This window comes from Alnus glutinosa, chromosome 2 (genome assembly GCF_958979055.1).
Source record: "Alnus glutinosa chromosome 2, dhAlnGlut1.1, whole genome shotgun sequence".
Classification (NCBI taxonomy): domain Eukaryota; kingdom Viridiplantae; phylum Streptophyta; class Magnoliopsida; order Fagales; family Betulaceae; genus Alnus; species Alnus glutinosa.
This window is the reverse complement of record NC_084887.1, coordinates 2,717,258-2,788,435: the sequence shown is the minus strand read 5'-3', so window position 1 is coordinate 2,788,435 and position 71,178 is coordinate 2,717,258. Positions and strand designations below refer to the sequence as shown.

At 35.7% G+C, this 71,178-nt stretch overlaps 6 protein-coding genes across 8 annotated transcripts; 4 read left to right on the top strand and 2 right to left on the bottom strand.

Annotated features, from left to right (window-relative positions):
- The first annotated feature begins 9,127 nt into the window (after positions 1-9,127).
- LOC133859499 (cellulose synthase-like protein H1) lies at positions 9,128-13,916 on the top strand. The gene is made up of 9 exons (XM_062294915.1): positions 9,128-9,506; positions 9,597-9,921; positions 10,293-10,418; positions 10,847-10,963; positions 11,090-11,302; positions 11,410-11,524; positions 11,645-11,820; positions 12,874-13,224; positions 13,320-13,916. Exons 1-9 carry the CDS (start codon positions 9,250-9,252, stop codon positions 13,866-13,868), a joined length of 2,229 nt encoding a protein of 742 aa, XP_062150899.1. The 5' UTR covers positions 9,128-9,249; the 3' UTR covers positions 13,869-13,916.
- Positions 13,917-35,456: 21,540 nt separating this feature from the next.
- LOC133860773 (cellulose synthase-like protein B4) lies at positions 35,457-40,618 on the top strand. 2 transcript variants are annotated; one of them, XM_062296383.1, is made up of 9 exons: positions 35,457-35,732; positions 35,827-36,151; positions 36,966-37,091; positions 37,523-37,639; positions 37,764-37,976; positions 38,094-38,208; positions 38,370-38,545; positions 39,598-39,948; positions 40,036-40,618. In XM_062296383.1, exons 1-9 carry the CDS (start codon positions 35,476-35,478, stop codon positions 40,585-40,587), a joined length of 2,232 nt encoding a protein of 743 aa, XP_062152367.1. In that variant the 5' UTR covers positions 35,457-35,475; the 3' UTR covers positions 40,588-40,618. The 2 variants fall into 2 exon arrangements, with proteins under 2 accessions (XP_062152367.1, XP_062152368.1); XM_062296384.1 differs by having other exon boundaries at positions 39,598-39,953; positions 40,036-40,199.
- A 3,637-nt stretch (positions 40,619-44,255) lies between these two features.
- LOC133859276 (cell differentiation protein rcd1-like) lies at positions 44,256-50,507 on the top strand. Its single transcript, XM_062294616.1, has 9 exons — positions 44,256-44,450; positions 45,587-45,658; positions 46,141-46,230; positions 46,545-46,587; positions 47,187-47,293; positions 48,164-48,259; positions 49,005-49,201; positions 49,579-49,648; positions 50,394-50,507. The coding sequence occupies exons 1-9, from the start codon at positions 44,256-44,258 to the stop codon at positions 50,505-50,507; spliced, it is 984 nt and encodes a 327-aa protein (XP_062150600.1).
- Positions 50,508-51,757: 1,250 nt separating this feature from the next.
- Positions 51,758-56,635, bottom strand: LOC133861519 (suppressor protein SRP40-like). The gene is made up of 3 exons (XM_062297304.1): positions 56,174-56,635; positions 54,304-55,349; positions 51,758-52,272 (listed from the first exon to the last, which is right to left on the bottom strand). Exons 1-3 carry the CDS (start codon positions 56,492-56,494, stop codon positions 52,101-52,103), a joined length of 1,539 nt encoding a protein of 512 aa, XP_062153288.1. The 5' UTR covers positions 56,495-56,635; the 3' UTR covers positions 51,758-52,100.
- Positions 56,636-58,989: 2,354 nt separating this feature from the next.
- On the top strand, positions 58,990-62,895 carry LOC133860774 (uncharacterized). 2 transcript variants are annotated; one of them, XM_062296386.1, is made up of 4 exons: positions 58,990-59,337; positions 60,887-60,910; positions 62,128-62,509; positions 62,651-62,895. In XM_062296386.1, exons 1-3 carry the CDS (start codon positions 59,136-59,138, stop codon positions 62,472-62,474), a joined length of 573 nt encoding a protein of 190 aa, XP_062152370.1. In that variant the 5' UTR covers positions 58,990-59,135; the 3' UTR covers positions 62,475-62,509; positions 62,651-62,895. The 2 variants fall into 2 exon arrangements, with proteins under 2 accessions (XP_062152370.1, XP_062152369.1); XM_062296385.1 differs by having other exon boundaries at positions 58,991-59,337; positions 62,128-62,895.
- A 2,020-nt stretch (positions 62,896-64,915) lies between these two features.
- On the bottom strand, positions 64,916-70,869 carry LOC133860789 (fatty acid hydroperoxide lyase, chloroplastic). Its single transcript, XM_062296412.1, has 3 exons — positions 70,373-70,869; positions 66,097-66,478; positions 64,916-65,707 (listed from the first exon to the last, which is right to left on the bottom strand). Exons 1-3 carry the CDS (start codon positions 70,814-70,816, stop codon positions 65,061-65,063), a joined length of 1,473 nt encoding a protein of 490 aa, XP_062152396.1. The 5' UTR covers positions 70,817-70,869; the 3' UTR covers positions 64,916-65,060.
- Between the last annotated feature and the right edge of the window lie 309 nt (positions 70,870-71,178).

Below are 71,178 nucleotides of genomic sequence, written 5' to 3'. Positions count from 1 at the left end.
TTCAGAAGGAGCTGCCAACAAAGCTACATCAGGCACCCTACTTCCTACGGCACTTCAGGCTCCGCAGCATCAGCAAAGGTTTGTTCCTGCCAAACAGAGTGGCAAACCAAAGAAGATCAAATCAAGGCGCTACAAGAGAAAGCTGCAGAAGCCCAATGGCAGTCATGGCTATGAAGGATTGCTTAGCCTAATGCAAAGTATGCTAAGGAGAATGGACAACATGGACAAGACCTGCAAGCCACCTCCTCGAGTCAAGCAGGTATGGGTCAAGAGTGATGAGACCATTCACCCCATAAGGGGGAATGAACGCACCTAGCAAGAGAAGGTGTTCATGCCTAGGATTCGGTTCCTAATCCTAAGGCATCAGGTTTGATTGCTTGCACATTTACTTGTTATATTTGTGTGCTTACTATGCAATCTAGGAACTAGTTTGTTGTGCCCCCTATTCTCTTGAGAGAGCATTGCAGGTACTGTTTGGGGAAGACAGAAAAGGCAGGTCGAGCAACTGTTTTTTTTTCTGTATTGGCATCATCAGGTTTGATCTTGCCATGCATATGATGTTTTCTTTCCATATTGCATTTGTTTTTAATAAAAAAAAATATATATTGGGGAGAATTTGCAAGATATTTTTTTGGCATATCAAATATTGCATGTATTTTCTCATGATATCTCAATTATTTTGGTATTAATTTACTTTGCTTAGATATATTTGAGAGTTTCTGACTATAATTTGCCAAGTGTTTTCCTGTATATGTAAAAGTAGGATAGCTTCTTTTCTCATGCGATGAAAAATATGCACTATCCATGACTCCCCTAAAGTTACATCTTTCCTTCTCTGACTTTGTGTTTCTAAGAATTTTTGGATAAGAGAAGATGTTTTTGATAAGATGACCAAATTGACCACATGCTAGTTGAACCTAGAACCTAAAAACTCTGGCATTCCCTCTAGATTGTAGCACCATAAGAATTAAGCAGTTATTCATATGAATTTTGTGCTTTAAATTGTCTATTCACTACTTTTGTACTGAATTTGCTATATGCCTTGCCCTCTACGTGCAAGTAAAATTTACTTTGTCCTTCATGGTACAAGTAAAACAATTCGTGCTGCATCTCAAGGGGAGTGTATCAGATGAGGGTGGCTAGGCCCTAGTAAGTTATAAGGTTTGACTTTTGGCTAATCTGTCACAGATTTTCTCTCTTGTCTAGAAAATCTGGTTGCTCTTTGTCATTTCTGTGATAGTCATACCTTGTGGGTTAAGTCTTCACACACACCCGCATTGCATGAGTTGAGTTGTCTATTTGAATTTTCTATGTCCAGGAAAATGTTTGTGCTTATTGAACTCTCAACTCTCTTTTATATCTCTGCTTAGTTTTGAGATGCTCCATGATTGTGTTATCAGTGGATTATACATGCATGTTCTGAAACTGACTTTGGAAAAATTATTTTTCTGCAAATTTTCCTCAAGTTTCAGATTTTCAGTGTGAAGTGTGTGGACAGACTTATTCTTACGTCCAAAACGAGAGCAGTCTTGCCATATGCTAACCTAGCAATTGCTCATCCGGTCAGGATCTCTATAGATTTAAGACTTGCTTCTCTTTCTCTACCATACACACATCTTTGCATTTTTATTGATTTATCATGGCATCTTGTGTGTTTTCTTGTGGATTTCTCCCGAGATTTTGGCATTTTGTGCACATCTCTTCTCATCCCATGATCTTCATTGTGTCTTCCGTTATTCTTTTAAGTCTTTGTGCTTTTAGAATATTGGAATATTTGTTGGGATATTTTTCTTGAGATATTGTGCATGAAAATCATTTTCTGTCTGTGTGCTGGGCTGATCTTTTATGCCTTATGAATAGCTACATTGCTTATATTTCTCTTTGGCATCCATTTGACAGCCGTCTTAAATACCACATTATGTTTGGAACTAACAGGACCTAATGGTATTTTTGAAGATATTTCTGATTGGTTTTTCAGGAATACGACATCCAGCGGCTCCCATCATAGTGATTGACAGATGCATCCTTTGGAAAACTGACTATTGTTGAAGTCGGATGTTCAATTTTCAAAGGTCTTGGGATTTGATACTTGGAGGATTTATGTTCCTCTCTTTTGGGCCACTTGCAGACTTTTCTCTATTCTCCTATTGCTTTGGATTTTAGAAAGTTTTTTGTCTGTGGATATTATTACTCTGTTTACCCTTGTACTTCTGAGACATTGAGGGGGAGTAATTGTTGTGTGGTTTTTCTTATTACTCTGTTTTACCCTTTGTCCCTTTGTGACAAAAAGGGGGAGTAATTTTTTATTTAGACCGGGATTGTATTTTTAACTGGTCAAGTGATTTTTGTCCCAGAATGGTCAAAGGGGGAGTTTGTTAGTTTTTGTGTTGGCTACATTCTGTTGGACAAAATCACTTCTATGTAATATTGCTGCTTTCACAGGGATGCTGCTTTATCCAGAGTCTACTCTTCAGCTATGTTCTTCGAGAAGATTCTGTGAAGTTTTCAAGGATTTTTTTTCGGTTCCCTGTCAGCCGTCCGGACGACGTGGTATTCCGTCCGGACGCTCATCAGTCAGCAACATCCGTTCGGACGACGCGATCTTTGCGTCCGGACGCCCATCAGTGTCTAAAAGCTTCGAACAGTTCAAGGTTGCATCCGTCCAGACGTAATGGCAAATCGTCCGGACGCTCTTCAGAGTTCAAGAAGATCCTAGTGTTCCAGCGCATCCATCCGAACGACGTGGTTATACCGTCCGGACGCCATTCAATGTTTGACAAGAAATAGGGTTTCTGCCTCAAGACACAGTTATGGGAAGACGGCTGCTACCGTCCGGAAGATGTGTGATCCCGTTCAGACGATGTCCTCTATAAGGCAAGAATGTGCATACCAAGTTCAACCGTCCAGACGTCAGCCTTCATGGTCCGGACGATCAAGCTTCATATATGGAAATTGCGTGCACCAGTTCAACCGTCCGGACGCTCCAAGCCTTATTATGGTAATTTCGTGTAGCCGAAGTGCAACCGTCCGGACGCGGCCTTGTTATGGAAGCTTTCAGCGCTATCTTGGAGAGACGGTTGCAGTTGACCGTCCGGACGCTCGATCAAGCCGTCTGGACACCCTCGGGTATATTGGTCATAACATTTTACTCAAATATCGGATTGAGACGAAATTGGCTTCATTGGAAAGCTTAGAAAAAATGCTGTAATTTGAGCATTCGGACGGACCCTAGAAGCTTTCGGAAGGCCTCCGTCCAGACGGAAATATTTACCCATCCGAACGGCCCTTCAGAAAATTCCAGAATTACTTTCCGGACAAGAAAAACTTGACCCGTCCGGACGGCCCTGGCTCCCATCCGGATGCGCGTGCCACAGAATCTGTTTTTGACTCAAAATAGGGTTTTCTAAGCCTATAAATAAGAGGCTCTAGGCATACTTTCAATATAGAATTTAGTGGTGAATTCTCTACAGCTTAGAGACGTGATATTTCCTCTAAAGCCTTGTCAAGTGTGTGATTTGATCAGCTGTGAAGTCTATCTTAGGGGTTGGCCCTAAAGTAAAGGATTCCATTGAAGACCCCTTCAGGTAGGTGAACCTGGTTGGGAAGCGTTCGTGTTGGGTTACACGTCAGAGAGCAAGGTACGACCACTGCATCAAGGGTATGTGAGTGTTACTGCTTTGTATCTAGTTTTGTCTTCTGAATAGTGGATATCCTGGGTTTGGCTGCCCCGGAGTGGTTTTTCTCTTAATTGAGTTTCCACTTCGTCAACAAAAATCCCTGTATCATTTATTTTTCGCTGTACTTAATTTTTGTTGACACTTGTTGCACACACTTTACTTTTAGAAGTCATTTCAATTTTTCAAGATGCAATAAGTAGACTATAATTGCTACATCTACCAAGAAAGCTAAAATTCTTGTATGCTATGAATTTAGTACACAGGCATGATGGATGAGACATTTTGTTAAAAGTCTCAATATTGTCGATTTTACAATTAGACCATAAAGATACTTTGCAGTAATTCTACTATAGCCTACTTTTATAAGAAATAAAGAGTAGAAGCAGAAATAAATCGACATCAAGTACCTCAGTACGAGAGTTAACATTAAGAGACATAAATGGTCTATTGAGCATATAAGTATTGAATTAATGATTGCAGGTCCCATGACTAAAAGTTTACCGGTAAAGAAAGTATAAAGTCATGCGGAGTATATGAAACTCATTAATTCATTTTTTGCTTGGTTAAATTGGTTTGTCTCTTTTTGGTCTATAGACATAAAGTTATTATAATAAAGATTTTGTATACATTTGTTATTTTATCCATGAGGATAAATAAAGTTGGACCTGAATGACTTATAAGAAATTCATTCATAAAGCTTGATTATCTATAAGGTACTTATGTAAGGAGTGTTTTACATTGTAATACATGGAAGGGACAACCTAATTTTATAATGGTTTTACCGCCATGATTCATGTGAAACATTTCTTATCTAAGTGGGAGGATTCCATAAGTGATTAGCCAAACTAAGAAACCTAATACCATAAGGTTATATGTCATAAAGGCCAAGTGGGAGAATATAAGATATTATCTCTATATATGGCCTATATGCCACATAAGAAAGTATTTATTAATATTTAGGGTCCGTTTGAGTTTGCGATTTTAAAAAGTGCGATTTAAAATCACGATTTTAAAATGTGCGATTTGAAAAAGTGATTTTTAAAACGCAGTTAAGCGTTTGGCAAAATCGTAGTTTAGCATTTAAAATCGCAAATTAGACTTTAAAATTTTGCGTTTTCAAAAAAGCACCATCTCACATGCGATTTGAAAAAGCAGATTTTCTGCGTTTTCAAATTGCAATTTTTAAAAACATAGTTTCCAAACTATTTATGTTTTGCTATTTGGTTTAAAATCGCACTTATTGTCTACGAAATCGCAATCTCAAACGCACCCTTAATAAACAAATAGTATATAAGGTATTACAATTAGGTAATTTAATTAATTAAATTACCGTATTGGAATCGTTTAATTGATTTAAAATCAATGAATAATATTGTTTCCTTGATGGATGAACAATACGGTATTTACCATATTTGATGGTCCCTGACCTAGCCTATAAATTAATATCCTGTGTACACCATCAGTACGGCAATACAGCAAGGCATAAGTTAGAAGATCCTTCAGATAACATTTTTTGTTCTTCAGATCTTTGTAGAAACGCTTGAGTAAAGATGACTAAAAATAAGCCTAAATTCTGTTTTATTTATTTCTGCTGCACATGTTAATTTGTATATAATATGTTTTTATGTTCTACAACTTACTGCAACTTGACCAAATATACAACAGTAAGTCCAATGGTCCAGGAGAAATCAGACATCAGCCATTATGTCATATCTTTGACCTGTTGCCAAGAATCGCCAATCCCTTTTCATGTCTTGGGAGTTTTCAATTTTTTCCCATTTACTGGACGCCCGAACGTGTTGCTTTCACAATAATAATGGTCCTTGAGCAGAGTGGCGTCGGCCGTGGTCCTCACTTTCACATAATTGAATCCATCCTTTACAGTACTACATTGCGTTTTCAGTGTATGTTTGTTGTTTGAGAAATGCTATTTATCAATTTCATTTTTGAATAAAATGGCACACCAACTCATTTTTTGAACCAGTTCGAATAAACTCGACTGAAATTCGATTAATTTAATTTGAGTCGTTTATAAACATAAAATTATATTTAATAATTAAATGAGACATACCTGTATAAAGTTGGTTTAACTAGATTAATGTTTGTGATCATTGCGAGTTTGGCTCAATTCATCAGCTAGTTCATATATATATATATATATATATATATATATATATATATATATATATATAGGCGCACATACATATGTATTAACAAGTGGTTTATAAAGAAAAATAGTGACAAGTGAAAAACAACTTTTCATTATCTAAAAAAAAAACCTTTTCATTTCAATCGTTCAAGGCCGTCCTCAGTGCAGTTCCTCGATGAGTGTGTTTTCATGATGATCACAATCTCAATATCAAAGAATGCTATATATGGGACCCATGGTGATAGATCACATGTACACAACCTGCTCTTGTATAAATTAACAAACATAGTCCCTGAGGTTTAAATAGACATACGATCTATTTCTTTCTTTCTACTCTATGGCCAACCCCAACTCTGATCTCCCTTTATATGAATGAATCCAGCTTAAAAATGCTCTACAAAAAGCCTTTGATATCATAATCCTCTTCATTCGATCTCCTTTTCGACACTTAGATGGCCACGGCTGAGAAATTTGACTTGTAATTTAATTAAATGGTTTGAATTATGATCCAAACCAACATTCGACATTTAAGAATAATAATTTTTTACACAACCTTAAAAAAAGACATAAACCTAATACATAATTAATAAATTAAAATTGATGAGTACTTAACTTGTTTAAATAAATGTGTTGAGTTATGAATGACCTTTACATATATATAATTTTATATATACACTTGAATACTATCCCAATCCGACACGTCAATAAGGACTGTTGTTACCTTTTAACTCGTCCACTCATTAACGCGTGGTTTATAAAAGAAAAATAGTGACAACGCAATTTTCATTCGACTCATTCAAAGTTTCCCTCGATATGTACGGAGTTCTTGAATGAATTTGCTTTCATATGATTACCATCTCAGTGTTAATTAAGCTGTCTGGTAAGTAATTGTGAATTGTAATATTTATTTTAATAATAGTAAGGAATGGTTGATGTGATATAAAATTTGAGAATGTTTTATAGAAAAGTAAAGGCTTGTTTGACAAACCATTTCCAACTCTCTCTCATTTTCTTCACTTCTCTAAAAAAAATCAAATAAAAAACATTTTAACTTTTTTACACTATTTATATCACATCAATCATATTTTATTATTATTCAAATAAAAAAAATTCACTGTAAAACAAAACTTTTTCATTTTTTTATAAAACATTCTCAAATTTTATATCATATCAATCACTTCTTACTATATAACACACAAATATTCCACAACACAGTTACTTATCAAACATGTCCTAAAAAATTTTTGTTTTGTAGTGAGTTTTTTTATTTGAATAATAATAAAAAATTATTGATGTGATGTAAAAAATGTCAAAAAAAAAAAAAAAAAAAAAAAAGTTGAAATATTTTTGATTTAATTTTTTTAAAAAAATGAAATGAAAATTAAAAATTTTGAGCACGGTCAGCAAACAACTTCATTGAAGCTAACAAAGCTATGCTACGGATGCTGGCAGAGCACATGTGTATGTGAGAGGGACTGACCCCCCCGGACGGATGAGGATCCAGTTACTTGTATTTAAGGGGCAGAATTGTCCTTAAAAAAGGAGAGAAAAAACATGTTGCTAAACGGACAAGGATCCAGTTACCGATGCTGGCAGAGCACGTGTGTCAGTGTATGTATCACTACCCCAGCCAATTATGTCATATCTTTCACTTGTCGGCAGAAACAATAATAAATAAAAATAGTATCTTCAATTTGGAAATAGTCAATAAGCTGTCAGAATTTGAAATCATCACCGGCCCAATATGTCGTACGTGTCTTTCACTTTGTCGTATTAAATAAATTTATATAATAGTCCTCGTTTGGCGTTTGCTAACACCTATGAATTCAAAGTATAGTGAGCTTAAGAGCTTAGCTATTAGAAAAAAAGAAAAAGAAAAACAGTATTGTGAACTTTAATTATCGTATATGAACCTGTACGAGGTCCTGCTCCTGCATGTGCCACTATATATCTTTCAAAGTATAGGGGCCGACTGCCATGGTCCGCAGCTTCACATAATTGAATTCTTGCTTCGGATCTATATGTGCAGGGCAGAGCCACTTTGTGCCCTTGGGCGGTCAGGGTGGTCTCTAAAAAAAAAAATTTAATTTTAATTTTAATTTTAATTTTGACCATTACTATTATTATTATTTTCTTTTAATTTAATTCTTCCAAATCTTAAATCATAACTTCGCCTGTATACGTAAAACCTGCATGTCTTTGAAATTTTTTTTGTCCAGATTCAAACTTTTTTCTACTTTAAATTATATCGGTCAATACCAATTAAACATCAACTCAAAATATTTTTAATTTTTTTTTATTTTTTATATCACATCAATAATTTTTTATTATTATTTAAATAAAAAAATTTACTACAATACAAAATTTTTCTATTTTTTTATATAAATTCTTTTTACTTTATATCACATTAATTACTTTTAAATCTCACTCAAAAAAAAAAGTAATTATCCCATAAAAGAAGAGGAGGGGATGAAGATTACGGCCTTATTTGTCCATGAACAATACATTACAGTACTGTTCATGTACTTTTTTTTCTCATTTTTTTATATTTTTCACTACTAATCAACATCAAAACATTCTCACTTTTTTCATTTTTTTATATCACATCAATAATTTTTTATTACTATTCAAATAAAAAAATTCACTACAATACAAAACTTTTTCACTTTTTATATCACATCATTTTTACTAATTTCAAAAATTAACAACTCACTATCCTGTTCTGTTCTGTAATGTCACTTGCCAAACAAGCCCTACTAAACGGAGCCTCTGAAAAGCTGAGCGAAGATGGGGGAGGGGTAACAAAAGCCTGATTGTTTGGCAGCGTGCGTACAGAACTTTTTCACGTGGGTTCACCGTAACTTGATGGGAAAAAAAAAAGGCAAAACTTGAGAGAGAATTTCTGCGGCTGCGCGCTGATGCTAGCTGCAATTCCAAAACCAATAATTTTAAGGAAAATGCTAGAATTCCCACCCCCATCCCACTCCAATCCCACGAACTCCAAATGTTTTAATTTTTTTATTTAATAAATCAATTTTTAACTTTTTACACTTAGGATTGGTGAGATTGGGGTGGGATGGGGGTGGGAATTCTAGCACTTCCCTAATTTTAATGTGTGGTCCCACTTTCTTGTGTCCGGCACAAGTTGTGCATGTAAAGTTTAATGATTATTTTCCTTTTCCTTCTAGAATATATAGAGAAGGACAAAGTCACAAATGGGCCACGTGACTTGATCACCACGTCACAGAAGTTCATGTTGACCCTCTCCATATCAAAGAAATTAAGCTATGGGAACCATGCTTGTGGAACACATCTGTACACATGCAACAAAGTACTCCGGTCTGGTATAAATTAATGAACACAGCCCTGGAGGTTTAAACACCTTCAATAGAAGAGACATACGGTCTATTTCTTTCTTACTCCATGGCCACTCCGAACTCTCTCCCTTTGTGTGAAAGAATTCCACGGAAAAACACTGCACAAAGAGCCATTGATATCATAATCCTCTTCCTTCTCCTTTCTCTCCTTATTTACCGTTTCCTCTTCCTCAACGACCATGGCCTCACTTGGCTGCTTGCCTTCCTATGCGAGTCATGGTTCACCTTCATTTGGGTTCTTGTCATCAGCAACAAATGGAGTCCTGTTGGATACAAAACATACCCGGACAATCTCTTGCTAAGGTAACAGAACAGGTTAAAATGTTTTATCAATGCTCTAGTACTGGAAAACTCTTCATAGTCCTCTCCCTTGTATTTATTATTCTTTGATAGGGTAACCGAGCTTCCCTCAGTGGACATGTTTGTGACAACTGCGGATCCTGTGCTAGAACCTCCTATCATCACGATAAACACTGTGCTCTCTTTGTTGGCAATTGATTACCCTGCACACAAGCTAGCTTGTTATGTTTCCGATGATGGCTGTTCTCCTCTCACCTTCTACTCTCTTGTCGAGGCCTCAAAGTTTGCCAAGCTTTGGGTTCCATTCTGTAAGAGGTACAATATTCAAGTCAGAGCTCCTTTCAAATACTTCTCCAGTGACTCCCAATCGTTCAGTGATAGCTCTTGGGAGTTCCAACAAGAATGGAAAAGGATGAAGGTAATCCATAACCCTAGTTAGCTGTCCAAATTAACTTTCTATATATCTTCGATAAATTTGGTTATTTCTATATTCCATAAATTCTGATATGCGATAGGGATGAGAAATGCCTGTCACTCGTGGACAAATTTGCTAATGCTGATCATTTGTAAAAATTTAAATTAAATAATTAACTAAATTTTTTATTTTTTGAAATAATTGATAATTAAATTTATCTCTTAATTTAGTTAAACATTTCACCCTTGTAAATATTAATTTGTTAGGAAAACTTTGAGTATACACATGGAAGTTTGGAAGAGAGCATTAAAATATTTTTTTTTTTTTTTTTTTTTTTTTTTGTAATATTGATTTACATTAATGATCTTGTATAGGTTGAGTATGAGCAGCTTTGCCATAAAATTGAGGACGCCACCCAAAAGTCCATGCCATGTGATTTTACTGGGGAGTTTGCAGAATTCTCAAATGTGGAACCCAAAAACCATCCAACTATTATCAAGGTAAACTCAATATATAATAGATTTTGCTGGCCATGTACAAATTGGCAAAATAATCACAGGACTATCCTTTGGAGAACGCGCAAGGTAGATCTTCAAGATGGATGATATGTAATTTTCAAAATGACTGATCATTTTAGATAAATTTTATTGAAGTGTTGTTAGGGGTATTATAACTTTTAATACTACAAATACCTTAGGACTATACCATGTAACAATTCAAATATATTTATTTAGTTTACAAACTAACATGTTAATCAACGTCACAGTACTTACCACTTCAATTTCTAAAATGTACGTAGTTTGTTACGGATCGGTGCATGTACGTGTACTCGCAATCATTTTCATAAAATATAGACTTCTGTAAGATTGTAACTAGGAAGTTATACTAGAAACTATACTACCTCAAACATTTTATATTTTATATTCAGGTTATATGGGAGAATAAGGAAGGTCTTTCGGACGGATTACCTCATTTGGTGTATGTATCAAGGGAGAAGCGACATAAGCATCCACATCATTACAAAGCGGGTGTCATGAATGTTCTAGTAAGATCGTGCTATTTATGCCAAAGGATATATAATCCATATAGTTTTTTAGTTCTTGATGACAACTTTAATTAATCATAACCTTATTTCTTTTTCTCTTGAAATGTTTGTGTCATGCATATATAGACGAGAGTTTCTGGACTGATGTCGAATGCTCCCTATATGCTGAATGTAGACTGTGATATGTTTGTCAACAACCCAAAAGTTGTTCTTCATGCAATGTGCTTGCTGCTTGGTTCCAAGAGTGAAAAAGAAAGTGCATATGTTCAGTTCCCACAGAAGTTCTATGATGGATTAAAGGATGACCCATATGGCAATCAGCTCGTGGTTTCGTTTGAAGTGTGTCAATTTGTTTCAAAACTTAACTTTCAAATAAGTCTTATATTTTTCCTTTTTTTTTTTTTTATTGATCAATTAATTAGTACTGTATTTTGGATGTTACAAAGTATATGGCGCATGGAACGTCTGGAATTCAAGGACCTCTTTATGCGGGAACAGGATGTTTCCACAGACGAAAAATTATTTATGGGCTATCTCCAGATACTACGGAATCAATTAACGGTAAGTAAATTAACTTTGATTTTTTTTTTTTCTAATTATAAGAAAATGTCATTCTCGAAAATCCAATTAATTGTTAGTTTTTATTGGCAACATTAATGATTTTTCGTTTATGTATGACAGGAAAATTGGTTGAGGATAAGCTTTTAGAATTCGGGAGTTCAAAGGAGTTGATTAAATCAGCAGCTCATGCTTTGAAAGGGAAGAGAGATCCCCCTAACCATCTTTGGGACTCCATTGAAGCAGCAAACCAAGTCGCCAGTTGCGACTACGAGTATAGTACTGGTTGGGGTAGAGAGGTTAGTAACCAAAAAAAATATGAAAACACCAAATTGAGAGCTCATATTAACATATTCTTAGTGGCTTCATTATATGTTACAAAGCATTTTAAAGTTATTCGAAACTTCTTTAATAATGAGAAATAATATATTGCACACTAATATCTTACAAATAATTGACTATATATATGTTGATGTGAGAGGATGTAATAGCCTTTAGCTAGATCAGCCATTTTTAACATATATATATATATATATAGCCTGTCTCTCTCTTATCTTTGTATTAGGATTTGACTTCTCTACGGCTTACCTCATTGTTTGTCTAAAGAATAAAGATGTATCAAGAACGTCCTACTTTTGTATTTAACATACAGTGATGATCAACAACAAAGTATCTTTTTTCCATTAACTTTGCTTTCAATTTGATGTCACATATAAAAGAATCATTTTATCTTTCACATCAGGGACGAAAGTAGGAGGGTTAGGTCAAAAAGTCGGGAAAAAAAATTATTATAAGTTTTTCATTTGAAAAATAAAACATTTTAATAGATATTTTTTTTGCCATTTTATGATTTGTTGCCCTTCCGGCCAAGACTATATTCCTGCCTTCATCCCTGATTTTTGTTCAGTATAGGATACCCTTTGCTTTTTTTTAATTATTTGGGTACATGTTTCTTTTTTGACCTTTAATTTTCTTTTGATATGGATTGAAACTCTATTATGATAAGAGAGTAATGCTAAAAACTACATTTTTATCTTACAATTATCTCACAATGTTGACGTGGCAGTTCAAACCAACCTTTAGATTAGTCTTTGTTAAAAAAATAATTAAAAAAAAAAAAAGAGTAAAGGCGGTTGGGAATGCCACGCTAGCATGGTGTAGGATAAAAATGTATTTTCCAGCATTACTCTTATTAGAATTTCCTTTTAATCCAGACCAAATGAAAAGGAATAAAAAGAAAAAAGAAACAGGTCTTTTGATAAACATCTTTATTAATTATATATCGTCGTAATTATTAATATAACTTCTCTATCTTTGGGTCTGCTCCCATGTTTGTGGTCATCCCATTTTAGTTGGGCTGGAGATATGGGTCGACAACAGAGGATGTCTTAACTGGACTAACAATCCAAAAAAGGGGTTGGGCGTCTGTCTATTGCACGCCTGATCCACCGGCCTTTTTAGGATGTGCACCCTCGGGTGGGCCTGCAGCGATGACCCAACAGAAAAGGTGGGCCACTGGCCTGCTTGAAATTCTATTGAGCAAAAATTGTCCCATATTTGCAACCCTGTTCCAAAAGCTCCAATTCAGGCAGTGCTTGACCTATTTGTGGCTCTTCTCGTGGGGCATACGGTCCATTCCTGAGCTATGCTATGCTGCTCTTCCAGCGTATTGTATCATCACCAATTCCTTCTTCTTACCAAAGGTGAGGTCATAAATTGAAGCTCATGAACAATAACATATTCAAGATCTATTTCACACATATTATTCTTTTTAAAAGCTTATAACTTGTGTTTGTAGGTTCAAGAACCAACATTCTATGTAATAGTTGCTCTCTTTGTTATTTACAACCTATACACTTTATCAGAGTACCTAAGAACTGGCCAGTCAGTCCGAGCTTGGTGGAATAACCAAAGAATGGCAAGAATTACGACCATGACTGCATGGTTCTTCGGATTTCTGAGTGTCATGTTGAAGCTCTTGGGAATATCAGAGACTGTCTTTGAAGTTACAAAAAAAGACCAATCTAGTGATTCTGCCAATGATGATGATGTTGGTAGGTTCAGCTTCGATGAGTCCCCAACTTTTGTGCCTGGCACAACCATTTTGCTGCTACACTTGACTGCACTAGTTATGAGCTTGTTGAAGTTGCAACCACCAGCTCATGATGTGCATGGGTCAGGGCTAGGGGAGGTCTTGTGTAGTGTGTGGTTGGTGCTATGCTTCTGGCCATTTTTAAAAGGGTTGTTTGGGAAAGGAAAGCATGGGATCCCCATATCCACGATATGCAAGTCAACTGCTTTGGCCTTAATTTTTATCTACTTTTGTAGAAGGATCACTATGGGTTGAGGCTTTGTTCATGCAATATTTATAATAATCTTCTCATATTTCTTTTAAGATTCAAATTATTGAAAATGAATTCATACTAGAACAACTGCATTTTTTTTTTTCTCAAATGGAGTGTACTTGATTTTGCTGGAAACATTGAATTCAACCCGGAGCATTGATGATCGACTGCGGAATTAAATGATTTCTTTGCCAATGTATGATTCTAGATGAAAAAAAAAAAAAAAAAAAAACGAGAGATTACATTTGTCATTTGATGTAGCCCTGAATTAATTAGGCTTAAATATTATGAAGAACTTCACTTATATCTAATGAACTTTCACCATTTTTTAAAACAGATATCTAAACTTTAAAACGTCTCAATTTAAAGTATCTATTTTTCAGAAAGTTTCAATTTCAATCCTCCGTGAAAATTTTTCGTTCAATCCTATCAAAATTCACAAAATACTCTTATATTTATTTTCTAAAAGAAAACATTTATAAATTTTTTTAGAGATTTAGGCGTGGGTATTTTTGTAAATTCTGTTATTCTAACCAATACCGAAATTCTAGCAATTTTCTTTTTCTTTTTTCTCCTAAAAAAAATATGGGTATTTTGAAAATTTTGACAGAATTTAACGGAAAATTCTAACGGATGACTGAGATTGAAACTTTCTGAAAAATTGATACCCTAAATTGAGACGTTTTAAAGTTTAGGTACCTTCTTTCAAAATGAGTAAAAGTTTCAGGGTTATAAGTGAAGTTCTCCCTAAATATTATTTAGCCCCCTGATCTAACAATTGCTTGTGATGTCGCATCATAAACTAACAACTCACATGATATAGTCGTCTAAACTACCAATTGATATAATGTAGACACTTCTTTAGGAGATTCTGTCGATCTTCTTAGACGGAGGGGACTAGTCACGTGCCTAATTTGACCTAATTCTACCCTGGTGGCGATAAAATATATATATATAATTTTAAATAAAAAAAAAATAGAAAAGGCTAGGGGGTGGGGATGGTTTGCGAGCCATCCCAGGCGCATGGGGGTGGTCACATGCCACCTCCGGCCCCATCTGAAGTGTCTCGTAGGCCACCACAAATCATGCTGGGGGTGGCCTACGAGCCATCTCCAACGGATTGGGGTGGCCACACGGCTACTCGATAGGTCGAGGATGGCGCGCAAGCTACCTCAGAGGTGGCTGGTGCCACCTCTAGGGGTGGTTCGCAAGCCACCCTAGCACGCCACCCTCAACCCCATCTGGGAGCCACCACATCTCAGGTTGGGGGTGGCCCGGAAACCATCCCCAGCCAATTGGGGTGGTAGAGAGCCACCCAGAGGTAGTCGGCGCCACCTCAAGGGGTGGCTCGCATGCTACACCCTTGCTTTTTTTAAAAATAAATAAATAAATAAAATTAGTTTCCAATTTTTAGGTTTTGTATATTATATTTTTAATATATTAATATGTTTTTATAAAAAATAGTGACACATGTCATCATTCTATTGGTGATGACGTGGCACACTGACAGAATCTGCTAAGTATTTTGATGAAATTTGATTATAGGAATTAAATTGTTATTTTGGCCTACCTCTATGACATTTGAATTTTATTTTTTTTTATACCTCAAGAAGTTATTTATAATTTAGTCCAACCAAAAATATTGATTTTTCATTTATCCAAAAAAATTAATTTGTTAGGTTTTTAATTTTAATATATATATATATATATATTCATTTATTCATTTTCTTTTAAATAGTGGCATGTGTCATCATTCTATTAGTGATAAAACGTAGTATACTAATGGAATCCATCAAGTGTTTTGATGGAATTTGACTGCAAAGAATAAATTGTTATTTTGGCTTATCCCAATGACTTCTGAATTATTTTTTATTCCATACTGAGCGATTTGTAATTTCAGCCAACGACAAAGAATGATTTTGCATTTATCCTTAGATTTTGTTTTAGGGAAAAATATAAAAAAGCCCATTGAACTAACAACCGATTGTAGAATAGCCCAGTGAATTTTTAAGTGTACTAATCTGACCCATCAAACTATTAAAGTGTGCCAAAAAGACAACTTTTGTCGAAATAAAAATAATTCAAATGTCTTTAAGATAGAAAAAAATAACAATTTAGTCATTATAGTCAAATTCTGTCAAATACTTGACGGATTCTGTTAGTGCCAATGTCAACACCAATAAAATAATTACATGTATCATTCTTAATAAAAAAATATATCAATATGTTAAATATATACATTTATAAAACTAAATCACTCATTACGGTCAAATTCCGTCAAAACACTTTATGAATTCATTTTCTTCTTTTAATTAAAAAAAAATTAATTTCTTTAACTTTTTAGTTTTATATTAATAGTTTTTTTTTAATCTCTTTTTTTTTTTAAAAAAAAAAAAAAAGGTTTTTTTATTAATTTTTATTTTAGTTTTTAAGAGAATAATGGTATTATAAGAATATTTCGACAAAAGTGGCATTTTGGCACACTTTAATAGTTTGATGGGTCACATTAGTGCAATTGAAAACTCATAAGGTTATTCTAAAATCGGTTGTTAGTTCATAGGGCTTTTTTTTATATATATTTTTTTAAAATAGTCTTTTAATTTCTACTAATTAAAATAAAAATACAAAGGGTAATTCTGGTTTTTTAATGGTCAAACTAAGGGTATTTTCAGTACATTTTGGTCAAATCTGATTTTCCATCCAAGATAACGGTCAAGACTAACTGAGTGCGCTAAATCATATCAAATTGGAAGTTTAGAAGACCATATCATGTAAGTTGTTAGTTCACGGTGCTACATCACAAATGACTGTTAGTTTTTGATTTAACCCAAATGATTAATTGGTAATTATCTCTTAGTACACTTCCCCGTCGAGTTCCTCCAAATAATACAAACTAGGGGATTATGAACCCTTATCAAAGAGCCTACAGCAGAAGACTTTACTAATACATTAAACATCCATAATGTTACTCATCAAAAGTTAATTAATACCAAAGCAACTAAGAAAGCATCAAAAGATAAGGATAAACACCCGCATTATGGACTCAAATCGACAAATCTCCAAAGTAAATTATTACAGTCCGAGTCTCAAATAAACAAGTCTAGAATAAGCAGTTCTTCCAACTCTTCCAAGAACAGCTTAATAAGGTGATTCATACTTGATCTCCTAACCAAGTCCACAACATCTGTCCTCAAAAGATATATAAATTATAGAACACAAATGTTTTACAAGTGTAAGTCTATGATTTAGTGAGTATACATACACAGTATTTCAAGTTATAGTTTTGTGAACTTAGTTTAAGTAAAAATGGTTATTTAGCTCAATAGATATTAATATGCTAAAGGAAAGTTTAGTAGGGGTGGGCAAATTATCCGCCTACCGCCTACCGGCTACTTACCGAACCAAACCGAACTGTCAACGACCGTTTACCGACTAATTTCGGTTCGGTAGTTTGTATAAAATTTTGTTCCGAAAGTCGGTTCGGTAACCGAACCGCCTTTTAAGTGGTAACCGAACTGAACCGAACCGCCTTTTAAGCGGGAACCGAACTGAACCGAACCGCCTTTTAATTGGTAACTGAACCGAACTGAATCGCCTTTTATTCTGACCAATTAACCAAACCGACATAAAACGAAATGACGTCGTTTTAGTAAAAACGAAACATTTGATCCTTTTTTCTTTTTTCTTTTTTCTTTTTTCTTTTTTCTTTTTTCCTTTAAAAAAATCAAAACGACGTTGTTTCATTACCCATGTTAACCGATTTATCCGACTTAACCGACCACCTATTAACTGACTTAATCGACTTAACCGACCGCCTATTAACCGCTTAACCGAAATAAATTCACCGACTACATTCCGACAAAAGTTGGTTAACCGACCAAATTAACCGACTTAACCGCCTACCGAACCGATACCCACCCCTAAGTTTAGGTTAACTTTTATAAACATATGGATGCAATATAGATATAATATACATGATAATTAAGGAAACATGTCATAGTGTACTCAATTTAGTTTTTTCATTTTTCTGAATGGAATGAAAGTCACATGTGTCGCACGTGACTTTTTAGTCCCTAAATTCCCAAAAGTGTCTCTGGATAAAGTGTTAACAAAAAAAAAAAAAAAAAAGGAGTTTTCTCCCTTCACATTTTACATTTTAAGAATATTGCTTCGTGTTAAACTTTGAGTTAATTTGTTCGATCAATCAAACGAACTTAACTTCGATTGAATGTGTTGGTACAGTTTCCGGTATGGTGTGAATCTGCACGTTCCTTTGATGTTCTTCACGCTTCTCAATAACTCTGCAAAACAACAAAACCTAGGGACCCTTCCGGGGGTCCCGCTCCGATGCCTAAGTTAGCTTCTGTGAGAAAATAATGCTTTGTGCATAAAATTGAGTCTTAGTTTATACCTGGGGTATGGGCCTATTTATAAGCATAGAGGTGGAGTCAAACCTGGATTAGGACTCCTGCTCCTTGTTGATCTAGAACTGCTGTCCGAGTTCTAATTGGACTTCAATCCTTTACTAGACTTCTAATTGGATATCTTCTTAGACTTCCAATCTGATATCTTCTTAGACTTCTGATATGACATCTTCTTAGACTTCTGATCTGATATCTTCTTAGACCTCTGATATGATCATTATTCTTATCTGTTTGGACCTATTTGACTTTTGAATCTTCTCTTTGGATCGGGTTGAGTGGGATTTATCCCCAACAGTTACCCCCCAATTCCCTTATCCGAAGCTTGCTTGAATAATGGGAATTCCATGTCTAAGGAAACCCGATCTTTGTCTCCTTCTGAAAAACCTGCTAACCTGCAAAACCCGAGGGTTAAATCTTACCCCCCAATTACCTTCTTGTTTTTCCTTAGGGTTTTCTCCCTGTATCTTGAAAAACCTGCAAAAGCCGAGGGTTAAATCCGACCCCCCGAGAAGTTTCTTCTTGCTCTCGGCTAGGACTGATCCGAGAGGCTCCTTCTCGGCTAGGACTGATCCGAGAAGTTGTTCTTGCTCTCTGATATGATCATTATTCTTATCTGTTTGGACCTATTTGACTTTTGAATCTTCTCTTTGGATCGGGTTGAGTGGGATTTATCCCCAACAGAATGAGACGTTGCAGCTCACATTAAATTGCACATCGAATGTCACCAACTCGCAAATGTGTGATTGATTCCCAGTTCATTCGAATAAACAATTATTCAATCAAACAAAGTCTGACAGATCCAAAATCTCACCTACCCACTCGTGCAATTTTGCTACATGGAGATGCGATTTCGTTCGTTCAAACTCCAATTTCCTTCAAAGGAACTCATCCAAATTTAAATTATTTAAAATGAACTCCCAACTTTAATACCGTAATGATCAAACGCCTATGAGCGCCCAATTGCACTCTATCTATTCGCAAAGGACCTTTATGAGCTTCATGTGGCGGCTTCAATTAGTGGTGATGGTTGGTTTAGTTATCATGTTTCATCCTTTCATCCATGGATTTGTGAGAGAAGACCCATTATCTCTCGTAACGAGCTCTCCATGTTGTGAATTCTCAAAAAATTCAATGTTACGGGCCCCAACTTCAATTTAGGTTAAGAAATATGCAAACAACAAAAAGCAAAAATAACTCATTTCCGGTATGAGAGATCACAAATTATTTGATAGAATTCCTATACGAGGATTTCTTAATGGTCATCTCGCTTAAATAAGCAAGGCATTGAAATTCATTTCTAAAATAACTATTCAACCTATTCTCAATCAACTAGTACATCCAAATCCAAATCATAGAGTCCTAATCCAATTATCTAGCAAATAGAAACGATAGTCTTCCAATTAGAGACTCTCTGCCTTCTCTATAAAATCCTCTGAAAACACCTTCTGCCCAAAAACCATGGGAGGAGAGAGCTATGTGCTTCTTTCCTCCTCCTCTTCCCTTTCTCCTTCTCTTTGCCCCTTCCATCCCCTTGCTAACGCCTCTGATGAGGTCTTTATCATGCTAGAGCTTGCTCTAGTTATCTACCTCCTCTGAGGTATCTTTCCTACTTTCTTCCAAAACAACACAGCTTTTATCAGCCGAATCCTGCCATCTTCCTCCACTGTGTCTGCTACAATCTTTGGTTTTGTTGTTGGGTCGAAATCTTTGGATCTAAATCTATGCTTCTCCGCCAAATTTTGTATGACACACGCCTCTCCACTGGGTTCGTCGGCGTCTTCTGCTTCCTCCGATGGCCGCCGCGCCCCATTCCGACATCAATGCATCGACGCGTGGCATGCACGCGCTAGGGAGTATGTCTCCTTAATTTCGGAGCGTGGTGGCCACGCTTCCTCCACCTTCGTTCCCCCGCCCCGGTTTTCAGTGGTTCCCAACGTCGCCTTGTGAATCCCGCTGGAGAAAAGCCTTCCAGTGGCGGCGCGTGAACACTGGCGTCTCTTAGTCCCTATCCTCATCCGGCACTGTGTTGTTATTTTAGCTTTCGTTTATTGTAGTTACTTGGGATATTGTTTCTCTTTATAGGAAACTACTGTCTTTGAATTTGTGTTGGGATTTCTCTTTCCTGCAGTCCTATTTTCGGACTCGAACAATGCTTTTATTATGTCAACCATCTGTTGGTGGTTGCTACTACTCTCAAGTGGGGAAGCAAATGGGCTTGTTCTCATCTGTCTTTCTTTAACTTTTAAAACCACCTTGCTCGACCCCTTGAAAGGACCAGGTCATTTGTTTGTCTTATTTCCTACGCTTTGTAATTACTTCAGCACTGTTTTAGTTTAGTATGGATCTACTGTTGGGGGGCTCACCCCTTTTTCATTAATTGGATCGCCCACTTCTTCTTCCTTTTAGATTAGGAGTAGGAAAGATCCACCATTGTAATTTTTTTTCCCTAATCAGTTAGGAAAAAAAAAAAAAAAAAGAAGAAGAAATGATAGTCTTCCTCCTCACCCTCTCGTTTCACCTTCACTTTCACTCCCATCAGTGGACTCCTTATTAGGTATGACTTCTTCCACAGATCGATAAGGCCGGCCGTGAGCTTAAGATCAGTGTGATTAGGATGGCCAGCTGCTTGACCTTCTAGACCCATGTATTTTGGATTAGTCGTTGGTTGTCTGCGGCTTCTAACATCATCAAAGGCCAGGTATCTATATATTTATGAAGTCGGTTGGGTGTGTCAGCTAGGGTTAATTAATTAAGCTTTGCTTTTTTTTTGAGTGTTGAAGACAAAATTAAATCAACCGACAGGCCGCAAATTAATTAAGGAATCCTAACATAAAAAGAAACAAGGAATTAAGCCACGAGTTAACATAAATAATTTTAGATATATGGTCAATAACAACAGTCCAACAAAGACATTGCTCATGATACATATATATATATATATATATATATATATATATATATATATATATATATATATATATATCTTTCAAGTGCCGCCAAGAAACAAGTTACAAAAAATAAATTAAAGAAGGGAAAACTACAATTTACCCCCTTGAAGTTTACACCAATTTGCAATCTTGGTACCAATGTTTCGATTACGTCAATTGCACTCCAGAAAGTTTCAAAAATTTGCAATCCACCCCCTTCGGTCCAATTGTGCCGTCTGAAGAGACGGAAGTGACCCCACGTGCCATGTATGTGCCTTTTTTAGACAAAGGTGGACAAAAATGCCCTCATTTGAACGGCACCATTTTGTCCAAAAAAACCCCCAAAAAATTTAAAATGCTTTACGCCTCCCAAACCGTAGGATATGAACCTGGGGCCTGCACCATTAGAAGCCAAGTGTACCTGTTGGTTTTGGGAAGCAAAATAGTCTCCATTAATCTCAAGTGAAGATATAGCAGCTTCTTGAATAATCCAAATACCCCGTAATCTTTTTGAATGCTGAAGACCAAAAATCCCATCACAAACGAACGAAACTTCTCTATCTGATCTCTTCTATCTTTGTGCTGCACTACTTCTCTATCTTCTCTATCTTTTACTTCTTTGGTTGTATTAGGTAAACAGAAATGATGGTAATTACCGTACTCCTATTAGCTCTTCAATTTCTTACTGGCTTCCTTTATATATTCTTTCATTTTCCCACCAAGAAGTTGTTTGCATGGTTGAAACACAGTACTCCACCCGACAAAAATCTTTCATTTATTTCCACCACGTCTTTAAACTCCCACAACAAGGCTGAGCTCAAGAAGATATTCGCCACCTTCAACAAAAATGGCGACGGGTTCATAACAAAGCAGGAGCTGAGAGAGTCGCTGAAGAAATCACTCTGTTCTCCCCTGTTCTACACAACATAAACAGAGGAGGAGAGAGAAAGAGGATAATGCATGTGCTTTACGTCTTGGTTGTCACCCAAAGTGCACTAGCAAAATGATTTATCATCTATATCTAAAGCAAGCCTCAAGTCCAAGAGAAACTGAGAATAAACTTGGTAGGGATGGACTTCGACGAAGGCAACGCACAAAGGGTCCCGCTGAGCCATAGGCCCGAATGGTTGGACGTTCCTTCGCAAAGGTTGTGATTCAATGGTCGTCAACTTCAGAGTTTGATTTATCAGCAAGTCTTGTGGATCCACACGTAAAAGTTTTATAACTTTTACATGTACCCTCAAAGGATACACCACAAGGGCTCGTCACAGCTATTCATTGCAGCACACCCAGCAAAGATCCAGTGATTGTACTTCGAATTCCATCACTGTATTTACCGACAGTGCTGCCACCAATATCTAAACGTTTGTCAGGAACAACAAGATTTTCCCCAAGGTACCTTCTTTTTAAAGAATTAGGAAGACAAGTTTTTTTCTTACGAATATTGCAGCTGGTGGAGCAAGGGAACGAGCCGAGTGATTGCACTGAGAGCGAGTATCGGGCTATGTTCAGAGACGACGATGACGTGGCTTTACTTCTTTATAAAATTTACTAGGGGTGTAAATCCGGACCGGGTATAACCGGTCGGGAAACCGGAACCGGGAATTAACCGGCTCCGGGAAACCGGGAAACCCGGTTGGTACCCGGGTACCCGGTTACCCGGAGCCGGAGCCGGGTATTAATGGTATGAAATCCCGGGTATATCCGGGTACCCGGCTCCGGGTACCTTAGTTAATTAAAAAAAAAAAAAAAAATTATCCTCCTACCCCTTTTAGTCTTTTTAGTACCTGTTACCTGCTGCCCTGCCCACTTGCCCTAAGTCCCTCCTTTTGTCTCCTTAGTCCTTACGAGTTACGGCCTTACCCTGTTACCCAAAGTCCCAAACGGCCAAACTCCAAATTGCAGATTGTGCCGCACGCCCACACTGCCGTCTGCCGCTGCTGAGTTGCTCCCTGTGCCTCCCACTCATTGCCTCGTTCACGACGTTCAGCCCATTGAAGCTCCTGCAGAAATCATCTCCTTCACAGTTCACGGCTTCACGACGTTCAGGCGGTTCAGCCGACGACTTTCTGCCCATTGAAGCTCCTGCAGAAATCGTCTTCTTCACGGCTTCAAGACGTTCAGCCGACGACGGTTCAGCACTTCAGCCCAGAATCTTGAATCTTTGAAACTTTTGTAAACTATTTGTCTATTTGAGTTTCTGACTTTCTGAGGTTTGGCTAAATAGGTGGCTCGTGCTCGGTGCTTTGCACTTTGCAGCTTCGACATTTTCTATTGACTATTACTTCTCTTTTACGGTAGCCTCAAGCTCAAGTACCTCAAGGTATGGTACCCCCTTGTTTGCTTCTTATTCTTTATGAAAAAAAAAAATGCTATCTTTCGGTTGGATAAGCGTGAATTGTTTTTGAGCAATTAATTTTTTTGGCATCAGATTTCTTGGTTTTAGAGTTAAGCCCCCTGTCACTAAATGTAGATTCAATCTGTAGTTGATAGCTCACTTTTGAACATCCTTTGGCCCTAAAGCTACTTGAAATGTTGTCCAAATTGTCATCTCCAAGACTCCAATAAACCAATGAACCTTCCTGCCTCACTGAGATTTGTTTGGACTTGCCGTGACATGAATTTCTTTGTCTGTGCAGAAGTCGCCAAGTCTTTTTTTATTATTTGATTATGATTATGTTTTGACAAAATGTAATTACACAAACATATTTAAGGAGATTTTTAATGTTAAGATGAGTTCAGGACCTTTGCGTTGTGTTTACAAAGGATTGTTTTGTAATTTCTTAACAATGGCTTCAAGAGAAAATTTAGTTCCTTGATATTTGGAGAAATTAATAAAACTCACTGGTATAAAAATTATTCATTTAAATTTAACAAAGGTTGATCTATCTAGATTATAGCTAAATATCTATTCCATTGGCTTGGTGATGATAATCTTTTGTTGTGCTTTATGGAATAACAATCTTGTGCTTCTTTTTGTGTTTGTTTTTCTGATGAATACATATGATGTTCTGGCCATGTTCTTTGTGAAACAAATATTGGAAGATACTTAGTATATTCGATATACAAGAGAAGGAAGTTTTCTGAATTTTTCACATAATTACAAGGCTGAATCTTTATGTGTTTTCTGAATTTTTCTGAAGTTTTCTGAATCTTTATGTGTACACAATATCACAAAGTTGTTTTATATTATTATGACTCTTAATTGTTTGGTTAGTACTATTAAATGTAATACTGTTTTTACTTTTTATGCTCCAACTAGGCCTATTATGGAAAATGTCAATGAGTCACAAGACAAGCCTCCAACTACAGATGTTGAAACCTCCTTGCAAACAGAATTGGATCCCTCAAAAAAAAAATCACAAGCTGTGAATCGGTCAAAAGCATGGTTGCACTTTACAAAAGTGGAACCAATTGACAAGGAAAACCCTAAGGCATCATGCAATTATTGCAATAGGAGGTTAGCGTGTCACTGGAGACATGGCACTTCGTCTTTAATGAACCACCTTACCTTTAACTGTCCAACTTCTCCACTTAGAAATTTGGAAAAATCCAATGTACTCAAAGGTCAAACTCTCTTGCAACAGTCATTTAAGAAAATGTCAGAGAGTGGTAGTTGCAATACCAACCAATTGGGATTTGTGAAGTATGATCCGATTAAAATAAGGAAGTTGGTTGTTCAATATATCATTAAGGAGGAATTGCCTTTTAGGCATGTGGAGAGTTGTGGGTTTAAAGAATTGATGAATGGAATTGAACCAAGGTTCAATTTACCATGTCGCATTACTCTACAAAAAGATTGCATGAAACTCTATGAGGAAGAAAAACTTAAATTGAAGGCTTCTTTGAGGGGTAAAAGAATTTGCATTACTACTGATACATGGACTTCTCTTCAAAATTTGAACTACATGGTTGTTACCGCTAGTTACATAGATTCTAATTGGAGAATGCATAAGAAAGTAATCAAGTTTAACTTGATTTCAAGTCATAAGGGTGAAAATATTGGAAGAATGTTGGAGAATACATTGATAGAATGGGAGATTGAATCAGTGTTCACTATTACAGCTGATAATGCGACAGTCAATGATGTGGCGATTGATTATATGAGAAGAAAGTTGAAGGACAAGAGAGATTCTATTTTGGGAGGTGAACTCCTTCACATGAGGTGTGCTGCTCATATATTAAATCTTATTGTAAATGAAGGCTTAAAAGGATTGGGTGATTGTGTTTCTAATATTAGGAGCGCAGTAAAATTTGTGAGGTCTTCACCGCAGAGAATGGCAATGTTTAAAGAATGCATTAAGTGTGAAAAAATTCAATGTACGAAGACAGTTTCTCTAGATGTTCAAACAAGATGGAATTCTACGTACTTAATGTTGAGTGCGGCTGAGAAGTATCAAAAAGCTTTTACTCGACTTGGGGAGGAAGATGGTAATCCTTTTGTTGTTCCTAGCTATGATGAGTGGGAAAATGCTAGGGCATTTGTGAAGTTTTTGAAACCTTTTTATGAAGCCACATTGAAGTTTTCTAGTTCAATTCATGTCACCTCCAATGCATATTTCATTCAACTTTGTATTATTATAAAGACATTGTCTGATGGGTGTATGAGTTGTAATCCTATCCTTAGTGCAGTGAGTTGGGATATGAAAAAGAAGTATGAAAAGTATTGGGGGACTATGGAAAAGATTAACTTATTGTTGTATGTTGCTCATGTTCTTGACCCGCGTACCAAGTTGAAGGCATTACAATATTACTTGGTAAAATGCAGTGGCCCTGATTGGGCGAAACAAATCGAGACAAATGTGAAAGACCTTTTGAATCGTTTGTGGGAGCAATACAACAAGTTATATGGGAGGCGTTTGTCTAACATTGATGCGGGTGTGGAAAGTTCAACTGTTACTTCTATAGATGTTAGTATTGATGATGATGATGAAAATACACTTACAGAGACAAAATATATGAAGAGTTTCATCAAACACCTTGAGGAAGAGAACAACTCGGAGTGTATGTCGGAGGTGGATCGTTATTTTTTGGATGGGTGTGAAGCATCAACAAATGAATTTGACATCTTACTTTGGTGGAAGGTTAATGCACCCAAATATCCTATCCTCGCAGAGATAGCCCGTGATATATTGGCCATTCCTATTTCTACCGTTGCATCTGAGTCTACATTCAGCAACGGAGGACGTATATTAGATCCCTTTAGGAGTTCATTATCTCCATTGACAGTTGAGGCCTTGATTTGCACGCAAGACTGGTTAAAGGGCAATGAAGACTTGGACTATGAGAACTTTATTGAAATATTTGATGAGCATGGTAAATGTTTATGAATTCATTTTAGTTTTCATTATTATTAATTCGTTTTAGTTATTTATTCATTTAACTAATTCATTTTTCTTTTTCTTCTTTTTTTTTTTTTCCCTTATGTTGTAGTTATAGAAGATTGATGGCAGAGCTACAAAAAGTCAGAAACCGGACCATGTTGGGATATGTTTAATATATGTTTATGGACTTTTGGCTATGAACTTTTTTTAATATGTTTATGGACTTTTGGTTATGAACTTTTTTAATATATTTATGGACTTTTGGGTTTGAACTTTTTTAATATGTAATATGTATTATGTTTATGAACTTTTGGATTTTTAATATGTAATTAGAAAATAGACAAAGACCGAACCTTGATAGTTTGGTTTTTGTTACATAACATGCATTTTCCGATCCTGTCAGCGTGAATTTAGTTGCTGTATTTTCCTCGGTTTTTGTTATGTGTCCTTTTGATTGCAGTGTGAATCTGTTCCTTGGTTTTTGTTATGTGTCCTTTGGTCTTGTCTAATTTGTTTTTATTGGACTTTGGAGGGTAAAAAAAAATCGGTTGTGGCCGAACGATTGTCGGATGATCATAACGTTGCAGTTGAGGAGGTGAGGAAGGAATTAGAAGCCCTGCATCCCGATGATGCACATATTGTGGTCTACACCCGTGGAGTTTGGAGGGTTAAGGGAATAATTCAGGTATGGCACCTGTGATACATTTGTTCTGTTTCTTGCTTGTAATTTACTCCTAATTGCAATTTAATTAGTATAAATTTTCAATTTTAAGCAATGATGTTGTAATATAAAGTCATTTGATGCATCGAGCTCACTCACAGAATTCGGTGTTCTTACTTTCTTTGATTTTCTTCTAATATTTATTCACACCTGCAGAGAGAATGAATCTCGTCTAGATGTTGGCAAAGGAGGAGGACTAGGCCGCAACAGTTTACTTATGCTTTATTTTCTGCTGTTTGTAGTAGTTGGAAGCTGATGCTATGGGTGATCGTTAGCTGCATGTCTGTAGTTCTAGTAATGCTTTCATATAAACTCTCTGAGCCAAAATCAGTATATCAAGTTCCTTTTCTTTGTGTACATAGGCAGTATGTGAAATTTTGTATGAGAAGGTGTGGCATTTGGCATCACCTAAATCCTCATTACCCATTTGATTTTCTAAGCTAATTATTCCTTGTTCTGATTATACAGTGCATGTGATCAAAACATTGGCATCATGTGTCCAAGCGTCTTCCATCATCTAAGTAGCTTTATGCTACTACCTTCTAATTCTCTTGGTCTAGAGTTCACTTTTGGCAGTCCAAATCTCCTAAATCATGTCTGAGAGGAATTTTGCAGACAATAGCATGTTTTGTATTTTGTACATGTTTCAAACTCACTTGGAGGGACGGGGCTAAAAGGAGCAACTGCTGCCCTGCAAGGTATTAGCTGAACAAGGGCTGAGAAGAAGGTGCTTGGAGTTGGGATCACACTAGCCATCCCACTTTTAATCTTTTATGCCAACTATGTTCTTGATCTCTATTGTGTCTTGAAAAAGAAATGTAGACAATGTGATTGGTGTTGCTGATGAAATAGTTATCAAACTCAAATCTCAAGATTTCAATTCAAGTTTTGTTACACGTAATTGTGATTTCTTTGCAATGGATTGGGTTATTTGTTACAAAAATTAATTTTTTTAAAAAAAATATAACACCCGGACCGGATAACCGGTTTTATCCGGGTACCCGGGTCCGGGCCCGGGTGTTAAATATGAAAAACCCGGGGACCCGGAGCCGGTTCCCGGTTTTTACCCAAAACCCGGGAACCCGCTCCGGGTTTACACCCCTAAAATTTACCCAAGAAACGCTGCGTTTTAAATAAAGGCATTTTTGTCAACTTTAGTCTAAAAACGCACGTGCTGCGCACGTGTTTGAGTTTTCGTCAATTGAGATGGCACAATTGGACGGAAGGGGGTGGATTGCAAATTTTTGAAACTTTCTGAGGTGCAATTGACGCAATCGAAACATTGGTACTAGAATTGCAAATTGGTGTAAACTTCAGGGGGGGTAAATTGTAGTTTTCCCATTAAAGAATCATGTTTTAGCTCTTCAAGGCATTGCATAACATAAAACTCCAAAATAATGGGTTAAAAAACAAAAACAAAAACAAAACAAAACTAGCATCCCTTTCATATGCATGCCTTTGTGTTTTCAATTTCTACCATTTAATTAGTGGAGATCGAGCTTTATGGTTGTGAATAGGGGTGGGCACGGGCCGGATTTGCATGTTTTCCACAACCCGCCCCGTAGTGTACGGGTTTGAAAATCGGGATCCGCAGCCCGCACAGATCAAGATGGGTTCATGCGGGTTTGGGTATTCATTTTAATAAATAAAATAAAAAAAAAAAAAAAAAAAAAATTCCGGGCACAAAACCAGGTGGGCTATGGCCATATTTTAAATCTGCTAAACAATCTGATCTAGGCTTCTCAACTCTGTTTATTTATGTGAAGATTCTGAATAATGTTTTTTTCAACATTATGGGCTTCTCAATGCTAAACAACCCAAGAAATGGAAAAATCAAAATCAAAATCAAAATCAAACAGATATATGGATAAGATTTATTGATGAGTACTAGTTTGGGAGAATAGGGGCATTAGTTCCAAAGCTTAGAGAGAACCCCAACAAGGACGGTAAGTGGCAAGAGACATAGAGAAACCTACTAGCAATATTGGGGCATTTGCCGATAAGCTTTAGGTAAAACGATGAAATCTCTGAAGAGTGAAGAACCCATTTGATTTCCAACCCTACACCGTATAAGAAACGAAAGAATCGCGATTCGCGACACAAGATCTTCATGACACAAGATTCTTCAGGGATGCGCAGTGCTGGACTCTTCAAAATTTTAGGTTTTCAATTTTCACGTTTGGCTTTTGGGGGAAATTTGAGGTGTAGCGTATTAGGTCAAATGAGGGAATCGGGGCGGGGCGGGTTTGCGGGTTGGGAAAATCATATTTCAGCAAACCGCCCCGTGATGCTTAGTTTTCAATTAAAACAGCCCGTGAGAAGTGTAGAACATTGGATATCTGCAAAATTTGGGTCGGGGTGGGTATGCAGGTTCGAGCTGGTTATACCCACTCCTAGTTGTGAAGCTGAGACAATTGGTTCACATAATTGAATTCTACATCCTCTCGAAGGATAAGGTGACCTTGTCTATGAAAAACTGGCCTTAAAAGGAAAAAAAAAATTAAAAAAAAAAAAAAAAAAAAAAAAAAAAAGATAACAATATTCATGTCAGAATCAGGACTTTTTTCTTTTCTTTTCTTTTCTTTTAAAGCAAATGATCACGAAAGCTAGAGCGTAGATAGCAGCATAATATGGCATTAATGGCCCAATGTCTAGTGGATTCAAGAAGAAAAAGCGAGAGATCGAGGGGGAGAGAGAGAGGGGCCAACGACAATTGTGTATACCCAGTAAACAATTCAGCCTATATATGTTGATCTTTCTTTCTTTGAGCTTTTCCTTCCCTCGTGAGATTAATTTGTGCCCTTTACTTACCTTCGGTTAAAAAATCACCATTAAGCATTGGAACGTGAAAAGTGCAATCGATCAATTAAAGCAATAGGAATAGTTGTAAAGAACAAGGAAAATAAAACACTTTACTGATATGAAATAAATTTATTTAAATTAACCAATGTTAATTTAATGGTAAATTCAAACCTTCATGTGGGTAGAGATTGCATCATGCATGAATTTACTAATTAAATAACTTTATATAAGACTAGTAAATTTAAACACCAAAAAATAAAGTTTTTCATACCAAATTATTTTTAACTACAAATTTACCATATTATTCTAATTAAATTATAAAAATAATAGCCTCCCTGTAGGGCCAAGCCCAAGGGTTTGAAATTAAACCCTATCGAAAACCCCAAAATTTTGACCCAATATGTTTATGCGTTTAAGTCACTGCCCCTTTCAACCTCATGTGGCAGCCACGCGGGGCCACCGTCATCGCCAACTCATGTAGCCCTCAATGGGCCACCAATGGTCTTAGTCGTATGTGGTGACCAACTCAAGCTGCAAGACAAGGTCACCGCCCCAAATAAGGCGGTCGTCCGAGGTGCTAGTGTGAGCACCTTCGCTGCCATGCTGTCGGCCATCGTCGCATAGCTTTGCAGTGACTCACATCATGCAGTGCCCGTCGTGCGTGACGGGCATCATGAAAGAGTCCGTTGTTTTCTTTGATAATAGTGTGTATTTTTTTATTTTTATTTTTGTTCTATTTCCTATCCCTTGTTTCGGATTGATTCCATCATAAAAAAAAAAAAAAAAAAAAAAAAAAAAAAAAAAAAAAGAAGAAGAAGAAGAAGAAGAAGAAAAGAAAAGAAAAGAAAAGGCCAGGGTTTCTTGATTAAGGAATCAATCCGAAACAAGGGATAAGAAATAGAACAAAGAATTGGACATAATAAGATAGGACTATTTAAAGAGAGAGAAAACTTTGCCTTAAGAGAGAAAGCTCTTTACCAGTTTGATGTTCGCCGGGAAGGGAGGCTTCTATGTCTCCCTTCCCCGGTGGTGGTGCCTCCTAGCCTTTTAGGCTATGGAGTTTTTTGTTCTCCCAGCTTTTTGGCTGTGGAGTTTTAGTTCTCCGAGTCTTTCTGGGCTCTAGAGTTTTGTGTTGGTTTTAGTTGGTTTTTCGTTTTCTTTCTTCTCGTTTTCTCTGGCAGGAAGTTCATCTCGAGGAGTCCGGTGGGGTGTTTTGTTATCGTTCGTCTCGCCGGTGGAGCGTTTTGGGCCTAATCTGTTTTGTTATTTGATGCTAGATCTACGCTTATCCATCGGCTTCTGAGAGACACCCGCCACTCAGATGGGTCCACCAGTGTTTTCTGGTTCCGCCGTTGTTTTGTTTCTGCCGTGGGGTCATCGGTGACCTGCGCGTGATCGTCACGCGCCAGGGAAGTCTTCTCTTCGAGCAGGGCGTGGAGGTCTCGCTCCGCCGTTTTTCGCCGTGCAAAGGCGGGGCCTGGGCACAAGGTGGCTGATCTGTTGTTTGGCAGCTCCGGGGGAGGCGCGTGTTGGACACGCGCCAGTCTCCAGCGATGATAGTGCCATCTTCCGACAACTTGGGTTGAATTTCTGTTAGATGTGTTTATGTATTCTCTAGTTGCTATGTACAGTTTGCTTATGTGTGGCTCAAGTTTTACCGGAATTTTCTTTGTTAGGGGGGCTGATTTGTAATTTTAGTAAAATTTGAGATTCTGCATAGGTAACTGTTTTTTAAGCCAGATCCTTCTGGCTTAAGAGAGTGGGGGGTATGTCCTTCATTTCTCATGATGTAACCTGTGGGCTTTCAAAATTTATAATAGCACATGCTATTAGTTCAAAAAAAAAAAAATAGAACAAAGAAAAAAAATTTACACACTATTATTAAAGAAAATAATTGACTCTTTCATATTGCCTTGTTGTATGATATAACGGATAAAATTATAGACAAAGCAATGAAAGAACAAGAGAAGCATAAGGAAATGAGAAAGAAAATAGTGATGCTGAAATACAAAAAGAAAACAATGAAAAGTCTAGGATAGAGATGACAGAAGCGTGAAAAGGCAGGGAAAATAATAGAACAAAATTAAAGCAGAACAATTTTAGATCTAAAGAAACATAGAGAAAAAAGAAGCAACAGAGATAAAAGGAAACGAAAAAATTCACAGGACCATTGGATCGAACTGGCGCGTTAGCCTATAGCTCCGATACCATGAAAGAAAATATAATTGAATGGAAAATTAAAGATAAAATGCATAAAAAAGAATAACACAATGAATTTTACGTGGTTCGATCTATGACCTACGTCCACAGGATAAAGCTCAAAGGGCTACATTATGCTTTTATTCATTGATTGATTTACAATACAGAATACTCTTATTTATAGGAGAATTGAGATAGGTAAGAATGATAATCAATTTTGATTGATTTGATTACCTTCAAACCTAATTACAATCAACATTTCAATATAGGAAATATATATTTCCTTTCAATATAGGAAAGTACCATATAATATATTTCATTTCAATATAGAAAATATATTCAAGGGAAATACCGTATAATATCAATATAATATATTTTTTATATTAATAAGAAATATATTCTTCGAACATAGATGAAATACTTCAACTCTGTATTTATATAAGATAGGGCAAAGACTCTCAATTAAAATATTTCCTTAATTTTAATTTCTAGGAATAAAAATCAATTCCAATTATGATTCTACAAATAATTTCATATGTAACATTCACTTTAATCATTATAAGATTTCTAACATATGCCACTTAATTATGCACAAACTTGTTTGTCTTCATCTTCTGTTGGATGAGTATGAGCAGCTTGGAAGCAAAATTGATATGAGCATGCGGTCAAGAAAGTCCGTATCAAGTGATTTTGCTTGGGAGTTTGCAGAATTTTCAAGGTAATTAAACTCCACATTGATTGGCTGTGACCTACACAAGTTTACAAAATCATCCCAGGACGTGACCAGGGATCACTATGGGAATTTGATTTTTGTACATTTGAATAATGCTAAATATTACATCCCTATTTTACTAAGCTGATGTGGTAGTGCATATATATTAGTCCATGGTTTTTTTTTTTTTTTTTTTTTTGTTAACAATGGCTAATTCAAAGGCTGGTGGACAATATCAATTCAATCGGATATGGGTAAGATGGAACTATAGGATTTATTAGCATTACTCTTAATTTGAACCTTTGGAAAATTAATGATCGAGGAAGGTCTTCCATACGAAACATGATCATCTCTATTTCATTTGAAGTGAAGAGAAGCCATTTTCATGGTTAAGATTTTATTTTATTGCATCTAAAAGTGTATTATATGATGTCACACGATGAATATATATGTTGCAATAAAATAAAATCTTGACTATAAAATTATTACTTTCTATTTTATGTGAAATAGAGAAGATTCTTGTCTTTTTTGTTAGTGTAAGTTTGATTACCATGAAGTTAGGGATCTGTAAGCTTTATAAATAGAGCATTTTGTATTAAGAGAAATGATCCCTACACTCATTTCTCACAACAGCCCCACAACAAGCTGATGTGGCTGGTAATATTTTATTACTTTTTTTGTTTTCTTTTCTTTTCTTTTTGTAAAAAAATAATAAAATACTACCAGCCAGGTCAGCTTGTTGTGGAAGTATTGTGAGAAATGAGTGTAGGGATCATTTCTCTTGTATTAAAAGCGGAGGAATAATGCTTTATGATGACAACAACAATCAAATTGATGATGACAACAAAATCTGCTATAAAAGTTTGGCGTTTCCGAAACTTATGCTGACCAAATTAAAGACCTCTTCTTTCGGCCAGGTGACTGGCCTAGACATCACCCGTTCATACCTTTCACTTGTTGCCAAGAAATAAAAAATAAAAAATAATATCTTGAATTTAGAAATAGTCAACATAATTGAATTCTACCTGTCTATGAAATTAAGTTGTCCAGATTCACAATTTTGTTTTTAACATACGTTGGTCATTTGGCAACTGCAAAAGGATGTGGGAGAAGCTGTCGTTGAAATGGCGTGGCAGATCGAGTATCTAATTAAGCAATGGTCCATTGCGTTCAGTACTGAGCATAGGGAATCCGTAGAACGTAGCAGCATAATACGGCATAAAAATGAAAAGGAAAAAGAAAAAGAAGAGTGTTATTATAGTGCACACTATTAATGATAAATAATATAAAATTGAAAAGAGATAGCAAGATAAAGGAAAAATAGAAAATGTTAAATTTACAACACCAACACAACAACCACACAACAATCTCTCACATGAGGGTGGACCCCACACATTGGGGCCCACCCTCATGTGAGGGGTTGTTGTGTGGTTGTTGTGATGGTGTTGTGTATGAATCAAATCTCAGGAAAAATTAAGACACAGATTTACGTGGTTCAGCAATATACTTATGTTCACATAAATGCAGCTAAATTTCAGTATATAATTTAGGGTTACAGCATAACATTTTTATAAGAAAATTCTAACTGTATGGGCATATTTTAAAAACCCTCAAAATACCTTGTAATTACCCCTACACCAATTACATCCCATGAGCTAGTAGTTGTCAAAGCTTCGCTTCGCTACCCTCCAATCCGCCAACCGGTGTCTGGTCTAGTGGTCTTTATATGTAATGCCAGGGACGGAGGGAGGGGGGTTGGTAGGGGCCATGCCCCCAATTTCCTAAAAAAAAAAAATTATTAGGTGGAATTTTTTAAAAAAAAAATAAAAAATAAAAAATATAAGGTAAAAATAAAAATTTGGCTTAATTATTTGGCCCCTACCAAAAAAAAAAAATTCGGCCATTGACCTCTACCCATAAGAACTTCTGACTTCATCATTGTGTAATGCAACTGCATGTGTGAGAAAATTTGCGGATGCTTTCTCTCTCACGAGTCACGACCAAGCGGCTGCTTTTTAGAACGAGACATGCTACACATTTTCTTTTCTTGTAGGTTTTATGTGTTAGAAAACAGGAGCTCCAAAAGTTAAATAATAATTTTAAAAAGTAAAAAAAAAAAAAAAAAACGAGAGAACTAAGTAGAAGATAAATAAAGGAACCATTTCTCTTTTAGAACTCAGTGCGTTCTCTTTCTCAGGACGTCGATCGCTTTCTGTTTTTGGCTGAGTCCACAAAAGGCTGAATAGGGTGTCTTTTATGGAAGTTAAGAGTCAGCTAAAAACAAAAGGAAATATATTAAAATATGCAGCAGCCTATGAAAATCTAAAACCAATTGGAAATAAAATATGCTTTCATGATGACCATCTCAATATCAAAGAATGCTGGTAGCTAGAAAACGTGTGAGTTAGAGGACTGTACAAGACATATACCACCTGCTTGCCTCCATAAATTAATAAAAACCTTCAATAGAAGAGACATACAGTCTATTTCTTTCAACTCCATGGCCACTCCGAACTCTCTGCCTTTATGCGAAAGAATTCCACGGAAAAACACTGCACAAAGAGCCGTTGATATCATAATCCTCTTCCTTCTCCTTTCTCTCCTTATTTACCGTTTCCTCTTCTTCAACGACCATGGCCTCACTTGGATGCTTGCCTTCCTATGCGAGTCATGGTTCACCTTCATTTGGGTTCTTGTCATCAGCAACAAATGGAGTCCTGTTGGATACAAAACATACCCGGACAACCTCTTGCCAAGGTAACAGAACAGGTTAAAATGTTTTATCATGGCTTTAGTACTGGAAAACTCTTCATATTCATCGATCTCCCTTGTATTTACTATTCTTTGATAGGGTAACGGAGCTTCCATCAGTGGACATGTTTGTGACAACTGCAGACCCTGTGCTAGAACCTCCTATCATCACGATAAACACCGTCCTCTCTTTGTTGGCAGTTGATTACCCAGCTCACAAGCTTGCTTGCTATGTTTCCGATGATGGTTGCTCTCCCTTGACCTACTACTCTCTTTCCCAAGCCTTAAAGTTTGCCTGGCTCTGGGTTCCCTTCTGTAAGAAGTACAACATTCAAGTTAGAGCTCCTTTTAAATACTTTTCCGATGATCCCGTATCATTCAGTGATAGCTCTTGGGAGTTTCAACAAGAATGGAAAAGGATGAAGGTAATCCATAACCTGAGTTAGCTGTGAAAATTAATTTTCCGTCTCCGATAACATGCATTTTGTTATTACTATATTCAATAAATTCTGATATGGGATAGGGATGAGAAACAGTAATATAAGGAAGATTCGTGATCTCTTTAAAGACTCTAAAAATTGATGTGATTTTTAAAATTACCATTAGATGTGCGATAAATCATTATTAGATTTTAATTAATGGTAATTTTAAAAGGCACATCAATTTTAGGTGGACTCAAAGAGGACACGAGTCCTCCTTATAACATTACTCGATCAATGAGAAAGAGTAATACTAAAAGGAGTGAGAAATTATGGAGCTCTTTCTAATGTCCTTTTGGAGTCCTTCTATGTTGACATGACACTACAGTTTTTATTAATTAAAAAAAAAATAGTGTCATGTCTAAAATGACCCAGAAGAAAATGACCCAGAAGGACACTAGAATGAGCTCTAGCATTTCTCTCATAAGGAATACTCATGTTCTCTTTGAGAAATCTCCCAAAATTTATGTGCCTTTTAAAATCACAATTAATGTGTGATAGACATGCCACTTATGAACAAATTTCCTAATGTTAGAATATTAATTAATTGCATAATTTAATTTTTTAGAATAATTAATAATTAAATTTATCTCCGATTTTAATTAGTTAAACAATATTTCACCATTTTATTTGTTAAGAAAAGTTTGAGTACACACGAAGGAGACTAGTGTTAAAATATTAATTAAATTATTAAATTTTTTATTTTTATTTTTTTGATAAATAACATTTGATTCAACATGATCTAATTGATTCTGTATAGGTTGAGTATGAGCAGCTTTGCCATAAAATTGAGGATGCCGCCCAAAAGTCAAGGCCATGTGATTTTACTGGGGAGTTCGCAGAATTCTCAAATGTAGAACGTAAAAACCATCCAACTATTATCAAGGTAAACTCAATATATAGTCAATTTTGTTGTGGCCATGTACAACTTGGCAAAATAATCCCAAGAATATTTGGCAGTGACTGTTATGGGAATGAGCAAGGTACACCGTACCTTTGAGATGGATTAAACGTAATTTCAAAAAGAACTATTTTAAATAATTTTATTGGAGTGTTGTTAATTAGGGGTATTATAGCTTTTAATACTATAAATCTCTTAGTAGTACTATACCATGTAATAATTCACATGATATTTATTACATTTACAAACTGACATGCATGTATATATATCAACGTGGTAAGCACCACACCAATCACTAGTATACGTGTTTTTCATTTTCATAAGATATAGACTTCTGTGTGTATATATATAAGATTGTAAAGAAGTTGTAGTAGAAACTGTACTACGTACCTCAAACATTTTCTATTTTATTATAGGTTATGTGGGAGAACAACGAAGGTCTTTCGGATGGATTACCGTATTTGGTGTATGTATCAAGGGAGAAGCGAAATAAGCATCCACATCATTACAAAGCGGGTGCCTTGAACGTTCTAGTAAGATATCGTTCTATTTATGCCAAAGGAGTACGTTCATATATAATCCATGAGGACAACTTTAATTAATCATAACGTTATTTCCTTTTCTTTTGAAATGTTTGTGTCATGCGTGCATACATAGACGAGAGTTTCCGGATTGATGTCGAATGCTCCCTATATGCTGAATGTAGACTGCGATATGTTTGTCAACAACCCAAAAGTTGTTCTTCATGCAATGTGCTTGCTGCTTGGTTCCAAGAGTGAAAAAGAAAGTGCATATGTTCAGTTTCCACAAGTGTTCTATGATGGATTAAAGGATGACCCATATGGCAATCAACTTGTGGTTTTGTTTGAAGTGCGTCAAATTTATTTAAATCTTAACTTACAAATAAGTCTTCTATTTTTCCTCTTTTTTTTTTTTTTATTTGATTGATCAAGTACTTAATTTACTGTATTTTCCATGTTTACAAAGTATACGATGCATGGAATGTCTGGAATTCAAGGACCTCATTATGATGGAACGGGATGTTTCCATAGACGAAAAATTATTTATGGGCTATCTCCAAATACTGTGGAATCAATTAAAGGTAATTAAGTAAATTAACTTTGATTTCTCTAGTTATAAGAAATTGTCATTCTCAAAAATTCAATTTTCCTTATTCCCTATTTCAACTAATTTTTATTGGCAACATTAATGATTTTTCGAGTTTGTATGACTAGTATTTTAATTTCTTTTTCCACATGGCAGGAAATTTGGTTGAGGATAAGCTTTTAGAATTCGGGAGTTCAAAGGAGTTGATCAAATCAGTAGCTCATGCTTTGAAAGGGAAGAGAGATCCACCTAACCATCTTTGGGACTCCATTGAAGCAGCACACCAAGTCGCCAGTTGCGGCTACGAATCTAGTACTAGTTGGGGTAAAGAGGTTAGTACTTAGTAACCAAAAATGGGTTGAAACCCCAAATTGAGAGCTCATATTAACATATTAGTGGCTTCATTATATGTTACAAAGCATTTAAAAGTTGTTCGAAGTTTTCTTTAATGAGAAATTACTATCTCATAAATATTTTACTATAATGATGTGGCAGGGTGTAGTAGTTTTTGGATCCGCGCATCCTTGTTGATATATATATATATATATATATTTGGATCAATAAGAGCTTGCTAAAAAAAATAAAAAATAATGAATGGCTGATTTTTACTCTTACATCATCTCAATTATATAGCAGTCGTATAGCATCATATCCTCATTTGAGCATCATATTCTTTAATTCCTAACTCCTAAGGATTACCTCACTAAAGATGTATCAAGAACCTACTTTAGTATTTAACATACAATGATCAAACAAAGATGATATATGTATCTTTTTCCATTAATTTTTTCTTTTTTCAAATTTAGGTCACACATACAAAAGAATCATTTTATCTTTCACATCAGGGACGAAAATAGGGGGGTTAGGCCAAAAAGTTGGAAAAACAAATCTTTTTATAAATTTTTGATTAAAAAAATTAAAAAAAAAAAAAAAAAACAAACAAACAAACAAACAAACTTTTCAATAGATTTTTTTGCCATTTTATTATTTGTGGCCCTTACGAGACTATTTATATTCCTGCCTTCATCCCTGATTTTTTGTCATTATAGTGGAGCCCTTTTCCTTTTCTTTTTCTTTTTTTTATTATTATTTGGACATGTTTCCTTTTTCTTTTTTTTTCCATTTCTTTTGGTCTGGATTGAAACGATATTTTGATAAGGGTCATGCTAAAATCTATATTTATCTAACAATAACTATTTCACAACCCTTTGATCGGTCCTTGTTAATAAATAAAAAAATGAAATAAAATAAAAATATTGTGAAATAAAAATGTGATGTATATATATCATTATACTCTTCCTATGAACATCATTATTTTCGTCATAATTATTATAAATTTTTTGTCTTTGGGTATGCCCTCATGTTTGTGGTCATACCATTTCAGTTGGGCTGGAGATATGGATCGACCACAGAGGACGTCTTAACTGGGCTAACAATCCATAAAAGAGGTTGGAGGTCCGTCTATTGCACGCCCGACCCATCGGCCTTTTTAGGATGTGCACCCTCGGGTGGGCCTGCTGCGATGATCCAGCAGAAAAGGTGGGCCACTGGCATGCTTGAAATTCTATTAAGCAAGAACTGTCCCATATTTGCCACCCTGTTTGGGAAGCTCCAATTCAGGCAGTGCCTAGCCTATTTGTGGCTCTTCTCGTGGGGCATACGCTCCGTCCCTGAGCTATGCTATGCTGCTCTTCCAGCGTATTGTATCATCACCAATTCCTTCTTCTTTCCAAAGGTGAGGTGAAGTTCATGAACAATAACGTATTCAAGATCTATTTCATATATATTATTCTTTTTAAAAGCCTATTACTTGTGTTTGTAGGTTCAAGAACCAGCATTCTATGTACTAGTTGCTCTCTTTGTCATTTTCAACCTATACACATTATCCGATTACCTAAGAACTGGCCAGTCAGTCCGAGCTTGGTGGAATAACCAAAGAATGGCAAGAATTACCACCATGAATGCATGGTTCTTCGGATTTCTTAGTGTCATGCTCAAGCTCTTAGGAATATCGGAGACCGCCTTTGAAGTGACAAAAAAAGACCAATCTAGCGATGCTGCCAATGAGGACGATGTTGGGAGGTTCACCTTTGACGAGTCCCCAATTTTTGTGCCTGGCACAACCATTTTGCTGCTACACTTGACTGCGCTAGGTGTGAGCTTGTTGAAGTTGCAACCAATAACTCATGATGGGCATGGGTCAGGGTTAGGGGAGGTCTTGTGTAGTGTGTGGTTGGTGCTATGCTTCTGGCCATTTTTGAAAGGGTTGTTTGGGAAAGGAAAGCATGGGATCCCCATATCCACCATATGCAAGTCAACTCTTTTGGTGTTACTCTTTCTGCACCTCAGCATAAATGGGTTGAGACTTTGGTGATGCAATTATATAATAGTGTTTTCTCGTATCATATTTATGGTTCATGTTTATTGGTACAGTTTTCGGTACGGTGACGTGTCGCCTTGTGATTCGCTCCCTTCTTCTCTTTCTGCAAAATAATAATAATCAACTGTCAAGGGGTACTGACCGATCCCGCTCCAATGCTTAAGTCAATAGACAATTGCAGGGAGTATTCAGTATAATTGAGATAATAATGCTAGTTTGATACCTGGTGTGTGTGTGTCTATTTATAGGCACAAATGAGGTTGGAGTGTACTAAGGATCCCAGATTTCTCAGGATCCACGCTCTCTCTGGGCCGGGGGCGAATGACCCACATTCTCCTCGACGAATCTCTCGGGATCCACAATCTCTTCTACAGATCTCTCAAGTCCACGATCTCCTCAAAGTGAGGGTGCTAAGATTCCGAGGCTCCGGATCTTTCGGGAGCGCTATCTCTTTAGATCTCGGGCCTTACGGAATCCATGATCTCCACGAATCTCGATTGTGGCATTATGACCGACCAGACCTCCTTGGGTCGGTCAAACCGACTATGCCCGAAATTCAGTTATGGGCTTACTTGAACTTTGGGAATAATAATTTCCCCAACAATATTGTTGAAAATCAGTACATACTCAGACAATTACATTTTTCTTTGTTGGAGAAAACTTTGATTTTGTTGGAAACGTTGAATTGGGCCTAGTTCATTAATAACATCTAGCCTTAGGGAATTAAATTATTTTTGTGCTGGCATATTATTCCAGACAACCAAAAACAAGAGAAAATAGTACATCTTACTCCTTAATTCCCTGCATCTAATTAATAAAAGCTTTGCAGGAAGAGTTAACTAAAGGTGATTATTAAGGATACACGCAAAAGGTTTTAAATATGACATTAATTGCTGTTGGAAGTTATCTTAAATTCCTATTTTTAGGTTTTTTTTTTTTTTTTTTTTTTTTAAACATGTCCACACAAGAGGGAGGGGGAATTCGAACTAGTGATCTCCGCTTCATGAGGCGTGCTCCCCAGCCGATTGAGTTTTCTTAATTTGTCACATATGTAATGAGTATTCCTTGTCCAATAAGATATAAAAATTAGAAACATAAGCAATTTGGTAACAAGGAATGAGATTTAGAGCCTATAAATAAAGTTCCTCCAAAAAAAAAAAAAAAAAAAGTATAAATAAAGAGTAATAAATACTGCACCCTCGTCAAACCCTTATCATACTAGGCTGATGGGCTTAGATTAGCCCTTAAAAAAAAAAAAAAAAAAAAAAAAAAAAAAAAAAAAAAAAATACTAGAGACTAATGAGCACTGCCACCAACACAATAAAATAGGCTTAAAGTAAGATTGTGGTGTAGTATATAGCATTACTCATTAATAATTGTTGCTTCTAAAGATTAAGTGGTTTTAGAATAAACCCAAAAGTTAGTTGACACTCACCTTAATTGCCCTGCCCATTTTTTTAAATCATCATACGAATGTTGAGTTAGGGACTAACGCTAACCAAAGAATAAAAAAATTCAAATTTTTGTGCCAAGCACAATCAATTTTTTTTTTAGATGACTAGAAAAAACAAAAACAAAAACAAAAAAACTTACACTTAACCCTCAAATTAACGCTCAATTTGCAATGCCCCTCTAATTAAATTAAACCATCCAAAAGTTGCAATATCTCCTATCATCTATCAAGTCCTTTCACTTAATCCTCTGTGTTATGATTTTCCAGACAGCGAAAAATGCCGAAATCATTTTTCAGAAATCATTTTACGCCGAAACAAACGGAGCATAAATCACATGGAAAATGATGGTTTGAAATGATAATAATATCTCTTCAAATAAAAAATAAACAAGAGAAAAACCAAAAAAAAAAAAAAAAATAGGAGTTGCAAGACCCACAACCCACGACCAGGCTGTGTGAGTCACCTCCATGGCCAGCGATTTTTTTTTTCTTTTTTTTTTTTTAATGTAAGTGCATAGTTGTATTTTCACACATTTCATAAGAGTACATTAACGTTAATTCGTTTGTGTCAAAAAAGTTCACGCGAATCGTGGTTTAATTTGCTAAATCATAACAAGGGGGGTAAATGAAAGGGTTTCGTAGATTGGTAGGGGACATTGCAACCTTTTGAAGTTTATGAGGCACGTTATAAATTTGGTGAAAATTTGAGAGGTATATATATAGTTTTCTTTTTCTTTTTTCGTTAAAAATAAAATAATAATAATAATAATAATAATAATAATAATAATAATAATAATGAGTTGACACTCACCATGTATGGAAAATTTTTGAACCTAACTAAAAATACCCTGAATATGTCAAGTTGAGATCAATTTAAAATTTATGAAATTGGATGGATGGTACGATTTGTCAACGCTGGATAGATTGGGGGTCTATTGCCGATTTTTGAACATTGGACACCAAAATACAAATTGGTGGATACTTCATAGAGGTAAAGTGTATTTTCCTCCTATTTTTCAATACTTTATCCTATGAGGCATTTTTAAGAGTTTGGGGCTAAAAAGTCACGTGCAACGCACCTGACTTCCAATATTCCATAAAAAATAAAAATAAAAATGAAAAAACTTAACGGATGGGCTAATTAACCTATCACAGCTTGGTAGTTTGTGAGGCGAATGCCACTTTTTAAACTTTGAAGGCTAAAGAGTAAAAGTGGTTATACTTCGAGAGGGTAAGACGTATTTCCCCTTATTTTTAAACAAAAATTATCAAATTTTGTCATTCGATCAATATTTATCCTTAAGTAATACGTAATGAATTTAAAAAAATTAAATTCTTCTAAAGGTAATAAATATAAAGACTAAAATATTAAAGCATTTTAATTTAAAAATATTATTTTTTTCTACGCAATATGGGTAATTTGAAAATAATTATTAGTATTTTAAGAACTTCACATTAGAATTATTTGAGAAATCTAAAAAGTCATAATTTGTTAAATTATTACTATTAAATGAAATGGAGATGATTTATTTCATAATTCAAATTTTATTTTGTTACAACTAACGGTGAACATGATGGCACATGTCGTTTGAAATATTTAAATGATGTGACAATAAATTCACTATGTGGCAACATATACATGGTACACCATTAAATATGTAAAATCTAATATGGGCAAGGAATAAATCATCTTCATTTCACTTAAAATGGATTAAAAAGAATAGTGGTAGCGGTACCATTGAAAAAAATAACGATAATAATAATAATAATAACAACAATAATAATAGAAACTATATATTTATTTCACTACTATCACACATTGTCGATATGGTAGTATCGATTAATCATTGTTAAAAAAATTGAAAAAAAAAAATTCAATGACTAATTGGCATACCAATAGGACGAGATAAAAATGTTGTTTTTAACATTGATGTAATAATAATAGATTAGTGTTATATCCAAATATATCATTTCTAGAATTACTCTAATAATAATTATAAATAAAAATACTTATAAAAATAATAATAATAAATAAATAAATAATAAAAGAATAAAAGAATATTTTTCTTGACCCTATAAAAGGGAGGGTTCAGAGAAAACCTCACTCCCAAGCACACGCCTCCAGAGTGGGTAGTCCGTACTAGTCCAAAGTTTTTTGTTTTTCGTACTACGTAGTACATCAGGTCTCACAAAGAGACAAACAGATCAAATGGCAAACCTTCCACAGTCGCTGTTTGGGTCAGATCCGTCGTCGTCGTCGTCAGGAGCAGTGGCTCCGAGCACGTCCGGAACCACCACTTCCACTACTGATCATGGAGAACCCTCAAGGGTTTACGTGGAGAAGTTGATTCTTGCCCTTCGCGATGATAAAACCCGAGAACGCGCTCTTGGCCTCCTTAACAAGGTTCGTTTCCTTTCTTTCTTTCTTTCATAGGTGTTCATGTTTCTCACTGAATGTTTGGTTGCCGAGAAAATAATGGGAAAAGAACTAAAAACCAGGATGAGGTACGGTTTTTCATAATTTTATATTTTCCCAAGATTTCCTTAATTTTATTTGTTTTTGTTTTTGTTGTTGAAGATTATGGTTATCACTTTGCGTTTCACATGTAGATGCTATCTAGATAGTGAAAACTTAAAAGAGTAGACATGAAAATGAATCGGAATGAGAGGTTTTGGTAAAATATTTGATTCGATCTCATATATGTAGAAGACGCCAAGTACGAGTGTGCAAATAATTTTAATAAAGGAATTTTATTTTAATTTTCTCATTGCTAGCTTGATTGGTTGCCGAGAAAATATCATGAAAGGAAGAGTAAAGAAAAGTTTTAAACCTTGTAACTGAAATTTGAATCCGGTGCTTGTGTAAGTTTCTAAGATTTTTGTCTCTTTCCCATGATTTCTGTGGTATCCAAACAAGCGAACAAGGGTGATTTTATAGCATATATAGATAGCTAATTTTTATATTTAAAACACTTGCTCTCCATGTCATATTTTCCGTCTTGGTAATGAAAAATAACATAAAAAGATAAATAAATGGTTAGAAAAATCATCACTTTAAATTAATGTGCTCCATTTGGTTATCACATGCATCTAGTTCGATCTGGACAAATACTAAAATTCTATACTTTGAGGGTGCAAAACATCTAATAAAGGATTCCGCTATATTGGCAGAAAATACATATTTAAAAGTGTTAAACCTAATCTAATAAAAGCTAGCGAAGTTTTTCTCTCCTATTGTCTCCAATTTATCAAATTTTCTGTTTTGGTAGGCTTGCATAAGAAGATATAGATGGACGAGGATCCTATTATTAATTAGTTTTATACTCAAAGTTCATGAAAAATTTGTCTATTAACACTAACCCAATTATAAAGCCCTCCTAGATGCATGTGATATTGATATTAACACTAATTGTCTTTGATTGCCTTCTTTATTTTTTAATTAATTTCCATTTCTTTTCCAATGATCGATCGACTTAATCGATCTTTTATTTATATGTCAGATGAATTTAAACAAGCGACTTTTTCCCTTTCTTTCCCCAGACTAAGGCAACTCGTGAAGATTTAGCTCTATTGCTATGGCATTCTTTTGGTACTATATTCACGCTTTTAGAGGTACGTATGTCATGCCCACTTGACTTTGCTCGATGCTTTTTGAAATAAATTAATGAACTTCATTAATTTTTGCTAGTCTTTTCCTCTTTGTCTTACATTAAGTTGTTTATTTCTCTAACTCACTGCTCTAATACACATCATATGTTCTCATTAATTTAATTACATCTGACTCGAAAGAATTTTTTTTCTGCCCTATATATTTGAAGGAAAATGTTTGGGGTCTTACAACTTTTTCTATAATTCTTTTACAAATTGACACAACATGGACGAAACAATTAAACAATAAAATTCAACAGATAAATTTAATTGTTTAGTTGATTAACGTGGCAAGTATATATCATGTGAAGTACTATAACATTAGTTTGTAAAAAACTTGTAGTAAAAACTGTAATACCCTTACAGCACTCATATATATTTAAAACGGAATATAAAACTTTCAATTTCAAGATTAATGTTCATTGTTGAATCTATCATTATTTCAGGAAATACTTGCAGTATACCGCTCAATATCAAACCCAAACCTTACAGAAAGAGCATCAAGTAGAGTATGCAATGCTCTTGCTCTACTTCAGGTTAGATAGGCTTATAGCTCCTATATCTTTTATTTTTGATATTCTATACATATATACATAACTTTTTTAGCCAAGTGTTTTGGTATCGGATCTAATGATATGAAGGAATTAAGTTTGTGGGAGAATTTGTGTGATCAAACCACGGCCGTGACTAGCATTTTTTTTTTTGGAGTTTATTTTCCAGAGGGTTTAAAATCGCTACCATAATCTACACTTTTTAATCTTTCATCTCTTTTATGAATGTACTTTCCTAGTTTATAAGTTTCTCATTATATTTTTAAGAATGGTAACTGATAAATTGTTTTGTTCTACAGTGTGTAGCTTCTCACCCAGATACAAGGAAGCTGTTTATCAAGGGTAATTAATTTTACCCAATATCCTTAAAATGAATAAGGACTATTAATTGCTTGGATTTGGCAGAATTGAAGTCCAATTTACATCATCATCGTATCCTTAAACCAAAAAGAGCAAGGGATGTCATACATTTGAATCCATAAATTAAATTTTGATCCACATATGTAGTTTGTTGTTTTTACATCCATGTTTCTCGTGACATATATATGTGTGTGTGTGTATATATATATATCTATGTATCATTTCTTGAATTTCTGTTTTCATATAGAATAATCATGGTTTTTTTACCATAATTTTTTAAGTGTTTTTAGTCTACATGCATATGTAGTTGTATGTATGATTTCTTGATCAAGCACTTCTGTTTTCATATAGAATTGTGGAATTAGGAGATGCTTTGTAGGTGATTAACGCGCCACATAAGGTTGACACTATTGCTGAGGTTTCAGATTATATTTTATATGTAGTTATTGCACTTTCAATGCTTTAGGTGTATTTCTATGAATTTTTACCATAATCTTTTCCATAAGAAGATTAATTTGCTAATTAATTGTTACATGAAATTTGATGTTTAATTATTTCACTAGTTGGTTACCTTTTTGCAGCTAACATACCACACTATCTATACCCTCTTCTTAACATTATGAACAAGGAAAAGCCTTACGAACATTTAAGGCTTACCAGCTTAGGTGTTATTGGTGCCTTGGTGAAGGTAATTAACTTTTCCTTCGCTTTAATAGTCTTATATATCTTGTCTGTAGGATGTCCCTCAATATATATATACACACACATTGCTGGCACAATTTGATAAGGTTGATCTCAAACAATTACATAGTGAATCTACATTTCAATAAGAACATGAATGGTGCCAAGTGATATGTCAAGGAAAAGGAGAGCTTCATCAGAAAGCACACTCAATAACTTTCTTTACATTTTTCTTAAATTTATGGAACCAAACTACTTTTTGTTTTCTTATTCAAAAACATTCCACAATAGCTTTCTTTATCATTTCCCTATACTATTTAAATATTCTTTAAAATCATCGCTAGGAGAAAGATAGAAAAGCAATGGCTAGTTTGGCAAACCCCCCACCACCCAACTTTTCTTTAAAAAAAATCAACCTCAAAATATTCCAATTTTTTTCACTATTTATATCACATCAATCACTTTTTTTATTATTATTCAAACAAAAAATCCATTACAAAACATAACTTTTTCACTTTTCCTTACAAAAAAATTTAAAAATTATTTCTATTTTATATCATATTAATAACTTCTTATTACTATTAAAAAAAAAATTACCTAAAAAAGCTTTACCGAACACACCCAAAGCCTATTTTGTTAAAAAAAAAAAAAAAGATAACGAAAGCTAAAGTGCTATCCTAAATATCGGGTAACATTGTAACTTTCCCTTAATTTATGGAAGGGAATGAGTATCTGCTACAAGTAGCCGGATTTTGGGGGATTTTGCTTACATGTAAAGAATTGAAGGGAGTTTAGAAAGTTTGTTGATAGTGCTCTTGTAGTCTTAATTGTTAATATACTAACAAAATTAACATCTTCATCCTGATTCTGCCTGAAGCCTGGTGATGAAGATGCTATTCATTTCCTTCTCGAAAGTCAAATATTTCCTTGTTGCCTTCGTTGTATGGACGTGGGCAATGACTTGTCAAAAACGGTAAGTGGCCTCAATTTCTCAATTTTTGGAAACTCTGAAAATACTTGCACTAGTTGTGCTGAAACATTCTGTTTAATTTTCTTTTGTATCTTTAATCACATATGTTTAATTTACAAATACAGTTCCTTCATGTAGGGCACATTAGTTGCTATTCTATATTGTGGAGAAAGGAAGACTTTTAAAATTACTATTTCAGCCATGAAACTGTCTTAATCTTAATTACAATAGAAGTCAAAAGATCACTTTAAAGTGAACTCTAACGCCTAGCTAGAGTCTGTTTGGCCCTACAATTTCGCAGGTTAAAAATGTGTTTAAATTATGAAAAGTGTCCTATCTGGAAGTACATTTAAAAATAAAATAAAAAAATAAGTGATAGAAACAAGGGAATGCATTTTTAAAAATGCATGATTTTAAGGTCGAACCACGTTTTTTTTAAATCTTGTTTTATTAATTGCATTTTGAAGTTACTTTTTTTTTTTTTTTTTTTCAAACCACACGTTTTAAAACTACTACACCAAACAGACCCCTTGAAATAGTAATTTATCTTGATGAAAAAAATAGAAAATAGAAAATAAAATAAAATAAAAGGAAGAAGAGAGGGAATACTCTATCTGGATATAGAGAAATAGATGTCTCAATTTTTGTCAAAATATGCATGTAATTATGTGGCTTATATCTTCTACGTATATGCATGCTTACGAGAAAGTAATCATGAACTTGTTAATTAGTATATTTGACAATACAGGTTGCCACGTTTATTGTTCATAAAATTCTTATGAAAGACGAGGGGCTGAAGTATTGCTGTGCTTATGCGCAACGATTTTATGCAGTGGGCCGTGCTTTGGAAAACATGTTAGAAAATCTTGCTGAGGACCTCTCACACTCACACCATCTGCTAAAACATATTATCGGTTGTTATCTGAGGCTCTCACAAAGTCCAAGGTCAATTGAATGCTGTGCATGGTCAAACATTTGGTTTTACATTAAACGGATTCAAATTCCGTGCAATTAGGCTGTCCATTATATGCTATTATCAATTGCCCATTGAACATATTATCGGTTGCATGTACAATTAATAGGCAGCGTCATGCGAGAGGGCAGTACCCGTGCTCTACTTACTCTCAGGGCTCAGGCAAGTGTTGCTTGGCTTGTCCGGACACCTGCCCAAACAAAGTGGAGTCCGAATGCACTCTCGCATGAAGATGTGACGATGCAACGAGCAGCCTAATTGCACCTGATTGATACCCATCCATATTTAACGTTGTTTGTTTAAACTTATGTTGAAAACCTATAACTATGGGTTAGAATTTTTATTGCAGGGCATGTGACGTGTTAAGATACTGCCTTCCCACGAGGTTAAGAGATCCTACCATCTTCAACCTCCTTCGTGTAAGTTCTTCACGACTTCATTAACATTCTTGGTTTTAGCACTGGGAGAAAGAATTTGGTAATACGGGAAAAAATCCAAGTTGCTCTGTGTTATATTTGGACAACATAAAGAGGATTTGTAACATAGAGAAGTATCGGGATTTATTCATGAAGTTTTAACCTGTTAAGTAGAAATTGAAATAGTGAAAACTTGATAGAGGTCCATTCATGCATGAATAAGACATGTTTATCTTCGTCTGCATGAGCAGGTTTGATAATTTTTTATACGATCTACAAATTTGACATTAATCCAATAGAAAATTAATTGTTTAGAATTTAAAGATTTGACATATTTAATCAAATAAGTTAGGGTAGGGTTACCTATATAGATTTATACTCGTGCATCGACATGACCCAAACCCCAAGCGTGACATTTAAGGTTGGCAATTTTTGACACGACTGATAAACCCGACACAAGCTCAACAATGAAATTAGTGGGTTAGGGTTGAGAGGTCTAATTCATTTAATTAAATGAGTTAAATTTGAATTAACATATAATTTCTTATACTCATGACTCAAAACGACCCGAATACGAATTGTTACCCCTAGCCACATTAGTAAGTGTTGATGCGAACAGCTATTGGATTCTAGATTACAATGAGAAATTTTTTTTTTTTTTTTCCTTTTAAATATGATTATGAAAAAGCTTAAACGATTGTTTTTCTACAATTATTATGACTCCAGCTTGCGTGATTTTTCTTTTCAGGACGACCCAACAGCCATGGTTTGGCTGCAAGAATTATATCACAATGTGTCAAACAGAGCCCAATGGACAACAATTCCGACTGGAGAATTACTTGCAAGCTTGATTAGACCCTAAACAGAGTGAGCACAACCATGTCATCCATGCATGCTGCTCTCTGCACCAGCAGAATTACCAATCAATCTTCACAGTTACACTTTGTGCTTGTAATATGGCATTGTCGATGTATATTATGTTACTATATATATGTCAAAAGACACGTGGGAGCAAATGGGAACGGAAAATGCTTGCACGCTAACTAGATATTTGTCCTAAAAAATGTTTGGGGCATTACAGCAGTTTTTACGATAATTTTCTTACAAACTCACGCGATATAACTCATATTTTATGAAATGAGTGTACATCATGTGGAAGTCGATATTTAAGTGGCTAATGTGATATGTGGCATGTGGACTGCACGTGACAACCCACATTTTAGGGTTGGCACTCGTAGTAAGTTGCACGTGGATTGTCACGTCAGTTTATAAGAGATTTATAATAAAAGTTGTAGGCTGAGTTTGGCAACCATTTTCTCTCCCTCCTTTTTTTTTTTTTACTTATCCTCAAAAAGTCAACTCCAAAACATTCTAACTTTTTTTCACTTTTTATATCACATTAATCATTTTTTATTACTATTCAAATAAAAAAAAAACTACAAAACAAAACTTTTTCACTTTTCTATAAAAAAATTTCAAATTTTTTATATTTTATATCATATCAATCATTTCTTACTATTATTCAAACAAAAATTTACAAAACAACCGTTTACCAAACGGTGTCGTAGTAACTCTTAACAGTACTGATCAAGAACCTTAACTCTTTGCTTCCTGCCATTTGATTGCATATGTTCATGCATCTTATGTATCCAGATTCAAGATGAGGCTCAACTGTTTGTTTACAAGACACTAGTGCTGGAAGAAAGGGTTATAGATAGGCGTACATCAGATTCCTTATCTGGATTACTTACGATTCTTTATCTGGACTACTTACTAGCAGAGTAACGCTACATACCCACCAATATCCCACCATTATCAAATTATATGCTAATGGGACATTGTCGATCTACTATTAGATCAGCTCTTATTAAAAAATAAATAATTAAAATCTAGTGTAGATTAACACTACCAGGTCAGCAAAATAAGATATTTGTGAGATATTTATATGGTATATAATATTACTCCTCATGGAAAATGCTATAAACAACATTTTTATCCCATTTTTATCTCATCTAACTTGGCAGGATCCAGTACTCATTGGATTTTTTTTTTTTTAATAAGAGTTTATCAAGGGCTACTACACCCTTCCACATCAGCATAATGGAATAAAAGTTGGATAAAAGCGTTATATATAACATTTCTCTTTTGCTTCACAAGGACATCACAGCTGTTTGCGCAAAATAATTACAGAAAAATGTAGGAAGTAATATGAAAGCTAAATGACCATTAAAATAAAATAAAAAATAAAAAAACCCAAAGAATGCAGGCATAGGAAAGATTGCAACTAGAATGCAAATTGGACAAATTATATAACAGTACATAATAAAAGTTGAAGAAGAATTGGGTAGGGTATATCTGAACATTCCCTCAACTGTTTGAACGAGCTGCCCTCTGCAGAGTATATAAGACAGGTCTCTCGATTGATTCAACCTTGAGAAAACAAATTGAATCCATCTCACTTATGGGGGATTGAGAGTTTGCTCTCAAGCATAAAAGATAGATCCTTCATTTGTGACATTAGTCTCTCTACATCATCAGCATTTTGCGTGGTTCTTGTACCGGAAACATCTCCACCTTTTGTAACATCTTCAGCATCACCTGCAACTTCTGAATTTGCAACGGGCATCCTGAACATGCAACAGAACAAATGAGATCCAGAAATTGGTTCGGCTCACTGTCTTAAGTACAGAAAGCATAAACTAAAGGTAGATATCACCTAAATGCTAGTTTACCAAATGGACCCAGAATTGTCTTCCAAGTATGCTTAAATAAAAAGATATCCATATCATAATAGTCTTGCAGGTATCTATTATCCAGCAAATTTCTTTAGCATAAACTAGACATGTGAACACTCATACTTGTGCACAAGCATATGTATAAATCTCAACCAGGTTCTAGAATAACTTCAATATAATCTTCTTGCCTACACGAAGCCTCCTTGTTTGCTGAAATACCTAGCAAGTCTAAGACCTCCACCCTCATAATCATCACCCCCTCCACAATTTAACCCTTATTCTCAAAATCTACCTTGACAGCCACCCCTTTAGCAAAAGCTCATTTGCTTCACCCACAATTAACTCCACAACCACCACTTTTTATGAGGTTTCTTTCCAGGGTGAAATGAATGCCTAATATCCAAGTCGAGTAATCTACGAAGATCCATGTCTCCCTTTTGTTCTTCCAAAATTGATGTGACTTTTAAAATTACCATTAGATCAAAATCCAATAGTGTTTTATCACAAATCCAATAGGAATTTTAAAAGCTACATTTATTTTGGGAGGACACAAGAAAGATATGAGTCTTGCTTCCAGCATTACTTTATCCAAGCCAACAACCATTGTAGGCAAACAGACAGACACGGAATACAAAACATTGAATTTAAATTCCTCCCAAACCCACGCCAAGATAAAGCCCTCTGTTATGCCTCCAGCTTACTACCCATTGAGGACTAAAGTAAACATGAAATGAAATATTCACAAATGAACTCTTCTCGTCACCAAAATTTCCTCCTATCAAGATCCTAGACTTATTCCAATCATATGTGAAGCTCCACCGTCTAGCCAACTGGAACCAATTCAACCACCAAATTAACAACAGAAAACCACTTCAAAACCAATAATTAAATAATGATCTCCATAAAATGCCCTCAACACCGGAACTTGCTCCCTCTTCATCTGCAAAAGATTATCATAAGCAACCAAAGATGAAAGACAAGCCCATGCTATTCCACCACTCCCAGTCTTCCAAACCCCCTCCCCCCTCTTTTCTTCTTCTCTCCCTCCCTGAGGCCAAGTCCCCTTTTCTGGTCTTATACAGCTCCTACACCAAACCATCGTTGGAAAATGGCAAAAGGGGCATTAAGAGATAGATAAATCATAAATCCCAACACTGGTATCCAGTGGTTAGGCTTAACTTATTTGGCTAAGTGCAGAAGTGCCCTGACTTCATTTTCAGGTTTTTCCATATATATATAGTCTCATGATGGTTTTCGTTTCCCTTGGAAAAATGTTTGGATGACTAAAGTTTCATTGAGGGTGGCCTTTTTTGTGTGATCAGCGGTCCTAGGGAACATCCTTACCATAGACAATCTCCAAAAGCAGCACGTCATTGTGGTTGATTGGTGTGTTATGTGCAAAAAGAATAGGAAGTTTGTGTACCATCTTCTTCATCATTGTGAGGTTCCTTGGGCCGTTTGGAATGTCTTATTCAAACGTTTCGGGCTGTCTTAGGTTATGCCTAGACGAGTAGTCGACTTATTTACTTGTTGGTGGACTGCCAGCAATACTTGGAGTGCTGTTGTTTCGAAAATTGTGCCTTTGTGACTTCCGTAGTGTCTTTGAAGAGAAATGAATGATGAATGATAAGTGTTTTAAGGACTGCGAGAGGACCTTGGAGGAGTTGAAATCTTTTTTCTTCAACACTTTGTATATTTGCTTATGTTGCCCCAACTTTCTAGGTAGCTTCTCTTCTATACTCTCTGTAAACTTAAGGCGCCTTACGCTTTTAATGATATTTCGATTAATTATCAAAATACATACATATATATATATATAGTAACTATTGTTCTGAGTTAATTGCAGTCTAGCAGGATGTTTCAAAACTTAGTTGATTAAATTCAATTATGTTAAATGGAGATTGACATCCCATGTATAAAAACCTGTCTGAAACAGAAGGCTCTGATTGAATATTGTTCACTTCTAGAGCACCATCTGGATTGCTAGATGCTCCTGAGAAGAAATGCGGCTGTGAAAAGCTACCAAAATCCATATCCTGCAAGTTGTTTGGTAGGCTGAACAAATTAATTTCTGAAGTCTGCTCCACAGAAGGTGTCGTATGATTAACAGTTTGTTTCGAAGAACTATTAGAAGGATCATGTGCACTAGTTGAGCTAGTAAAATCATTCCACCCATCAAATGAATCATCATCTTCATCAGTGGTCTTATTATCAGGTGCCTTGTCACTGTTGGTTTGCAATAGATCAACTTGTAGCCAATCAACACTCATAGAAGAAGAATTATTTGCATTCTCTGCTAATTTTTCATCCTTAAGGTTTGCAGTCATTTCAACCTGCCCAGTCCGGCCAATTACCCCCGAGTTGGAATTACTCCATAGATCATCTTGAAACCAGCCATCATTCATGGACGCTGATGGAACCGTATTATCTTTCACTGTTGTATCAATAGAATCTTTTCCGGGACCAAAAACTGTGTCCAAATTAGCAGAAAAATTACCAGCAGAAGCCACAAAAGGGTCAAATGATTTGGTTTCTTCATGAGGTGTTCCTGAATCAGCAGACTGGAAGTTTGCCTCCCAACCAGAAAAAGAGTCGCCACTGCCATCTTCCATAGACCTCGTAGCTGTCTCAGAAGGCTGAACATTCTCAAACAAACTAAGATTTTCACGAACTTGGAAATCATCACTTTCTGTACTTCCAATTTGTTTGTTCCACGACTGCTCTTCAGATGCACTAGAAGCATCATCTCTCTTTCTATCACCAAAAAAGTTGTCAAGATCAACTCCAGCCAAATTCAAGGAACTTTTGCTTTGAACCGGTGTCTCATTCGAGACACTAGTCTCAACTTTCTCTGATTCAGCAGGCCATCTTATTTCTAAATTTAACAAATCGGAAATGGGAAACTCGCCTTTTTGTGTACTCTGTCCTCTGATTGATTCATTTGCTCCAACAAACGGTCCTGCCATCTCCTGAACAAAAAATGTACCATTTTCACCATATATCCTTCATGCAATGAATCCAATGAAGTTCATTTCTAAGTAACACCACACACACACAAACACATAGAATTATATACTGAAGCTTCCCAATTTAGCCCATCAAAACTTTCCGCATCTCCAGCAGTCAGAGCAACAACTACGACTACCTAAGAATAATCATCCTTTTCATGAATTAGTTGGTGTAATAAAAGTAGAATACCATTTGTACAACCTCAAAATAAGCTGTGAAATTACTCTCTTTCTCAGGAAGACACGACCAAAAATTCGTATTAAAACCCCACCAAGTTATAATTCTGAAACCGGTAGCTGCTAAAGCTACAATCCCCATCAGCACTCTGGAAACTAGTTCATGCTCGGAAAAAGCAAGACTTGCATTCACATTCGTTTTTTCAACTACATCTCTACGTCCTAAGTAGGAAAATCGGTTTCACATTGCGCTTCTTAAGCATTCAAAAACAGCAAAATTGGTTTCAATTTTATTTATTTATTTCATTTTAAATATTGGATTCTCCAATCCAAGAAACAGATACGTCTAACTTTACCTACAATTTAGAAACCCAAACAGAAAATATATGCAAAACATTCAAGACTCTAATTTTTCCTTTCTTTTGCTCTACTTTCTCGAGAATCAAACACTAAATGCCGGCATAACTTCAATAACTTCCTCAAAGTCCGATTCCCACCCTTCCTAATCTTCAAAACTCCCACCTTTTTTGTCTCATTTTCCCTTCCAATTTTCTCGGCAACCAAACATTAACCATGGAATCAAACCAAAAAATTCATCTTTCACTTACCGATCCGTCCAGGTCCAAGGACTCGAGCAACCATCGGCACCCGAGCGTGTCGCGAAAGTTGAGGGGCTCGGGAGGTGGGTCCCGCCTCTGGTGGCGCCCACAGAAGACGCAGATCAGGGACTGAAGCCCTCGGAGGAGCCTGGCCTTGCATTGCTTGCAGCGGAGGTACGGCGGCGAGGGGTCGAGCTGAGCTAGTGTTTGTTGCGGCGAAGGGAGGCCCGGGAGAGAAGGGTCGTCTGGGTCGTAGGAAGAGAGATTCGCTTCTTTGCGCAGCGAGATCTGGACCTGCCGTATCAGATCGTACGGGATTTCCATCGCCATTGCTAGGGTTTGCCCAAAACCAAATGTTTTGAGAGAGGGAGTGAGTTCTAGATCTTTCAAAACGAATGTCGCCGCCAAAATTCATTGGCCGACGACACTTACTGGCGCGTTAACAAACATAGGCGCTACTGCCGTTGAAGTCTATTATATTTCGTTAAGAGTAAAGAAGTTGCCTATGATTTTTTTTATTTTTTTTTAACGAAATATTAAAGTATTTCATTTATCAAATATCACAAGTATAAAAGTCTCTAAGGGGTAGTTCAATCGACTGGGGACCACGCTTCATGAAGCGGAGGTCACTAGTTCGAATCCCCCTCCCCCTCCCCCTCCCCCTCTTGTGTGGACATATCAAAAAAAAAAAAAAAACTCTACAGAATTATAGTCACATGCTATGAGATTACAAAATTATAAATACAAACAAAATTCAGTGATATCTATGACTTTCATCTTCCGCTAACCCATATACAAAAATAGTTAAAGAGCAGATCAGTTCCGAGCAGACTAGATTAAAAATTTATTTAAATCGACCGTCAGAGATAACCCATCACACTTTACTAACTTTTATCCCATAGATCGTCTATGAGAGCATATCTAAAGAGAATATCTAAAGAGAATAAAACTCTTATTCAAAGCAAAAACACAACCAGCGAACAACAACAGCAGCCAATTGCCTATGATCGTTAACTATTAAGCTTTGATAAAATATTTTTTAAAACACACCTCTTATTTATAATTTGAAAACTTATATATATTTCACGTTTTCAAAATGCAACTTTTTAAAAATAAACTCTCTAGTGAGATATTTTTGGAATTTTTTTTTTAAAATGCTCTTTTAGCATGTGAAATCGCATGCCAATTGGACTTTTAAAATAATAACAATTAATTCAAAACACAAAATATTTTTTCGCAATATAAAAATTGTTTTTGACCTTTATGGGAACACTTTTTTTAAATAAAAACTAAAAATTACATCTAAAATACATTAACAAGCATACCCACTATTTTTTTTTTTTGTCGAACTTATAGCATTTGCTATTATATATAACTGAAAGCCCAAAGGCCAGTATAGAGAAAGGGAAGTCAACAAGACCCCTAAACTCAAAGTCAGAAGGATTTGACTTAAAACAGCTGTCGGAGCAGAAACATCAAATTTTACCAGAATTACATTTGAGCATCTTTTACATTAACGCTCACTCTCAAATAAAAAATGATCGATCTAGCAATTAGCCAACAAAAATCCCAATAAAATTTGAGTAATACATAGACAGACTATACCGGAGGAAACAAGAAGAATACACAACACAAAACAGGAAAAACCCAATAAAAGAGGCTGCCAACAATAGAAGAAGAAGCGGAATCCACCGGAGACGGTGGCGCGTGGATGACACACGCCGTCACCTGTCCCACCCAACCGTAGATCAACCACCGTAGACCTCAACCAGCATCGTGCGCTGCCAAAAGAAGCGAGGCGTGGCCGTCACGCGCGCCAAAGAGCAATGGGCTCTCTGGCGTGTGCAAGCCACACGCGGGATACCGACGACCACCGTGGCCCGAGCTTCTAGCTACTGGAGCGGACGATGACGGGGAGCACGATTGGGGGGCGCGTGTCTTGGAAAAAAACAACGGAGTTGTGTAGATCTGACACCAAAAGTTAAGAAGAAATCTAGGAAAAATCGGCCAAACAACCTCCGTTAAAGACACAATCACCGCCACACCTCCAAGCTAGAACTCCTAGAATTGAGTTTTCCTGCCAAAAACAAAAGAAAAGAGAAAGAAAACACAAATATAAACCATCATAGCTTATCAAGGATAAGAGAACAAAAGCTCCACAACCCTAAAGGTTGGAAGAAAATCTAAATTCCACTAAGAGAAGTTCAGGGAGGAAGCAAAATACCTTAGTCCAAGAGGACTAAGGGCAAGACAAGAGCCGGGGGGAGGGACCTCCCTCCTCCGACAAGCAAAGCACACTGTTGTCTTCTCTTACTCTCTCAACTTTTCTTTGTGGTCTCAAATAAGTGTTTTAAATAGCATACCCACTGTTATTAGGTGGTACTAAGTTTTTCTATAGCTTGATGAAGATAAAGTTTTCTTTCAAATTATCTTTAAAGAAAAAATTAAATTAAATTTATTAAACTAATATGTGTCCGTAACTTATGTTAGTTTTTAATATCCTTAATTTGAAGAATTTTTTGGGTCCAATTTGTGAAAAACTTTGTCCAGAATAACGAATTTTTGATTATATGACTTATCTTTTAAGACATTACAACCATTTGGTTTATTGTTGTTTTATCACAATATTATCTTGTGACTTAAAAAAATTAATTAATTAATTAAATCATTGAAATTTTAATTATTTTAATTTTAATAATAATCATTATTATTATTTAAAAAAAAAATGATCTAGGTGCTGCACCGACGCGGTAGACAAACCCATCTCCCCCGATCGATTTACAGCCCTCAAAGCCGTTGAAAGTTGAAAAAGAAACAATTTTTTATTTATTTTTTGTCAAAAAAAAAAAAAGTGATAAATGTGAAGGAGGAGAAGAAGATGGGGACCAAGACGAAGACCAATCCCAGCTGATTCACGCTGGTGCTGACTACTACTCTCTCTCTCTCTCTCTCTCCCATCTCTGAGCAAATCATGGGAATGAATAATCAAACGGTGTTAAAGGTGGGATTGGTGGTGGTGGGACTGTGCATAGCGGGTTACATACTGGGGCCACCGCTCTACTGGCACTTCATGGAGGGCTTAGCCGCCGTCAGCCACTCCTCCTCCTCCTCCTATGCCTGCCCTCCTTGCCAATGTGACTGTTCCTCTCAGCCCCTCCTGTCTCTCCCCGAAGGTACACAGAAAAAAAAAGATCACATCTTTACCTTCTGAGACATCTCTTTTTTGCTTCTTAGATCTCTTTGTTTTTGCTTGTAGATCCCTTTTCTCTTGATGGGTATTTGACAGCGTGTTTTGTTGTAGCAAGTAAATCTTGATGTTTGTTAATGTTTTTAGGGATCTTGTTAGTATATGGGGTTTGCTTGGTTTATCTGGGTTGGTTTGATTTTGAGTGATGCGAGCACCGAGTCAGACCTCTTGAGTTACTAAGGCTTTTGTTGTCGTGGTGCTTTCCTAGCTTTTTACTTTGTGACCCAGGTCTTCCATGGTGTCCAATTGGCTCCAGATCTATGCTAATTCGGTTTCGATATATGAACAAATTGGAGTTTTCAGATATTGGGTTTTCAACCTTTTCAAAGATTTTTTTTTTTGCTGGTTGAAAAATGCAAAATATGAAGATGAACAATTTGAGAACACTGATCTGAAAATGCTAACAAAAAACAACAGAAGCAGTATTACTTTTTGAAAGTTTTAAATTGAAAGCGTGTCGGGTGGGGTTTGCTGATGGGATTGTGATTCTCTTCTTTGCTAATGCTAGAATATATTGATTTGCACTTTCTATCATCATTTTGGGTTTCTAATCCAAAACATTTCTACTCTGCTTTGACAAATCCCCAATCGCAATACATTTTCCTTACAATTAATGTCCATTGACAGCACTGCATGCCAGTTATAACCAAGGTGTATTAATATTATATGTGCCTTACTGCTTTTAACCAATGTGTTCCATCCTTGCAAAGACAAAATCTTTATATATGAAGAAGTAGGCTTGGATTTGACTGGATTTAGCTCCTAAATCTGTGGATATGAGGGGAATTCAACACCCCCTCAATCGGACCGTGTATTCCTATGTCTGAAGAAATGTGTTGCCCATTGGTTTGTTGTGAATGACAGACACACCTAATGTAACAATCCAAGGAAAGCGCTAACCACACCTGAGCTATCATTCGAAAATTACTTATCAATTTGAAGCGCCCTAGAATCACGTATAAAGCTCAGTCTCACCTAATAAGAAACCAATGTGAGATTTAGTACTCATGAGTGCCTTTATAATATATCCACACAATGTGGGATTGGAGTGTTACAATCTCCTCCCTTAAATCTTTGACGTCCTCGTCAAGACCATGTCATGCAGTGCTCCAGTACCACATAGCGTTATTAGGTTGGTCTGATACCATTTGTAACAATCCAAGAAAAGTATTATCCATATCTACATTACCACTTCAAAAGAACTAGTCAATTGGAAGCTCTCTAAAATTACTTATAAAGCTCAGTGTCACCTAGTAAGGAACCAATGTAAGACTTAGCACTCATGAGTATCTTTTTAATATACCTACTTTATATAGGTTATTTGTCTTCCAACTTCCTAAATGCATAGTCTGTTTGCAAATCGACATCACTTTGCTGGATATGTGATCTTTGATATTCTGTTAGTTTCTGCCTTCTGATTTGTTCTGGCAATCAAACATGTACTTATTTCAGTTTCTTTGTCTGAATTTATGCAGGGTTAAGCAATACTTCCTTTGCAGGTCAGTTTCTTTTCCATGAATTAACCGTGGGGATGTTGTAAATTGCTTTGGTGTATGAAACCTGAAGAGCTTAATTTTTTCCTTAATATCCTATTCAAATTTGCATGGAAGTAGGAATGGGGAATATGTCGTTATTTCTTGCAGTTATACTGAATGCGGTTTTCTGCTTGTGATAGATCTCTATCTTGGCTTGTTCCTTACTCTATTTAGATGTACTTCTTTAGTTTTGCTTGTGTTCCTTTAACATTTCCTTTAAAATTTACACCTTCAAATGCAGAAGGAGGTATTTATTAAGGCTCTATTCTAATTAAGCATTTTCCTTTTATCACTAGTATCCATGTGATTCAACAGTGCTATTTTGAACTCTGAGATGCAAACTATCCCCTTGTTTCCAACTGAGAGAAAGTGAGGGTTGCATCAAGTTTTGATTTTCTACTAGCTACTAACATAATTTAACTGGAGTAGCAATCCCTTTCTAATATTTAGTTAACACTTCCAGTTAATTCAGATTTGTATCAGGAGAAGTTGGCTACCTCTTACAGAAATTAAACGTTTTCTTGTCTTTTTAAACACATGTTTTATGAGAACTTATTATAATTCCACACAATTTTGAGATAGTTGTATCTTGACGCAGATATAAGATTATCTTAAGAAAAATTAATCTATGAGATTTTTTCGTTTAATCCGTTATCATTTTCAGTAATAGTCAGACTTTTTGTTTTTCGTACTCATTTTTCTTATTCCATGGGCATTAATCCACATTGAAGAATAAATTTGTGACTTAAAAAATATGATCGAATGTAACTCGCCAGATCTGGTGGCTTTGGTGCAAGTCTCCTTGTATACTTGTTTTACTGTTTGAATGAGGTTAAATACTTTGTATTTTTATGTGGAACCTGAGATGTATTTTACGCATGTGTTTAATGTGAGGAGCATGCCATGTAGACAAAAGGATGCATGTGATGATACTTAAGGCATTGATATTCATGAGAATATTTCTTTTATTCTTATTTGGCTTGCACCAGCATCCTTGCATTACCTTATAGCTACATGTGCTGTGAGGTGTGCTGGTTATGGGCATGACATGCCCTGTATTTTCTCTTTCTTTAAGTGATGATGTAGTTAGAGGATGATAATGAGGATTTGAGTTCATTGATTCTCAGTTCTTTTGATATCACTATTTTTTTCTTCTATTGAACTGGGCATACACAATGCAGATTGCGCAAAGCATGACCCAGAGGTGAGTGAAGACACTGAAAAGAATTTTGCAGAGCTATTGACAGAGGAACTGAAGCTACGGGAAGCCGAGGCTTTGGAAAATCATCAGCGTGCTGACATGGCTCTGCTCGAGGCAAAGAAGATTACATCTCAGTATCAAAAGGAAGCAGATAAGTGCAATTCGGGCATGGAAACATGCGAGGAAGCGAGGGAGAAAGCTGAAGCAGCATTTGTGGCTCAAAAGAGACTGACAGCAATGTGGGAGCTGAGAGCTCGTCAGAGAGGATGGAAAGAAGGGATTGCCAACTCTCATACTCAGGCTCAGGGAAATGTCCAGACTGCATAAAAGACCGACCATGTTCTCAAGAGGAGGTATCCAAGGTATTTTCTTCTACAAGTTGATTCTTTTTGCCGGCAGTGATGAATTTTTACTAGGCCTCACCTCAAAGAGGGGCTTTTCATGAATCTGCTCACCATCTTAAGCAATCTAAATTATGTATTATCATTAATGGTCAAGTACAGAAACCTCCTCATTATTGAGCCTTCTGAAATCCGCCAAGCTGTGCAAACATGCCCAGATTTCTCAATTTTTCCACCCCAAGTCTAGTTTAAGGTTCCACTGTAAGACTCACAAAGTACAGACTGTAATATTTTAGTCTTGTTTCCAAGCAAAACTAGAAACTGTGATTATATGTGAAAATAGTGTGCCAGAGATTTATCCCTTTGTTTATTAAAAATGCATATCATGCATAGTGAAATTTTTGGTATGCTGTCAGATTGGTCTCTTCTTGGTATAACAATTTCAAATATGGAAGTTGAATACCTATAAGGGCAAAGCTTTCATAATTTTCGGATAAATTGGTTTGGAGGAAATTTTTCCGATCCAGACTATTAAACTGACATGTCTTTTATGTATAATTTCCAAAAGCTTGGGCCATGGGATAAAATTGAAAAGTAAAATGTTTCGGGTAGTGAAGTTTTTACAATCCTTTGACAAACTTGGCGGTCTGTATAATAAGCGTCACATGGACTTATAAACTAAAGTGTTAATTTATATGACATTATTACGTCAGTAACAATTAAATTTAATTGTTTAGAACTGATGTGTGAAGTGTCAGGTCAATAGTGTAAACGACTTGTAGTACGCTCTCATTGGGCTGGACATTCTCATTGGGCCTGGAAATTTATCATGACTTTACCCTGCTTGATTCATGCCAATTCTAGATGGCCCATTACTATCCAAAAATTCTAGGCCATTCAATTCTTTTTCTTTGATTTGAGCTTAAAAGAAGTTCCCATAAACTAACCCAAGTAACCTACCACCATTTCTAGGAGCTCAATTGGCAGTCTATTTAACTAGCATACAGAGTTGTATACTCCTAGTGCCACCGCATGACATAAGAGTCATGGACCATGCAGCCTGATCTCAAAACAGCCTGACAATGAGAATGTTATTCTCGGTCTTCACTTATTTTAAAAGTCTAATTTTAATAACATAATATGAATTTTATTTTTTAATTAAAAAAATTACAATTTATCCTCTCAAACTGCTAGTTATTTTGCAAATAGCCATACGAACTACTAACGCTTGAACTCTGGCTTTCAAACTAACAAAAAGTTTTAAAAATGCTTATTTTGTCAAAATATGTTTATAATATCTCTGCTACGTGTCATTTTTTAATTAAAAAAATAAATAATAATTAATTTAAAAATAAATAATAATAATAATAATAATAAAATTAAAAACTAAATAAAAACTAAAAATTAAAAACCTAAAAAAAACTAATTTTTTTTTTTAAAACAAAGAAAAAAAGAAAAAAAGAAAATGAGTGTTTTGGCAGCCACCTCCAAACACCCATTTTATTTTTTAAATAAAAAATAAAATTTCAGTTGTTTTTAGTTTTTTTATTTTTAAAATTTTATTATTATTTTTAATTGAAAAATGACATGTGCCAGAGGTATCATAGGTATATTTCAACAAAATTAGCCTTTTTGAAACGTTTTGGTACTTTGGACGGCTAGAGTCCAAGCGTTAGTAGTTCGTGGAGCTAGTAGTTTGAGGAGCTAAACTATAATTCTCTTTTTGATTAATATTTTAAGGACATGTTAGACATTCATCTCCTAATCATCTCATACCTATTTTCATACAACCAAATTTTAAATCCATCATTGAATTTGTAGAGCCTAAACTTTCCTTTAATAAGTAAGGTTTAACACAGAATAATTAAAAGAGATAACTTCACAAAAGAGCATTGAATTATACATCATTTTGAGATAAGGAGTGAAATGAAAACAAGATCTCATCGTTCACATACTCGCATGATATCTTTGAGAAATGTTAGACGGAAAATGGTATTTGCACTACAGGGGTACAACAGGGACACAACACTCCCTCACATGAAAGTGAGTCCCAGTGTGTGGAACCCACCCTCATGTGAAGGAGTATTGTGCACCTGTAGTGCAAATAACAAGTCCCATGTTAGACATCCAAACACATTTTTTAGAATTTGGTTCTAACCTAATGTATCACAATCCCATAAGATTTATTATTTTAAGAAATATGTTATAATCTCGTAGGAGTGTGACATATCAAGTTGGAACTAAATTTTAAAAAAAAACTATAATAATAATAATTAAATTAAATTAAATTAAATTAAAATATCAAGCAGTTCTCGATATCTTTTGCGAAAAAACATGGAACACTGAACACATCCATGTTATGGGATGGAAGGTGGGACCATTTGTGTCAAGTCCAACCCTTCATCGATATCAATATCAACATCACCATCATCCTTCACTCTTCATTCATTTATTGGTGGACCCCCACTTTCCCTTTCTTTACCATAAATATCTGTGCTTTTGATCGAGTACAGCCACAAATAGAGACAAAACTTACAACCCCATAAACATCACAATCAATCACCACCTCACTTTACTTTGCCCTCTTTACGGCTGTGATTGAGCCTGATGCCCCCGTGATCGAATCATACCTGCTGAACAGGTAAGCAACAATCAAAGCAGCGGTGAGGACCACGTAGTCCTTAGCCGCACACTGTTTATTCGACTCGCTGGGTGAACCGGTCTGCGGCCCGTTGGACCAGTACAAGTAACTCAGTAACTCGGACCCTTTCTCCCCCACGAACCGGTCCGGTTTAAAACTCTCCGGTTCATCAAAAACCTTAGGGTCCCTCATCGCCAAAGCTTGGTACCCGCAAAGCAACTCTCCCTTTTTGATGTCGAAGACCGAGTCATGTGAACTCAGTTGAAAATCCTTTCGGGCGCGGCCGTATTGGAGTGGAACCGGCGGGTTGAGTCGGAGGGTTTCATACACGACCGATTGAACGAGTTCCATGTCTTTTACCGAGTCAATACTCAGAGTTGAACCGCCTTTTTCTCGTACTTCTTTTCTTAACTTTTCTTGCAAACCGGTCGTGTCACTCAATAGTGCACTCAATAAACTCGGCAGGAAAACTGAGAACCCGCCAAATGCGTTGAAACCCAACACGAATAGCAAATTGTGAATGCTTTCTTCTGAAGTCAGTCCATACTCAGTCTGACCTACGCTTAATATTTCCTTACCTGGCAAAAAAATATATAAAAAATATCAATTTAATTGATTAAATTTTAAAATATAGTTTTTTAAATATTATTTGGGTAATCAGGGATGGACCCATGCTGGTTTTTAATTTTTTTTATTAAATTTTATATATATATAGGCTTAAAAATTAAGCATGCCCCTATTAAAAATAAATTTGACCCTTTATTTTGAAAAATCCTGGTTCAGTCCCTATGAGTAATGTTAAAAACTCTATTCTTATCTAACTACACTGATATGCCCGTGCCTTGAATTAGCATTGTTATTAAATAAAAAAAAATTAAAAAATAAAAAGTGCCTAGCTATTTCATTTAATGTTAGAACTTTATTGAATGCTTAGAGTAAATAAAGGAGTAGTTATAACGTTAGTTACCTTCTTTTTCAACAAATTGGTAGAGCTTTTTGTAGTCTCCACTGACAAGGAGAAAAGGGTATGCCCAAGAGTGGAGGAAAATCTCCTCCAGAGGCTGAAGGACCCCGATTTTGACAGTGGGGAGGAGCTGGAGGGCGAGCCAGCGGTCGAGCATGACAAAGCCGGACTTGGCGATTTCCGGTGAGCTCGAAGGGTCGGCTCCGACAAGGCTCTTGGTGAGGAACTTGAAGATGAACTGTTGGAGAGGGACGATGTAGCTAGCGGAGCCTGACTCGGTAATGGTGGTTTCGATGGTGTCCCACATTGTGTCAAGGTTGGCCAGGACTTCGCTAACCCAAGTTTTTGAGCTCCGTTTCAGAATGTTCATGGCAAAGTTCTTGAGCTGTGTACATGGAGAATATTTAAGTGGTGGTCAGAAAAGTCGTTAATGACAACGTGTTTTGGCGGGTTAAGATTTGAAAATTTTTGAGGTGGCAAGAGTGCATTGGCCACATTTCAAGGTTTAAAATTAAATTTTACAAATGTGATGGTGTAAAAAGTGTCACATAGTAAATATGTTCATTTAAAAATTTTAACGTAACACCATATACATCATTAGATGCACAAAACAAAATATTAATTATAAAATTGCTCATTGATCCCAAAAAATCCATAAAATTATAAATAGATGACACATATTTTGATGAAATTTATACGTTTTCATTTTTTTTCCTTTTAATAATTATCTTTATGAAATATAATGTGCTAATACTCCAATTATGTTACAACTAAACCCATCGAATTATGCATGCTATGCTTGCATTATGTTTGAAATGTGAATGTTTGGGTGAGTGTGTGTTATTTTCAATGATCAAAAATCAAAACAATACAACAATAATAATAATAAGGCTGGGTAAAGACATATTTGGTACCTGTGGTTTAAAAACTTTATTTTTTTGTACCTTAGTTTCAATTCACATCACAGATGATACCTGGGTTTTGGAAAAAGACGGACTTGGTACCTCCGTTTATTTTTTTGTCCAATAATTAACGTTCTGCCACATGTCAACCCTTGATCACCATTCTTAGTACTAACAAAATAGATGAGTTATATAAGTCTTTTTTTGGCATCATTCAAAGAAGAAAATATTCAGCTAAAAACAAAAAAGAAAAAGTAAGTGGTAAAACTATTTGTCACAATACAAGCCCCCGGCAACGGCCTCCCCTAGGCCTAGGATGGCCACGTGTTAATTTCCTATTAGATATGACGTGACAAACTAACGAAATTTGTTAACTTAGTGGACGAAAAATGGGTTTAAGGAGTGATTCGTAATTATAGTTTACCATATGGACCTTTCATGAACTTTTTGTACCACAAGGAGTGATTTGTAATTTAGGCCAACCCCAAGGATCAATGATGCAATTATCTTTACTATTGATAATGGTCTTAGATAGGAGTGGGCAAATTGGCCGCCCACTGCCTACTTACTGTCTTCCAACCGCCACTGAACTATCACCAGCCGACTACCAACTACCAACTATAAGCGGCCAATAGGTAGAATGAGTTTTTTGTTTCGATGTCGGGTCGATTTAGTAGGCAGTATAATAGTTTTGAAAATTCTATTGGTTGGTTAAATGACCCGATACAACAATCTCCCTTTTTTTAAAAAAATATATATTTTATATTTTAATCAAAACAACACCATGTTATCCCCTGTATATTCATTGCTAGTGAAAACCCTAACCAAACACAAATTCTCTCTCTTTCTCTCACAAAAGCCCATGGCCCGTGACTCTGCTCTCAGATCATCCAAGTTTACACTCTGCCATTGAAGGGACACTCAATATGCCAGTCTTAAGACCAATCCAACAGAATCAAATGATGAAACAGGAAAGGGAAAGCTTTAGAATGACCTTCAAACCCAAGGCCTTGAAGAAACCTCTTAACAGGCTTTTATGCTAGCTTATGTGATATCCTGATTTCTTTTTTGTCTGAGTTAATATGAAATTGTGATTGTCCAAACGAATGAAACCCTTGGCAATTTACCCCAAAAAACAAGACTTATTTATTAGATCATTAGGAAATAATATAGGGATTTAGTTAGACAAATATCCCAAAAATTGTGGAAGTATTGAAGGCAACATGGCTGGAGTCGATCAACATTAGCGTTTTAGTTATAAGTAATGTTATTTAGTAGATTGTTATACAACTGGAATAACGTTGTAGATTAACTTTTGATTTTTTTTACGAGCCTGATCCAAGACCTGGTTTTCACTGCCACATTATCCAGTTGTACTGCAGTCGTATAGCAGTCTACTAAATAGCATTACTCTTTAGTTAATCTATGGATCAAGTGACATCGCGATGGATCAAAACTTCCTATAATTAACTATGTGAATTTCACGCAATTTGAACAGCCCCACAAAAGTAAGTCTCACACTCTAAACTGTTCAGGCAAGTGGGGGTCATACCTACCCATTCAATGAGACTACTATGGCAATAATCAGTTTACATTGAATGACTCATATTCAAGGGAGAGCCATCATATTGTGAGAACCTATTTCTCTAAGGTCATAAATCATACTGATGAAATGGCTCATACGGCATGTGAAGTTGTGAACTATCTTAACCTAAATATCTCCAGCAGATTAGGTGATTAGGTAAAATGTTAATAGTAATTAACTAATATTGTCCCTTTTTCACCTCCAGCAGATGAGCTAGGGGTGAGCTAAAATACATCTAGTGCTACGCTACGGTGAATAGTAACTTCTTGCCATTCACTGTATATATCACAATGTCCAAATAAAAAATAAATTTTTTTTGTTTTTTCAACAAAAATTAATCCGGACCAGGACTTTGATATTATGAGAAAATTATTAGATTAAAATATGTTTTATAGCATAAGCTAATTTGAGAAACACAAGATAAAAAGCTTATGGTTCGTTTGGGTATTGAATTTTTAGAATTAGAATTGAATTCTAATTCTATTTACAAATATCGAGGTAAAAAATTGTGTTTGGATGTTGAATTTTGAAATTGAAAAACATTATATTTTAATGGTAAGAAATGATCGAAAGTTTAAAAAGTTGTGTATAATAATTGGTATTTTGAAAAGTTGTGTGAAATAATAATATAAATAATATAATTTATTATATATTGATTAGTTAATTAAAAATAAATAAATAATTTTTTTAAAAAAAAATAATTGAAATCAAAATTAAAAATTAAAAAATAAAAATAAAAAATGAAGCAAGGGGTGACCGCGCGCCACCCCCAGAGGAGGTCGGGGGTGGCCACGCTCGGGGGAGGCCACGCGGCCACCCCCAGTACTCGGGGGAGGCCGCGCGGCCTCCCCCAACGGTCAGTTTTTTTTTTAATTTCATTTTTTTTTTTATTTAAATTATTAATAGTTTATTATTTAAATGTGGAACCCACGTATTTTTTTAGTCAACTTTTTCTGCGCGTGGATTCCACCATTAATCTAAAAGACAGCATTGAGTGAACTCAAAATTCGGGTCAAAATCCAAATTTTTAGGCAGATGGGTGGGTTTTAGAAAAAACTTGAGTGGAATAATTATTCCACTTTGTTGCCAAACCAACCTTACTAGCTCGCTACCGGCTTACGTTACGGTACAATGATGGTGACCGTACGTCTCTGCAGCACCACATATTCAAAATCTAATCCACCGACCTAGCTGTAAGCCATGCAGGCCCATGCTTTTATTGTCCGTCCTAAAAACTCTACACTCTAGGACAACCTATAATTTCAATGGTCCCAGTAACAGTGTACTACCCCCCCCGTATCCTTATTCTGACGTAACTCGATCGGCATCTTCAAACTTTTCATTTTTCAAGAGCCATTTTCAGGACCATCCATGAAAGCACCAAAGGGGGAACAATAATGGAACCCTTTTCAGTTTTCACACCCTTTAATTACATGAAAATTTTTTCTTTACTCCCTCGAATTCTCTCCACTTTTATAATTATCTTTTTAAATTTTAAAAACTCTTAATTTATAATATTCATCTTTCAATTTTTAATTTTACCTGTGCTTAAGATTTTTCTTAAAAAGAAAAAAAAAACCAAATATTTTAAGAATTTTGACACAAATTTACTAAATTGAGAGTTTTTTTAAGTTGAGAGGGTAATTACAAATGATGGAAATTCAAGTATGCTAGGTGAACTTTCCTTAATTAAATTATATTTTCTCTTTTAATTTGTCTAAAGCTTTTTGGAACAATTAATTATGTGAGAGAGATGGAGGAAAATTAAAAAAATAAATAAATGACGGCATACCTTAGCGTGCTTTGGCTCATCAGTGTCAAGGTAAGCACAAACCCTGATATCCCCGGTGAACTTGAGGCTGGGCATGTAATCTCCGACAAGAACATTCCTCTTCTCCACAATCTCCATGTCGAAGAGGTGTGCGAAAGACTTGGTGTCAAGGACGGCAACAACGTTGGGATTAACATTGGAGAAGAAAGGGAAGGTCGGGGGGACGTTGGTGCGGAAAACCGTGCTCTTGTGCTTCTCTATTCGCTTCCTAAAGAATGTCTCCGGCCCTTGGAACCAGAAGTAGTCAAGCCGATCAGAAATCGGCCCTAGCAGCGGCCACCCATGGCTGCCAGGGATTGTGCGCAGCGGCAGGCTTTTTGTCGGCGGTGGTGGCTGTGAAGATAGCGGCGGTTGCGCCGATGATGGCACGCCTGTAGGTGATATGCTCATTGTAGTGCTCATCATGGTTGTTCAAGTGTGTGCGTCTTCTTAGTAGTTAGGAGGGGTGTGGACAAAGGAGTTATATATTATATGAGAGACTTTATAATATAATATTAACTCTCTTGAAAAATATGAATAGAATATCCGACTGTCATATAATTAAAATAATAAAGTAATAAAAAATTAATTTAAAAGCTAATTTTAGTAGTGTAATTTATTAATTAGTATTCAGTATTATATAGCAGTCTCCTAAATAGCATTGATCGAATTAAATAATTAAAATGAAAGGATTAAAATTTAAAATGGCCTTATGCCCGGTTAGCTTTCACGCTAATCCTATGAATCAATGTTATATATTGAACAAGTATTTTCTTTTCATAAAAAAG

Coding starts and splice junctions, on each gene's coding strand:
- LOC133859276 (XM_062294616.1), top strand. CDS start 44,256: ATGGCAAACCTTCCACAGTCGCTGTTTGGGTCAGATCCGTCGTCGTCG. Junction 46,588..47,186: donor AAGGAAGCTGTTTATCAAGG/GTAATTAATTTT, acceptor ACCTTTTTGCAG/CTAACATACCACACTATCTA. Junction 48,260..49,004: donor GCAATGACTTGTCAAAAACG/GTAAGTGGCCTC, acceptor TTGACAATACAG/GTTGCCACGTTTATTGTTCA.
- LOC133859499 (XM_062294915.1), top strand. CDS start 9,250: ATGGCCACTCCGAACTCTCTCCCTTTGTGTGAAAGAATTCCACGGAAA. Junction 9,507..9,596: donor CCGGACAATCTCTTGCTAAG/GTAACAGAACAG, acceptor ATTCTTTGATAG/GGTAACCGAGCTTCCCTCAG. Junction 13,225..13,319: donor ATTCCTTCTTCTTACCAAAG/GTGAGGTCATAA, acceptor TTGTGTTTGTAG/GTTCAAGAACCAACATTCTA.
- LOC133860774 (XM_062296386.1), top strand. CDS start 59,136: ATGGGAATGAATAATCAAACGGTGTTAAAGGTGGGATTGGTGGTGGTG. Junction 59,338..60,886: donor CCTCCTGTCTCTCCCCGAAG/GTACACAGAAAA, acceptor GAATTTATGCAG/GGTTAAGCAATACTTCCTTT. Junction 60,911..62,127: donor AAGCAATACTTCCTTTGCAG/GTCAGTTTCTTT, acceptor TACACAATGCAG/ATTGCGCAAAGCATGACCCA.
- LOC133860773 (XM_062296383.1), top strand. CDS start 35,476: ATGGCCACTCCGAACTCTCTGCCTTTATGCGAAAGAATTCCACGGAAA. Junction 38,546..39,597: donor GTACTAGTTGGGGTAAAGAG/GTTAGTACTTAG, acceptor ATACCATTTCAG/TTGGGCTGGAGATATGGATC. Junction 39,949..40,035: donor ATTCCTTCTTCTTTCCAAAG/GTGAGGTGAAGT, acceptor TTGTGTTTGTAG/GTTCAAGAACCAGCATTCTA.
- LOC133861519 (XM_062297304.1), bottom strand. CDS start 56,494: ATGGCGATGGAAATCCCGTACGATCTGATACGGCAGGTCCAGATCTCG. Junction 55,350..56,173: donor CCTTGGACCTGGACGGATCG/GTAAGTGAAAGA, acceptor TTTTTTGTTCAG/GAGATGGCAGGACCGTTTGT. Junction 52,273..54,303: donor GAGCCTTCTGTTTCAGACAG/GTTTTTATACAT, acceptor TTGCATGTTCAG/GATGCCCGTTGCAAATTCAG.
- LOC133860789 (XM_062296412.1), bottom strand. CDS start 70,816: ATGATGAGCACTACAATGAGCATATCACCTACAGGCGTGCCATCATCG. Junction 66,479..70,372: donor ATGAGCCAAAGCACGCTAAG/GTATGCCGTCAT, acceptor CCATGTACACAG/CTCAAGAACTTTGCCATGAA. Junction 65,708..66,096: donor CCAATTTGTTGAAAAAGAAG/GTAACTAACGTT, acceptor TTTTTTTGCCAG/GTAAGGAAATATTAAGCGTA.